Below are 72089 nucleotides of genomic sequence, written 5' to 3'. Positions count from 1 at the left end.
AGGATGTGCCTTTTCAAGGTTTCATATTAATCGGACAAGTAGTTACCGAGCTATGGCGATTTCTTTACCAAACTCCGCAAGCCGTTCGCTTTGGACCAAACCATTGCATGTAAATAGAGGGGGGGGATTGTCACCGTACTTGCAAGCCGTTCGCTTTGGACCAAACCATTTCATGTAAATAGAGGGGGGGGGGATTGTCACCGTACTCGCAAGCCGTTCGCTTTGGACCAAACCATTTCATGTAAATAGAGGGGGGGGATTGTCACCGTACTCGCAGGCCGTTCGCTTTGGACCAAACCATTTCATGTAAATAGAGGGGGGGGATATAATTTTAGATATATATATAGTACGGGCATGCCCTAGTTGTATAAAATGAATCAAGGTACCAATAAGGACAAAGGATCAGTCGTTTCATTGTGTAAAATGAACTAAGGTACCAATAAGAACAAAGGATCGGTAGTTTCATCTATCTATAATTCCAGTAATCTCTGTGTGTATGTTTGTATGTTTGTATGTGTGTATGTTTGTCTGTGACCGCTGTTTCTCGACAACCACGGGTCCGATATACTTGAAACTTGCCAGGTATATTGCTGGGGACCTGAGGATGTGCCTTTTCAAGGTTTCATATTAATCGGACAAGTAGTTACCGAGCTATGGCGATTTCTTTACCAAACTCCGCAAGCCGTTCGCTTTGGACCAAACCATTTCATGTAAATAGAGGGGGGGGATTGTCACCGTACTCGCAAGCCGTTCGCTTTGGACCAAACCATTTCATGTAAATAGAGGGGGGGGATTGTCACCGTACACGCAAGCCGTTCGCTTTGGACCAAACCATTTCATGTAAATAGAGGGGGTGGATTGTCACCGTACTCGCAAGCCGTTCGCTTTGGACCAAACCATTTCATCTATCTATAATTCCAGTAATCTCTGTGTGTATGTTTGTATGTTTGTATGTTTGTATGTTTGTCTGTGACCGCTGTTTCTCGACAACCACGGGTCCGATATACTTGAAACTTGCCAGGTATATTGCTGGGGACCTGAGGATGTGCCTTTTCAAGGTTTCATATTAATCGGACAAGTAGTTACCGAGCTATGGCGATTTCTTTACCAAACTCCGCAAGCCGTTCGCTTTGGACCAAACCATTTCATGTAAATAGAGGGGGGGGATTGTCACCGTACTCGCAAGCCGTTCGCTTTGGACCAAACCATTTCATGTAAATAGAGGGGGGGGATTGTCACCGTACTCGCAAGCCGTTCGCTTTGGACCAAACCATTTCATGTAAATAGAGGGGGGTGATTGTCACCGTACTCGCAAGCCGTTCTCTTTGGACCAAACCATTTCATGTAAATAGAGGGGGGGGGATATAATTTTAGATATATATATATAGTACGGGCATGCCCTAGTCTATCTATAATTCCAGTAATCTCTGTGTGTATGTTTGTATGTTTGTATGTTTGTATGTTTGTATGTATGTATGTATGTATGTTTGTCTGTGACCGCTGTTTCTCGACAACTACCGGTCCGATATACTTGAAACTTGCCAGGTATATTGCTGGGGACCCGAGGATGTGCCTTTTCAAGGTTTCATATTAATCGGAGAAGTAGTTACCGAGCTATGTCCAAAAAACGATTCAACCAATCAGAGAGCAGCGAGCTATCACGTGTGCCGAACGTGGCGAACAGACTCTGCCTCGGACGGCACATTTGAGAGCGTATTCATTTATTTCACGTTGGAAAACTATGTTGCCGTTAAACTATGTTTTAAAACTAATTAAAACTAATTTGCGATTCATCGTAACTGCGATTTGCGACCTTCCGGACAGTGAAGACTTCACTTCCGGCAGCCAATCACAGAACGCTTTGTTGCGTAGGCGTGGCCGATGTGAGAGCGAGCCGAGCCCAGCGCGTGCGCCATTACGGTTCGTAATTCGATTTCTTCCGGAGAAAATAATAATTTCTCGATTTCTTATGCGCATTATTTCTCCCAATTCAGTCAGAGCGAAGGGCGGAAGCGAAGAGCATTGTTTTTTTTGTTTACGGGCGTACGGGCGTACGGGCGGGGTAGAGCGTACGGGTAGCGTTTTTTTTTTTTTTTTGGCAAGGAACGGGCACCCACGTACGGGCATGCCCTAGTTGTGTAAAATGAACCAAGCTACAAATATGAACTGAGGATCGGTACTTTCATTGTGTAAATTGAACCAAGGTACCAATAAGAACAAAGGATCGGTAGTTTCATTGTGCAAAACCAACCAAGGTACCAATAAGAACAAAGGATCAGTAGTTTAATTGTGTAAAATCAATTAAGGTACAAATATGAACTGAGGATCGGTAGTTTCATTGTGTAAAATGAACCAAGGTACCAATAAGAACAAAGGATCGGTAGTTTTCTTTGTGTGAAATGAACCAAGGTACCAATAAGAACAAAGGATCAGTTGTTTCATTGTGTAGAATGAACCAAGGTACCAATAAGAACAAAGGATCGGTAGTTTTCTTTGTGTGAAATGAACCAAGGTACCAATAAGAACAAAGGATCGGTAGTTTTCTTTGTGTGAAATGAACCAAGGTACCAATAAGAACAAAGGATCGGTAGTTTCATTGTGTAGAATGAACCAAGGTACCAATAAGAACAAAGGATCGGAAGTTTTCTTTGTGTGAAATGAACCAAGGTACCAATAAGAACAAAGGATCAGTAGTTTCATTGTGTAGAATGAACCAAGGTACCAATAAGAACAAAGGATCGGTAGTTTTCTTTGTGTGAAATGAACCAAGATACTAATAAGAACAAAGGATCAGTAGTTTCATTGTGTAAAATGAACCAAGGTACCAATAAGAACAAAGGATCGGAAGTTTTCTTTGTGTGAAATGAACCAAGGTACCAATAAGAACAAAGGATCAGTAGTTTCATTGTGTAGAATGAACCAAGGTACCAATAAGAACAAAGGATCGGTAGTTTTCTTTGTGTAAAATGAACCAAGGTACCAATAAGAACAAAGGATCAGTAGTTTCATTGTGTAAAATGAATCAAGGTACCAATTTGAACCCAGAATCGGTACTTTTATGGTGTAAAATGAATTAAGGTGCAAATATGAACTGAGGATCAGTAGTTTCATTGTGTAAAATGAACCAAGGTACCAATAAGAACAAAGGATCAGTAGTTTCATTGTGTAAAATGAACCAAGGTACCAATAAGAACAAAGGATCAGTAGTTTCATTGTGTAAAATGAACCAAGATACTAATAAGAACAAAGGATCAGTAGTTTCATTGTGTAAAATGAACCAAGGTACCAATAATAACAAAGGATCAGTAGTTTCATTGTGTAAAATGAACCAAGGTACAAATAAGAACAAAGGATCAGTAGTTTCATTGTGTAAAATGAACCAAGGTACCAATAAGAACAAAGGATTGGAAGTTTTCTTTGTGTGAAATGAACCAAGGTACTAATAAGAACAAAGGATCAGTAGTTTCATTGTGTAAAATGAACCAAGGTACCAATAAGAACAAAGGATCGGTAGTTTCATTGTGTAAAATGAACCAAGATACTAATAAGAACAAAGGATCAGTAGTTTCATTGTGTAAAATGAACCAAGGTACCAATAAGAACAAAGGATCAGTAGTTTCATTGTGTAAAATGAACCAAGGTACCAATAAGAACAAAGGATCGGTAGTTTCATCTATCTATAATTCCATTAATCTCTGTGTGTATGTGTGTATGTGTGTTTGTATGTGTGTTTGTATGTGTGTATGTGTGTATGTTTGTCTGTGACCGCTGTTTCTCGACAACTACCGGTCCGATATACTTGAAACTTGCCAGGTATATTGCTGGGGACCCGAGGATGTGCCTTTTCAAGGTTTGAAATTAATCGGACAAGTAGTTACCGAGCTATGGCGATTTCTTTACCAAACACTGCAAGCCGTTCGCTTTGGACCAAACCATTGCATGTAAATAGAGGGGGGGGTTCTGTGGTCGTTGCGAATGGACCAAACCATTCATGTAAATAGAGGGGGGGGGGGTTCTGTGGTCGTTACTGCCACGTGGTTTCAAAGTTTTTTTTTGTTGTTGTTGTTTGCACGCATGTTTTTTTGCACCCACGTACGGGCACGCCCTAGGATGTTTACACACACACACCCCTACACAAATTTTTTTTTTTTTTTTTTTTTGGCAAGGAACGGGCACCCACGTACGGGCACGTCCTAGCTTATATATAGTACGGGCATGCCCTAGTCTATCTATAATTCCAGTAATCTCTGTGTGTATGTTTGTATGTTTGTATGTTTGTCTGTGACCGCTGTTTCTCGACAACCACGGGTCCGATATACTTTAAACTTGCCAGGTATATTGCTGGGGACCCGAGGATGTGCCTTTTCAAGGTTTCATATTAATCGGACAAGTAGTTACCGAGCTATGGCGATTTCTTTACCAAACTCCGCAAGCCGTTCGCTTTGGACCAAACCATTGCATGTAAATAGAGGGGGGGGGATTGTCACCGTACTTGCAAGCCGTTCGCTTTGGACCAAACCATTTCATGTAAATAGAGGGGGGGGGGGGATTGTCACCGTACTCGCAAGCCGTTCGCTTTGGACCAAACCATTTCATGTAAATAGAGGGGGGGGATTGTCACCGTACTCGCAGGCCGTTCGCTTTGGACCAAACCATTTCATGTAAATAGAGGGGGGGGATATAATTTTAGATATATATATAGTACGGGCATGCCCTAGTTGTATAAAATGAATCAAGGTACCAATAAGGACAAAGGATCAGTCGTTTCATTGTGTAAAATGAACTAAGGTACCAATAAGAACAAAGGATCGGTAGTTTCATCTATCTATAATTCCAGTAATCTCTGTGTGTATGTTTGTATGTTTGTATGTTTGTATGTTTGTATGTTTGTCTGTGACCGCTGTTTCTCGACAACCACGGGTCCGATATACTTGAAACTTGCCAGGTATATTGCTGGGGACCTGAGGATGTGCCTTTTCAAGGTTTCATATTAATCGGACAAGTAGTTACCGAGCTATGGCGATTTCTTTACCAAACTCCGCAAGCCGTTCGCTTTGGACCAAACCATTTCATGTAAATAGAGGGGGGGGATTGTCACCGTACTCGCAAGCCGTTCGCTTTGGACCAAACCATTTCATGTAAATAGAGGGGGGGGATTGTCACCGTACACGCAAGCCGTTCGCTTTGGACCAAACCATTTCATGTAAATAGAGGGGGTGGATTGTCACCGTACTCGCAAGCCGTTCGCTTTGGACCAAACCATTTCATCTATCTATAATTCCAGTAATCTCTGTGTGTATGTTTGTATGTTTGTATGTTTGTATGTTTGTCTGTGACCGCTGTTTCTCGACAACCACGGGTCCGATATACTTGAAACTTGCCAGGTATATTGCTGGGGACCTGAGGATGTGCCTTTTCAAGGTTTCATATTAATCGGACAAGTAGTTACCGAGCTATGGCGATTTCTTTACCAAACTCCGCAAGCCGTTCGCTTTGGACCAAACCATTTCATGTAAATAGAGGGGGGGGATTGTCACCGTACTCGCAAGCCGTTCGCTTTGGACCAAACCATTTCATGTAAATAGAGGGGGGGGATTGTCACCGTACTCGCAAGCCGTTCGCTTTGGACCAAACCATTTCATGTAAATAGAGGGGGGTGATTGTCACCGTACTCGCAAGCCGTTCTCTTTGGACCAAACCATTTCATGTAAATAGAGGGGGGGGATATAATTTTAGATATATATATATAGTACGGGCATGCCCTAGTCTATCTATAATTCCAGTAATCTCTGTGTGTATGTTTGTATGTTTGTATGTTTGTATGTATGTATGTATGTATGTTTGTCTGTGACCGCTGTTTCTCGACAACTACCGGTCCGATATACTTGAAACTTGCCAGGTATATTGCTGGGGACCCGAGGATGTGCCTTTTCAAGGTTTCATATTAATCGGAGAAGTAGTTACCGAGCTATGTCCAAAAAACGATTCAACCAATCAGAGAGCAGCGAGCTATCACGTGTGCCGAACGTGGCGAACAGACTCTGCCTCGGACGGCACATTTGAGAGCGTATTCATTTATTTCACGTTGGAAAACTATGTTGCCGTTAAACTATGTTTTAAAACTAATTAAAACTAATTTGCGATTCATCGTAACTGCGATTTGCGACCTTCCGGACAGTGAAGACTTCACTTCCGGCAGCCAATCACAGAACGCTTTGTTGCGTAGGCGTGGCCGATGTGAGAGCGAGCCGAGCCCAGCGCGTGCGCCATTACGGTTCGTAATTCGATTTCTTCCGGAGAAAATAATAATTTCTCGATTTCTTATGCGCATTATTTCTCCCAATTCAGTCAGAGCGAAGGGCGGAAGCGAAGAGCATTGTTTTTTTTGTTTACGGGCGTACGGGCGTACGGGCGGGGTAGAGCGTACGGGTAGCGTTTTTTTTTTTTTTTGGCAAGGAACGGGCACCCACGTACGGGCATGCCCTAGTTGTGTAAAATGAACCAAGCTACAAATATGAACTGAGGATCGGTACTTTCATTGTGTAAATTGAACCAAGGTACCAATAAGAACAAAGGATCGGTAGTTTCATTGTGCAAAACCAACCAAGGTACCAATAAGAACAAAGGATCAGTAGTTTAATTGTGTAAAATCAATTAAGGTACAAATATGAACTGAGGATCGGTAGTTTTCTTTGTGTGAAATGAACCAAGGTACCAATAAGAACAAAGGATCGGTAGTTTCATTGTGTAAAATGAACCAAGGTACCAATAAGAACAAAGGATCGGAAGTTTTCTTTGTGTGAAATGAACCAAGGTACCAATAAGAACAAAGGATCAGTAGTTTCATTGTGTAGAATGAACCAAGGTACCAATAAGAACAAAGGATCGGTAGTTTTCTTTGTGTGAAATGAACCAAGATACTAATAAGAACAAAGGATCAGTAGTTTCATTGTGTAAAATGAACCAAGGTACCAATAAGAACAAAGGATCGGAAGTTTTCTTTGTGTGAAATGAACCAAGGTACCAATAAGAACAAAGGATCAGTAGTTTCATTGTGTAGAATGAACCAAGGTACCAATAAGAACAAAGGATCGGTAGTTTTCTTTGTGTAAAATGAACCAAGGTACCAATAAGAACAAAGGATCAGTAGTTTCATTGTGTAAAATGAATCAAGGTACCAATTTGAACCCAGAATCGGTACTTTTATGGTGTAAAATGAATTAAGGTGCAAATATGAACTGAGGATCAGTAGTTTCATTGTGTAAAATGAACCAAGGTACCAATAAGAACAAAGGATCAGTAGTTTCATTGTGTAAAATGAACCAAGGTACCAATAAGAACAAAGGATCAGTAGTTTCATTGTGTAAAATGAACCAAGATACTAATAAGAACAAAGGATCAGTAGTTTCATTGTGTAAAATGAACCAAGGTACCAATAATAACAAAGGATCAGTAGTTTCATTGTGTAAAATGAACCAAGGTACAAATAAGAACAAAGGATCAGTAGTTTCATTGTGTAAAATGAACCAAGGTACCAATAAGAACAAAGGATTGGAAGTTTTCTTTGTGTGAAATGAACCAAGGTACTAATAAGAACAAAGGATCAGTAGTTTCATTGTGTAAAATGAACCAAGGTACCAATAAGAACAAAGGATCGGTAGTTTCATTGTGTAAAATGAACCAAGATACTAATAAGAACAAAGGATCAGTAGTTTCATTGTGTAAAATGAACCAAGGTACCAATAAGAACAAAGGATCAGTAGTTTCATTGTGTAAAATGAACCAAGGTACCAATAAGAACAAAGGATCGGTAGTTTCATCTATCTATAATTCCATTAATCTCTGTGTGTATGTGTGTATGTGTGTTTGTATGTGTGTTTGTATGTGTGTATGTGTGTATGTTTGTCTGTGACCGCTGTTTCTCGACAACTACCGGTCCGATATACTTGAAACTTGCCAGGTATATTGCTGGGGACCCGAGGATGTGCCTTTTCAAGGTTTGAAATTAATCGGACAAGTAGTTACCGAGCTATGGCGATTTCTTTACCAAACACTGCAAGCCGTTCGCTTTGGACCAAACCATTGCATGTAAATAGAGGGGGGGGTTCTGTGGTCGTTGCGAATGGACCAAACCATTCATGTAAATAGAGGGGGGGGGGTTCTGTGGTCGTTACTGCCACGTGGTTTCAAAGTTTTTTTTTGTTGTTGTTGTTTGCACGCATGTTTTTTTGCACCCACGTACGGGCACGCCCTAGGATGTTTACACACACACACCCCTACACAAATTTTTTTTTTTTTTTTTTTTGGCAAGGAACGGGCACCCACGTACGGGCACGTCCTAGCTTATATATAGTACGGGCATGCCCTAGTCTATCTATAATTCCAGTAATCTCTGTGTGTATGTTTGTATGTTTGTATGTTTGTCTGTGACCGCTGTTTCTCGACAACCACGGGTCCGATATACTTTAAACTTGCCAGGTATATTGCTGGGGACCCGAGGATGTGCCTTTTCAAGGTTTCATATTAATCGGACAAGTAGTTACCGAGCTATGGCGATTTCTTTACCAAACTCCGCAAGCCGTTCGCTTTGGACCAAACCATTGCATGTAAATAGAGGGGGGGGATTGTCACCGTACTTGCAAGCCGTTCGCTTTGGACCAAACCATTTCATGTAAATAGAGGGGGGGGATTGTCACCGTACTCGCAAGCCGTTCGCTTTGGACCAAACCATTTCATGTAAATAGAGGGGGGGGATTGTCACCGTACTCGCAGGCCGTTCGCTTTGGACCAAACCATTTCATGTAAATAGAGGGGGGGGATATAATTTTAGATATATATATAGTACGGGCATGCCCTAGTTGTATAAAATGAATCAAGGTACCAATAAGGACAAAGGATCAGTCGTTTCATTGTGTAAAATGAACTAAGGTACCAATAAGAACAAAGGATCGGTAGTTTCATCTATCTATAATTCCAGTAATCTCTGTGTGTATGTTTGTATGTTTGTATGTGTGTATGTTTGTCTGTGACCGCTGTTTCTCGACAACCACGGGTCCGATATACTTGAAACTTGCCAGGTATATTGCTGGGGACCTGAGGATGTGCCTTTTCAAGGTTTCATATTAATCGGACAAGTAGTTACCGAGCTATGGCGATTTCTTTACCAAACTCCGCAAGCCGTTCGCTTTGGACCAAACCATTTCATGTAAATAGAGGGGGGGGGATTGTCACCGTACTCGCAAGCCGTTCGCTTTGGACCAAACCATTTCATGTAAATAGAGGGGGGGGATTGTCACCGTACACGCAAGCCGTTCGCTTTGGACCAAACCATTTCATGTAAATAGAGGGGGTGGATTGTCACCGTACTCGCAAGCCGTTCGCTTTGGACCAAACCATTTCATCTATCTATAATTCCAGTAATCTCTGTGTGTATGTTTGTATGTTTGTATGTTTGTATGTTTGTCTGTGACCGCTGTTTCTCGACAACCACGGGTCCGATATACTTGAAACTTGCCAGGTATATTGCTGGGGACCTGAGGATGTGCCTTTTCAAGGTTTCATATTAATCGGACAAGTAGTTACCGAGCTATGGCGATTTCTTTACCAAACTCCGCAAGCCGTTCGCTTTGGACCAAACCATTTCATGTAAATAGAGGGGGGGGATTGTCACCGTACTCGCAAGCCGTTCGCTTTGGACCAAACCATTTCATGTAAATAGAGGGGGGGGGATTGTCACCGTACTCGCAAGCCGTTCGCTTTGGACCAAACCATTTCATGTAAATAGAGGGGGGTGATTGTCACCGTACTCGCAAGCCGTTCTCTTTGGACCAAACCATTTCATGTAAATAGAGGGGGGGGATATAATTTTAGATATATATATATAGTACGGGCATGCCCTAGTCTATCTATAATTCCAGTAATCTCTGTGTGTATGTTTGTATGTTTGTATGTTTGTATGTTTGTATGTATGTATGTATGTATGTTTGTCTGTGACCGCTGTTTCTCGACAACTACCGGTCCGATATACTTGAAACTTGCCAGGTATATTGCTGGGGACCCGAGGATGTGCCTTTTCAAGGTTTCATATTAATCGGAGAAGTAGTTACCGAGCTATGTCCAAAAAACGATTCAACCAATCAGAGAGCAGCGAGCTATCACGTGTGCCGAACGTGGCGAACAGACTCTGCCTCGGATGGCACATTTGAGAGCGTATTCATTTATTTCACGTTGGAAAACTATGTTGCCGTTAAACTATGTTTTAAAACTAATTAAAACTAATTTGCGATTCATCGTAACTGCGATTTGCGACCTTCCGGACAGTGAAGACTTCACTTCCGGCAGCCAATCACAGAAAGCTTTGTTGCGTAGGCGTGGCCGATGTGAGAGCGAGCCGAGCCCAGCGTGTGCGCCATTACGGTTCGTAATTCGATTTCTTCCGGAGAAAATAATAATTTCTCGATTTCTTATGCGCATTATTTCTCCCAATTCAGTCAGAGCGAAGGGCGGAAGCGAAGAGCATTGTTTTTTTTGTTTACGGGCGTACGGGCGTACGGGCGGGGTAGAGCGTACGGGTAGCGTTTTTGTTTTTTTTTGGCAAGGAACGGGCACCCACGTACGGGCATGCCCTAGTTGTGTAAAATGAACCAAGCTACAAATATGAACTGAGGATCGGTACTTTCATTGTGTAAATTGAACCAAGGTACCAATAAGAACAAAGGATCGGTAGTTTCATTGTGCAAAACCAACCAAGGTACCAATAAGAACAAAGGATCAGTAGTTTAATTGTGTAAAATCAATTAAGGTACAAATATGAACTGAGGATCGGTAGTTTCATTGTGTAAAATGAACCAAGGTACCAATAAGAACAAAGGATCGGTAGTTTTCTTTGTGTGAAATGAACCAAGGTACCAATAAGAACAAAGGATCAGTTGTTTCATTGTGTAGAATGAACCAAGGTACCAATAAGAACAAAGGATCGGTAGTTTTCTTTGTGTGAAATGAACCAAGGTACCAATAAGAACAAAGGATCGGTAGTTTCATTGTGTAAAATGAACCAAGGTACCAATAAGAACAAAGGATCGGAAGTTTTCTTTGTGTGAAATGAACCAAGGTACCAATAAGAACAAAGGATCAGTAGTTTCATTGTGTAGAATGAACCAAGGTACCAATAAGAACAAAGGATCGGTAGTTTTCTTTGTGTGAAATGAACCAAGATACTAATAAGAACAAAGGATCAGTAGTTTCATTGTGTAAAATGAACCAAGGTACCAATAAGAACAAAGGATCGGAAGTTTTCTTTGTGTGAAATGAACCAAGGTACCAATAAGAACAAAGGATCAGTAGTTTCATTGTGTAGAATGAACCAAGGTACCAATAAGAACAAAGGATCGGTAGTTTTCTTTGTGTAAAATGAACCAAGGTACCAATAAGAACAAAGGATCAGTAGTTTCATTGTGTAAAATGAATCAAGGTACCAATTTGAACCCAGAATCGGTACTTTTATGGTGTAAAATGAATTAAGGTGCAAATATGAACTGAGGATCAGTAGTTTCATTGTGTAAAATGAACCAAGGTACCAATAAGAACAAAGGATCAGTAGTTTCATTGTGTAAAATGAACCAAGGTACCAATAAGAACAAAGGATCAGTAGTTTCATTGTGTAAAATGAACCAAGATACTAATAAGAACAAAGGATCAGTAGTTTCATTGTGTAAAATGAACCAAGGTACCAATAATAACAAAGGATCAGTAGTTTCATTGTGTAAAATGAACCAAGGTACAAATAAGAACAAAGGATCAGTAGTTTCATTGTGTAAAATGAACCAAGGTACCAATAAGAACAAAGGATTGGAAGTTTTCTTTGTGTGAAATGAACCAAGGTACTAATAAGAACAAAGGATCAGTAGTTTCATTGTGTAAAATGAACCAAGGTACCAATAAGAACAAAGGATCGGTAGTTTCATTGTGTAAAATGAACCAAGATACGAATAAGAACAAAGGATCAGTAGTTTCATTGTGTAAAATGAACCAAGGTACCAATAAGAACAAAGGATCAGTAGTTTCATTGTGTAAAATGAACCAAGGTACCAATAAGAACAAAGGATCGGTAGTTTCATCTATCTATAATTCCATTAATCTCTGTGTGTATGTGTGTATGTGTGTTTGTATGTGTGTTTGTATGTGTGTATGTGTGTATGTTTGTCTGTGACCGCTGTTTCTCGACAACTACCGGTCCGATATACTTGAAACTTGCCAGGTATATTGCTGGGGACCCGAGGATGTGCCTTTTCAAGGTTTGAAATTAATCGGACAAGTAGTTACCGAGCTATGGCGATTTCTTTACCAAACACTGCAAGCCGTTCGCTTTGGACCAAACCATTGCATGTAAATAGAGGGGGGGGTTCTGTGGTCGTTGCGAATGGACCAAACCATTCATGTAAATAGAGGGGGGGGGGGGTTCTGTGGTCGTTACTGCCACGTGGTTTCAAAGTTTTTTTTTGTTGTTGTTGTTTGCACGCATGTTTTTTTGCACCCACGTACGGGCACGCCCTAGGATGTTTACACACACACACCCCTACACAAATTTTTTTTTTTTTTTTTTTTGGCAAGGAACGGGCACCCACGTACGGGCACGTCCTAGCTTATATATAGTACGGGCATGCCCTAGTCTATCTATAATTCCAGTAATCTCTGTGTGTATGTTTGTATGTTTGTATGTTTGTCTGTGACCGCTGTTTCTCGACAACCACGGGTCCGATATACTTGAAACTTGCCAGGTATATTGCTGGGGACCTGAGGATGTGCCTTTTCAAGGTTTCATATTAATCGGACAAGTAGTTACCGAGCTATGGCGATTTCTTTACCAAACTCCGCAAGCCGTTCGCTTTGGACCAAACCATTTCATGTAAATAGAGGGGGGGGATTGTCACCGTACTCGCAAGCCGTTCGCTTTGGACCAAACCATTTCATGTAAATAGAGGGGGGGATTGTCACCGTACTCGCAAGCCGTTCGCTTTGGACCAAACCATTTCATGTAAATAGAGGGGGGGGATTGTCACCGTACTCGCAAGCCGTTCTCTTTGGACCAAACCATTTCATGTAAATAGAGGGGGGGGATATAATTTTAGATATATATATATAGTACGGGCATGCCCTAGTCTATCTATAATTCCAGTAATCTCTGTGTGTATGTTTGTATGTTTGTATGTTTGTATGTTTGTATGTATGTATGTATGTATGTTTGTCTGTGACCGCTGTTTCTCGACAACTACCGGTCCGATATACTTGAAACTTGCCAGGTATATTGCTGGGGACCCGAGGATGTGCCTTTTCAAGGTTTCATATTAATCGGAGAAGTAGTTACCGAGCTATGTCCAAAAAACGATTCAACCAATCAGAGAGCAGCGAGCTATCACGTGTGCCGAACGTGGCGAACAGACTCTGCCTCGGACGGCACATTTGAGAGCGTATTCATTTATTTCACGTTGGAAAACTATGTTGCCGTTAAACTATGTTTTAAAACTAATTAAAACTAATTTGCGATTCATCGTAACTGCGATTTGCGACCTTCCGGACAGTGAAGACTTCACTTCCGGCAGCCAATCACAGAACGCTTTGTTGCGTAGGCGTGGCCGATGTGAGAGCGAGCCGAGCCCAGCGCGTGCGCCATTACGGTTCGTAATTCGATTTCTTCCGGAGAAAATAATAATTTCTCGATTTCTTATGCGCATTATTTCTCCCAATTCAGTCAGAGCGAAGGGCGGAAGCGAAGAGCATTGTTTTTTTTGTTTACGGGCGTACGGGCGTACGGGCGGGGTAGAGCGTACGGGTAGCGTTTTTTTTTTTTTTTGGCAAGGAACGGGCACCCACGTACGGGCATGCCCTAGTTGTGTAAAATGAACCAAGCTACAAATATGAACTGAGGATCGGTACTTTCATTGTGTAAATTGAACCAAGGTACCAATAAGAACAAAGGATCGGTAGTTTCATTGTGCAAAACCAACCAAGGTACCAATAAGAACAAAGGATCAGTAGTTTAATTGTGTAAAATCAATTAAGGTACAAATATGAACTGAGGATCGGTAGTTTCATTGTGTAAAATGAACCAAGGTACCAATAAGAACAAAGGATCGGTAGTTTTCTTTGTGTGAAATGAACCAAGGTACCAATAAGAACAAAGGATCAGTTGTTTCATTGTGTAGAATGAACCAAGGTACCAATAAGAACAAAGGATCGGTAGTTTTCTTTGTGTGAAATGAACCAAGGTACCAATAAGAACAAAGGATCGGTAGTTTCATTGTGTAAAATGAACCAAGGTACCAATAAGAACAAAGGATCGGAAGTTTTCTTTGTGTGAAATGAACCAAGGTACCAATAAGAACAAAGGATCAGTAGTTTCATTGTGTAGAATGAACCAAGGTACCAATAAGAACAAAGGATCGGTAGTTTTCTTTGTGTGAAATGAACCAAGATACTAATAAGAACAAAGGATCAGTAGTTTCATTGTGTAAAATGAACCAAGGTACCAATAAGAACAAAGGATCGGAAGTTTTCTTTGTGTGAAATGAACCAAGGTACCAATAAGAACAAAGGATCAGTAGTTTCATTGTGTAGAATGAACCAAGGTACCAATAAGAACAAAGGATCGGTAGTTTTCTTTGTGTAAAATGAACCAAGGTACCAATAAGAACAAAGGATCAGTAGTTTCATTGTGTAAAATGAATCAAGGTACCAATTTGAACCCAGAATCGGTACTTTTATGGTGTAAAATGAATTAAGGTGCAAATATGAACTGAGGATCAGTAGTTTCATTGTGTAAAATGAACCAAGGTACCAATAAGAACAAAGGATCAGTAGTTTCATTGTGTAAAATGAACCAAGGTACCAATAAGAACAAAGGATCAGTAGTTTCATTGTGTAAAATGAACCAAGATACTAATAAGAACAAAGGATCAGTAGTTTCATTGTGAAAAATGAACCAAGGTACCAATAATAACAAAGGATCAGTAGTTTCATTGTGTAAAATGAACCAAGGTACAAATAAGAACAAAGGATCAGTAGTTTCATTGTGTAAAATGAACCAAGGTACCAATAAGAACAAAGGATCGGTAGTTTCATTGTGTAAAATGAACCAAGATACTAATAAGAACAAAGGATCAGTAGTTTCATTGTGTAAAATGAACCAAGGTACCAATAAGAACAAAGGATCAGTAGTTTCATTGTGTAAAATGAACCAAGGTACCAATAAGAACAAAGGATCGGAAGTTTTCTTTGTGTGAAATGAACCAAGGTACCAATAACAACAAAGGATCAGTAGTTTCATTGTGTAAAAAGAACCAATATACTAATAAGAACAAAGGATCGGTACTTTCATTGTGTAAAATGAACCAAGGTACCAATAAGAACAAAGGATCAGTAGTTTCATTGTGTAAAATCAATTAAGGTACAAATATGAACTGAGTATCAGTAGTTTCATTGTGTAAAATTAACCAAGGTACCAATAAGAACAAAGGATCGGTAGTTTTCTGTGTGAAATGAACCAAGATACTCATAAGAACAAAGGATCAGTAGTTTCATTGTGTAAAATGAACCAAGGTACCAATAAGAACAAAGGATCGGTAGTTTCATTGTGTAGCATGAACCAAGGTACCAATAAGAACAAAGGATCAGTAGTTTCATTGTGTAAAATGAACCAAGGTACCAATTAGAACAAAGGATCGGAAGTTTTCTTTGTGTGAAATGAACCAAGGTACCAATAAGAACAAAGGATCGGTAGTTTCATTGTGTAGAATGAACCAAGGTACCAATAAGAACAAAGGATCGGAAGTTTTCTTTGTGTGAAATGAACCAAGGTACCAATAAGAACAAAGGATCGGCAGTTTTCTTTGTGTAAAATGAACCAAGGTACTAATAAGAACAAAGGATCAGTAGTTTCATTGTGTAAAATGAACCAAGGTACTAATAAGAACAAAGGATCTTTAGTTTCATTGTGTAAAATGAATCAAGGTACCAATTTGAACCCAGAATCGGTACTTTAATTGTGTAAAATGAATTAAGGTGCAAATATGAACTGAGGATCGGTAGTTTCATTGTGTAAAATGAACCAAGGTACCAATAAGAACAAAGGATCGGTAGTTTCATTGTGTAAAATGAACCAAGGTACCAATAAGAACAAAGGATCAGTAGTTTAATTGTGTAAAATGAACCAAGGTACCAATAAGAACAAAGGATCGGTAGTTTAATTGTGTAAAATGAACCAAGGTACCAATAAGAACAAAGGATCAGTAGTTTCATTGTGTAAAATGCACCAAGGTACCAATAAGAACAAAGGATCAGTAGTTTCATTGTGTAAAATGAACCAAGGTACCAATAAGAACAAAGGATCAGTAGTTTCATTGTGTAAAATGTACCAAGGTACCAATAAGAACAAAGGATCAGTCGTTTCATTGTGTAAAATGAACCAAGGTACCAATAAGAACAAAGGATCGGAAGTTTTCTTTGTGTAAAATGAACCAAGGTACCAATAAGAACAGAGGATCGGTAGTTTCATTGTGTAAAATGAACCAAGGTACCAATAAGGACAAAGGATCGGTAGTTTCATTGTGTAAAATGAACCAAGGTACCAATAAGAACAAAGGATCAGTAGTTTCATTGTGTAAAATGAACCAAGGTACCAATAAGAACAAAGGATCGGTAGTTTCATTGTGCAAAATGAACCAAGGTACCAATAAGAACAAAGGATCAGTAGTTTCATTGTGTAAAATGAACCAAGGTACCAATAAGAACAAAGGATCAGTAGTTTCATTGTGTAAAATGAACCAAGGTACCAATAAGAACAAAGGATCGGTAGTTTCATTGTGTAAAATGAACCAAGATACTAATAAGAACAAAGGATCAGTAGTTTCATTGTGTAAAATGAACCAAGGTACCAATAATAACAAAGGATCAGTAGTTTCATTGTGTAAAATGAACCAAGGTACCAATAAGAACAAAGGATCAGTAGTTTCATTGTGTAAAATGAACCAAGATACGAATAAGAACAAAGGATCGGTAGTTTCATTGTGTAAAATGAACCAAGGTACCAATAAGAACAAAGGATCGGTAGTTTCATTGTGTAAAATGAACCAAGGTACCAATTTGAACTGAGGATCAGTAGTTTCATTGTGTAAAATGAATGGAGGTACCAATAAGAACAAAGGATCGGTACTTTCATTGTGTAAAATGAACTAAGGTACTAATATGAACGGAAGATGTGCTGCAATATCTTTGCTGTTGAGAAATGTGATTTTAAAAAATCTTTTTCAACCAGCGCAATAATAAAAGGCTTCTGTTTTTTTCTATTGTGGTATTTTTTACATGGGCATCTGTTCGAAACCTATGTAATAAAGTTATGGTGTGATTGGATGGTGTCGAACTTCCATCAGGAATGGCTCAATATCAAATTTTGAGTTGAAAGAAAATCTTCCGTTTTGACCCGTGACCCTAAGCTCCCACCTTATGTATGAACCGGCCGGGGAGGGGAGCAAATCCAAAAATAAGTTCAATATTTCATGTGTCCCCCAATGTTGATTGCATATACAAAGTTCCATTCGAAAGTGTTTATAAATGTACCCATAATTGCATTTTTGGTATTTGACCCTGTACCGCAGGGGGCAGAGCCAAAAAATTCTTCCCATGTGGTGATCATAACTACCAGGTTTGGTGAATTTCTGCACAACCGTTTAGGAGGATATAACGTGCCGGACAGACAGATCACATTAAAATATCCCCCCCCCCCACCCCCCAATTTGTTTTTTTTTCAAAGCATAGGGATAATTATAAAAAAATAATATTTTTCAAAGTAAGCCAGCCACACTCCCTCCCAATCCCCCCCTTTCCCAAAATGACCCACCCCCTCCCCCACTTGGTCCTCTCACCAGTGTAACTGAGCATCACAACCCGTGCAGCAAACGATGTTCTTCCGAACAACATCCATCGGTCCATAACCAGTGTACAGGAGTAGCCAACTCGTACCAATGTTGCACAAACCAACAATCGTCCAGGCGATCAGATCTTCAATATTGAACTCTCAATGTGATTTATTGTTTTTCTTTTTCATAAATACATAAAGACTCACATTTATAATCACCGATATAGTAAAAATGATTATTAAAACACTAAAATATACAGTCATTACAGAAACCTTTAAAATGACAGTTTTTTTAAAAATATGCATTTCCTAACTAAAGACTTTCAATCCTTTCTAACATTTTCTGGTCTTTATGATTCCCATCAAAGTCTTTGTCACATGACTTTTTCTAGGAAGGTTATTCTTTTGAACATTCTTTACTTTTTCAAATCCAGACATTTCGAATTCTTCATATTGAATACACAGCAGAATGGGAGGGGAGCATCGGTAAAATGGAATGTTAAAGGGCTGCAACTATCAGATATGAGAGAAGTGCAATTTAGAGAAGTGCAACAACATTTGTGCAATTTAGAAGGTGAAAAGGACTCCTCCCAGGTATCTACCTCAATTTTCCTGGGATGACATTTCTAGGACCAACTTGTGATGTTCAGGATCTTGGGCTAGCTCCGAGAAGACAAAAATTGTTAAGTCTTGAAATGTCGGCACTTAACTTTTTCACTGTACGGAAAACCTCAACTTGCTATATTCTTTATTTTCCAATTATAGTTAGTTGTTTGTAATACTCCCCGGTATAACCTTTCAAATTTCAGTGAGGTTCCGGTTTATTACTCCCGTCGCTCCAACTTCCAAGTGCACCGTTGTCCCTCGGCATTTCCCGCTTCCAGGTTCTCTCGATTTCATTTTCCAGATCCTGGTACTTGATCGTTTTTCTAATTCCATCATTGTTTAGGACAACGTCTCTGGGTACTTACACCTTGATGAGCAATGCCATCCTTACCTTTTTGTATTTGCGTTCCACGGTCGTAATGGTTCGTCAGGTACACCCTCAATGGGATGGTCAGATCATACATGAGAACAATTTTCTCATTTTCAACGATCGCTTTTGCTTTGCGATTCCATGATTTTTCTGAGACTGGGAAATTGAAGTTTTTGGATTATTCTGCATGCATGATTGTGCCTTTTTGTGTGCAGCTGCTCTGACATGAGTGTTTTGTGTCCTGAGAGAAGGTAATTAGTCTTTTCAGTTTTGACCTTGCAGAACCCACTTTTCCTAAAGCCATCGGTAGAGTGTTGTTGATGTCGGCCATTTATTATATGTTCATCTCCATCCTAGTTAAGCTGACCTTTTCTTTGTCACTTCAACGTGCCTTTCTTATCTCTTCCAAATGTGTCCAGCACTTTTTTTTAATTGTCCTACTCTTTCGTCATTCTCCCAATAATCGATGCATAATGAATGGTTCATATCTTGTTTGAAAGTTTCTTCAATCTCCTTTGCGATAATCGGAGCTGTATTCGTTGTTTCAATTTCCAGTGTAACATTTCCAATCACACGGTCATCGTTCTGTGCACCATGCCGAGTCCCACGAGACCACCTGGGAGGTCCAATCTCAGAATGCAGTTTTTTGGAGAAGATTTTGTGGTTCCCGAACAATGTACCCGTTTTCATCAGTTGTCCATCAGGTTATATGAGGCATCCAGAAGCAAGCAAAACAAATAAAAAGGGGGAGACTATCTCTCTGAAAGTTAGCACAGTATATTTTAGCATGTAGAATGCACGTGTGGATTCTCTCATGTGCATTTATATCCCTTAATGATGTAAAAGTCATGACAGCATTTGTATAAATTTTCACGTCGGTAGTTATCTCCATATGTGGGTTTTATGAGGTGGGAGGAAGTTCTCTTGATGTCTACACTTTTTTTGGTCTTTTTTTTGTATACAAGGTCGAGGCTCGTGTAAGAGCTAACATTGATCACAAAAATACAAACTGACATAAAACATATGATAAAGGGAGCGGGGACAAGATAGAGAGCAGGGACATCGGGACATCTGTGGGAGGGAGAGGGATTGGGGGGGGGGGTGGGAGAGGTAAAAAAAAACACGGACACTGCTTGGACTTCCAGGAAAGAAGTTTGTATTTCAAAAAAGTGGATCTGGGGTGAATTAACGGGGGTAGAAAAGATCAAGGTTTTGGATGGGGGATGTCACTTGGTGGGATCATTTTGTCATGTGTGAGCAGCACACGTTCATTTACAAGGATCGAGTTCGGTTTGTGTTTCCATGATTGTTCTGGCACCGGAATGTTGAAATGTTTACAGATGTGCATACAGATTACTCTACAGACGCTATCATGTCTTTCTGTGTTCAACTGTTCTGACATGGGTGTTTTACATCCCAAAAGGAGGTAACTGGTACTTTCTGTGTCTGCTTCACAAAACCTGCATTTGTCCGATTGGCTCAATCCCACCATTTTCTTAAAGCCATTAGTGTAATAGTGTAGTGTCCCTGGTCCTGGGCATTTATGACTCGTTCTCCATCCCAATTAATTTGACCTTTTCTTAGCCATGTGAATTTCACCAAAGTGAATTCTCTCACGCTCTTTCAGGCGAAAGGGTGTCATGAAGGCTTTTTCACAGATAGAACATGTCGGGTTTGCTGATATTAATTTTCTCATGCCCATTCTTTAGATATTGACCGAAAAGCCTTTTTACAAACAGAGCACCAGTCTGGCTTTTTGCCCGTGTGAATTCTCTCGTTAATTTTATGGCCGAAGGGTGTCACAAGGCCTTTTTCACAAAAGAAACATGTGTATGGTTTTTGGCCTGTGTGAATCATCTCGTGCCTTTTCAAATATGAAAATGTTGCAAAAGCCCTTTCGCAGACGGAGCATTTGTATGCCATGTGAATGCCCTCATGTTTCTTCATATAAGATAATGTTGTAAAACTCCTCTGGCAAACAGAACATGTTGGTTTGATCATGTGCCTTCTCTCATGTATCTTCATAGAAGATACTGTAGCGGTAACCGGTAGCATGACACAATTACCCTGCACCGGCCGATGACGCAACCGGTGAGCGGTCACGTGTCCGGACTCGCCCGAGCGTGTTGAGACTTGCCTTTACCGGGCGAACGCTTGCCTTGCATACCACGCCCCGTTGAGAGGCGTGGCTTAGCTATTTGCATACCACGCCCCGCCTGAGAGGCGTGGCTTTTGTGTGTTGAGTTTCTGATATATATTGCCGCCCGTTCGATGGGCTGATTGAGTGCTTTGGAGTTCGTTTGAGTGAGATGGGAATAAATAGCTCAGAGAAACTTAATTCCTGGCGTCGTCCATTTTGTCCGAATTTATCGTGCGAGCACAGCTCCCACAATTGGTGACCCCTTTCTACGAACACGGCGATGGAGTCAGCTGTAGCTTTGAAGCTCCCGGGCTTTTGGGAATCTCACGCGGCCGTTTGGTTTGCTCAAGCGGTTTCTCAATTCGCCCTGCGAAAAATTACGGACACGACGCGCTACCACCACGTCGTCTCCGCGCTCATCGCCTCCTCCGCTGCCCGGGTTCTGAGCTTCCTACAGCACCCGCCGGACGCCGACAAATACGGCGCGCTCAAAGGCCTACTCCTCGGTGCGTTTGGACTCACGGAGACCGAACGCGCACGACAACTACGACACCTCCCGGAGCTGGGCGAGGCCCGTCCGTCCGAAAGCATGGACCACATGCTTGCTCTTCTCGGTGACCACAGCCAGGACTTCCTCTTCCGCGAGCTGTTTCTCCAGCGGCTACCAGGGCAGGTACGGTTAGCTTTGGCTAATTCGCCCATCACGGACCCTCGCGCCCTGGCCAAGGAGGCCGATAAATTTTGCTCGGCCAGGCGACACGTCGGAGCGGCCGCCTGGGACCCTGGGCCAACCGAGGCAACGCCTGCGCCACGACCGGCGCCTCCACCAGCCGAGTACGCGCCACTGACAGCTGCGGCCGCCGCGACGCCCCGTCGGCCGAACCCGACGCGACCGCCGGAGCCTCCACCAGAGCGGACCATGTGCTATTACCACGCCAGGTTCGGGCAGAAGGCCAGAACGTGCCGCCCACTGTGCACTTTCGGCGGGTCGGGAAGCGACCAGGCCGGCGCTCGCTGCCTGCCATGAGCGTAGGCCATTCAGGCAGCCTTCTGTTTATCATGGACACGGAGTCCGGGCGGCGTTTTTTGTGCGACACCGGCGCTCAGCTGAGCATGATACCCGCCTCGGTGGAGGACAAACAGGCCACGCTTTGCGGCCCCGCTTTGGTCGCCGCAAACGGTTCCTCCATCCGCACCTTCGGTTTGCGCAGCATCGAATTCTGCTTCGGGGGCCAGCGCTTCAGGTGGGACTTCATCACGGCGAACGTGCCCATGGCCTTGCTGGGTGCAGATTTTCTTTGCGCGCATGGGCTTTTGGTCGACGTCAAACGGCGTCGGCTCATCAACGCGGAGACCTTCAGCTCGCTCGCTTGCTCATTGAGCGGCTCCGCTCCGACCAAGCTAGCCTGCATGCTCCCGGCCGTGGACGATTTCACCCGCCTACTCGCCGAGTTTCCCGCCCTCACGCAGCCGACGTTTTCGGCCGTCGCCATCAAGCACGGCGTCGAACACCACATCCCGACCACAGGTCCACCGGTCTATGCCAGGGCTCGCCGCCTCGACCCAGCCAAACTCGCCGTAGCGAAGGCGGAATTCGACGCGCTGGAGCGATTGAGAATTGTGCGGCGCTCGAATAGCGCGTGGGTCTCGCCCTTGCACATCATGCCCAAACCGGGTGGCGGATGGCGACCATGCGGTGATTACCGCCGCCTGAACGACGCCACCACCCCCGACCGGTACCCGATACCACACCTACAGGACTTTTCCGCCCGTTTGGCGGGGCGGGTGATCTTCTCCAAGGTCGACCTCATTCGGGGCTACCACCAGGTACCTGTCCGGCCGGCCGACGCTCCGAAGACGGCTGTAATTACACCTTTTGGCCTCTTGGAGTTCCTCCGAATGCCGTTCGGCCTTAAGAACGCGGCCCAGGCCGTCCAGCGGCTGATGGACAGTGTGCTGCGCGATCTCACCTTTCTGTTTGTCTGCCTGGATGACATTCACATCGCCAACACTTCCTGGGCGGAGCACCTCGTCCACCTGCGCACGCTTTTTAGCGCCTCGGCCAGCACGGCCTCATCATCAACCCGGCGAAATGCCAGTTTGGTGTAACGGCCGTCGACTTCCTGGGGCACCGCATCACGAAGCGCGGGGCCGTCCCGCTGCCAACCAAGGTGGAGGCAGTCACAAGTTTCCCGTGCCCTCGCTCCATCAAGGCCCTACAGGAATTTTTGGGGATCGTAAATTTCTACCACCGGTTCGTGCCTCGCGCCGCCCAACTCATGCGCCCCCTGTACGAAGCCCTCCGGGGCAAGCCGGCCAAGCACGACGTCGCCTGGACCACAGAAATGGATGCGGCGTTCACCGGCGCTACGCTGGCCCTCGCCAACGCGACCATGCTGGCGCACCCGGCGCTCGAAGCACCCATCGCCCTCACCACGGACGCTTCCGACTACGCGGTGGGCGCCGTGCATGAACAGTGGGTGAACGGAGCTTGGCAACCGCTGGCCTTCTTCAGCCGGCAGCTTCGCCCTAATGAGCGCAAGTATAGCGCTTTCGACCGCGAGCTCCTCAGCATTTACCTGGCTGTTCGCCACTTCCGCCATCTTTTGGAGGGCCGCCCGTTCACGGCGATTGTGGACCACAAACCCCTGGTCTTCACCATGGCCAAGGTTATGGAGCTGTGGTCGGCCCGCCAGCAGCGCCACCTCTCCGCCGTGTCCGAATTTACGACGGACATCCGGCACGTCGCGGGCAAGGACAACGCTGTGGCCGATTGCCTCTCCCGGTCCGGCGCGAATGCCGTCCACCTGGGTGTGGACTTCGCCCGCATGGCGGCCGACCAGACCGCTGACCCCACGGTGCAAGCCCTCCGGACAGCGGACACAGGCCTGCGGTTGGCCGACGTCCCCTTCAAGGACACAGGCACAGTTCTCCTGTGCGACGTCTCCCTGGGCCAACCTCGCCCCATCGTGCCCACCGGATGGCGGCGGCACATTTTTGACGCCCTCCACGGCCTTTCCCACCCGGGCCGGAAAGCATCACAGAAGCTCGTAGCAGCGAAATTCGTCTGGCACGGGCTCCGTAAAGACGTCCGCGACTGGGCCAATGCCTGTGTCGCCTGCCAGCGCGCGAAGGTCCACCAGCACACCCAGGCCCCGTTGGCACCATTCGACGTGCCCGCGCGGCGCTTCGACCACGTCAATGTGGACCTGGTGGGACCCATTCCCTCCTCACGGGGCTTCACCCACCTCCTCACAATGGTGGACAGGACGACCAGGTGGCCGGAGGCCGTCCCGCTGGCATCAACAACATCCGCCGACGTGGCGCAGGCCTTCATTGGCACCTGGATTGCCCGTTTCGGCGCCCCCTCGGACATCTCCTCCGACAGAGGTCCGCAATTCACCTCCGAGCTTTGGGGCGCGGTCGCCCAGGCCTTGGGGGTCAAGCTTCACCGCACCATGGCCTACCACCCCCAAGCCAACGGCTTGTGCGAGCGGTTCCACCGCTCGATGAAGGCCGCTCTCAGGGCCAGCCTCCAGGACGACAGTTGGGCCGACAGGCTCCCGTGGGTCCTATTGGGCCTCCAAACGGCCCCTAAAGAGGACCTCCAGGCTTCCACCGCTGAGCTGGTCTACGGCCAGCCACTGCGCGTGCCGGGCGAATTCATCCCTGACGCCACCGGCCCCTGGTCCGCGGCTCGCCAACGCTCGGTCCTCCAGGAGGCCGCCAGGAGATTTGTCCCCGTGCCCACGTCCCACCACGGCTGCCCACAACCCCACGTCCCCCCAGCACTTCGCATTGCGGAGTACGTTTTTATCCGGCACGACGCACACCGGGGACCGCTCCGGCCGCCGTACGATGGACCTTTCCGGGTCCTGAAGAGGGACGACAAGTCGTTCACCATCGACATCGGCGGCAAGGTGGACCGCATCTCCGTGGACCACCTCAAGCCAGCCCATTTGGACCTCGACCAACCTCCACGGTTGGCCCTTCCTCCACGACGGGGCCGTCCCCCATCAACCAGGCCCCCCGCCCGGCCATCCACCGCCCCGCCACCTACCACCCCCACGCGAATCGTCAGGGGTCGTTTCGGCCGGGTCATCAAGACCCCCCTCAAACTGACTCTCCCGGTGCATGTTAATTCTGGGGGGGCGCGTGTAGCGGTTACCGGTAGCATGACACAATTACCCTGCACCGGCCGATGACGCAACCGGCGAGCGGTCACGTGTCCGGACTCGCCCGGGCGTGTTGAGACTTGCCTTTACCGGGCGAACGCTTGCCTTGCATACCACGCCCCGTTGAGAGGCGTGGCTTATCTATTTGCATACCACGCCCCGCCTGAGAGGCGTGGCTTTTGTGTGTTGAGTTTCTGATATATATTGCCGCCCGTTCGATGAGCTGATTGAGTGCTTTGGAGTTCGTTTGAGTGAGCTGGGAATAAATAGCTCAGAGAAACTTAATTCCTGGCGTCGTCCATTTTGTCCGATTTTATCGTGCGAGCACAGCTCCCACAATACGTTGAAAAATCTTTCCTACAAACAGTACATGTGTATCTGCTGATATGAAGTTTCTCATGAAAATTCATATCAGGTAATGTTGCAAAATCTTTCCTACAAACAGTACATGTGTATCTGCTGATATGAAGTTTCTCATGAAAATTCATATCAGGTATTGTTGCAAAATCTTTCCTACAAACAGTGCATGTGTATTTGCCTATGTGCATTTTCTCATGCCTAATCATATAAGATAATGTTGAAAAAGCTTTCTTACAAACAGAACACGTGTGTTTGCCTGTGTGACCATTTTCATGCCTTTTCAGACATGAGGATCTTCTGAAGGATTTTTCGCAAGCGAAACATTTATACGGCTTTTTATCTGTGTGAATATATATATATATATATATATATATATATTTTTTTTTTTTTGTATACATAATCGAGGCTCGTGAAAGAGCTAACATTTATCACACAAACAAATCAAACAGACAAACAAACAAAGTATATAAAAAGGGGAGCGGTAGACACGATGGGGAGAGAAGGGGAAGCACATAAACACAACATTTGTGAGGGACATCGGGAATATGTGGGAGGGGGAGGGCTTGGGGGGAGGCAGCGTGTGAAGGGGGGGGGGGGGTGGGAGAAGTATAAACACAAGGACACCAAGGACTTCCAGGAAAGAAGTTGGTATTTCAAAAATGTGGATTTGGGGTGAAATTAGCAGGGGTAGAAAAGATCAAGGTTTTGGATGGGGGAAGATAAGAGATGGTGGTGAACAGCTGTTTTAAAGACCTGGAGGGAGGAGTGGGATTGAAGGGAGTGGGGGAGTTTGTTCCAGAGGCGGGAGAAAAGCGGAATTGAAGGAGTGAAGGTGAGCAGAGAGTCTTGATTTTGGCAGTTTAACCATAAGAGGGTTGCAGGCAGATCTTGTGCGACCTGTAGAAATATTTGGGGGACAGAGCCCAGAGAGAGCTGGAGGAGCAAGGCCGGAGAGGAGTCGGTAGAAGACAGAAAGACCACCAACCTGCCTGCGGTGAGTAAGTGAAAAGCCCTCGGAGGTAGCTTCATCACAGGAGATTCCAATGATTCTGAACGCTTTGGTTTCAACAGCGTGAAGACGAGCTAGGTGTGAGGCAGGAGCACCAGCCCAGAGGGGAGAGCAGTATTCCATTGAGCTGCGGATGAAAGCCTTGTATGTGGTGAGGAGCTCAGGTGTGCCAAGGAAGGACTTCGTACGACGGAGGATGCCCAGTCGGCGACTGGCTTTGGAGGCCAGATTTGAAATGTGGTTTTCCCAGGAAAGATCATGGCAGATAGTGAGACCCAAAAGCTTGAGTGACAGAACTTCTTGGAGAGGATTATTCAGAAAGTGGATGGGAGGGTTGTCCAGTCGGTCTTTTCGGAGAGACATAGTAAGAGTGTGAGATTTGTCAGGATTGAAAGACATGTTCCACTTGTTTGACCAGTCTGTGATTTTGTCCAGGTCTGCAGAGAGTGAGGAGGCTGCAGACTGTCGATTTGAGGGATGAGGTATGGAGCGGCACAAAGTGGAGTCATCAGGCAAAGAGATAGAGAGGATTTTCCAGTGAGTCGGAGAGATCATTGATGAAGACCAGAAAAAGCACAGGGCCCAGAACACTGCCTTGGGGAACTACAGCCTGAACAGGAAGAGTATTCTTATATGCAAATATTCTTATGTCTCTTCAGATACGAGGAAGTGTTGGAGGCTTTTCCACCAACAGAACACACGTGTCGCTTTTTTCCTGAGTGAACACTCTCGTGCTTCTTCATACACGAGAAATATTGAAAACTCTTTGCACACACAAAACATTTATATGACTCTTCACACATGTGAATTGTCTCGTGCGTTTTCAGATCATTTAAACTTTTGAAGGCTTTTTCACAAATACTACATGTAAAAGGTCCTTCATTCAAATCGTTTCCCACATGTTGATCAAATTTACTTTTGTCGATAAAAGTAGAGTAGCTACAATCGGTCTTGTGCGGTGGTGATCCCTTGTGGTGCTTCTCCATTTTGGGCTGTTTCAAAGTGATGTTATTGCAGAAAGAAGACCACTCTGAACACCTTTCACCATTCACTCTGCTCTCTGTAAGAATAACCCACAAACAAGAAAATAAAAAAAGCTCAACAAATGAATACGTAATACAGGCATCTCTCACTACAAGGTTTTCCGCTTAATGTTTTTCCACTCTAAAGATTATCCTAGCATTAGTAACACTAGGGCATGCCCGTACTATATATATATCTAAAATTATATCCCCCCCCTCTATTTACATGAAATGGTTTGGTCCATTCGCAAAGCCAAAGCGAACGGCTTGCGAGTACGGTGCCAATCCCCCCCCCCCCCCCCCTCTATTTACATGAAATGGTTTGGTCCAAAGCGAACGGCTTGCGGAGTTTGGTAAATAAATCGCCATAGCTCGGTAACTACTTCTCCGATTAATATGAAACCTTGAAAAGGCACATCCTCGGGTCCCCAGCAATATACCTGGCAAGTTTCAAGTATATCGGACCCGTGGTTGTCGAGAAACAGCGGTCACAGACAAACGACACACACACATACACACACACACACATACACACACACATACACACAGAGATTACTGGAATTATAGATAGATTATTACGCAATGATTATCATCATCATTATGCCATTATCCTGAGATGCAAATCATGAATTTGTGATTATAATAAATTTAACTTGTGCAGACCAGCGACTCTTCGCCTATACACTGCCCGTATGTAAATATAGCCAAAAAAGTCCCTCAAGCGAGTATTAGGAATGAGGTTATTCATCAAATAAGGGTCACAATTGGCTCGGCCAGTCTGGGTTCATGACCCTCAGCACGGAGTCCACAAGGTGGAAAGAAGCCAGAACCACAATGATCTCTCCCTATTGGACCAAACTTTCCGACTATCTAAACCACATAGACATTTGGATACAGACCAGAAGTAGATCAGGTCTTCTCCGACAAAGGAATCTTCTTCCTCACTTTTTCATCTACTTACAGAATCACTCTTTGTCAATCTACTTGATGGATCTCAAAGAAAGTTCATATTCTTTTCCTCTTCTTTTAATGTTCTCAGATCTACACAGACTTATCTATTACACAACATGTCGTGAAAATCGAACTCTGACACGACTGGACCTCTAGGTAGGCTTTAATATCATTTAGATCCAAAGGCATTCCTAAAGAATACATTCAAGCAACAGGCATTAAATCAGCATCACATGAGTAGCAACGGTTGCATACAGGTGCGTACAGGTAGTATAACTATAAGCGAGCTTGTGATATTTATAGCAGAGTCGTTACCTTTCTAGGGAAGCCCAGAGTAGCGAGAGAGAGTTACATTTCGATTATGGATGTACATCTCCTGTCCGCGCTGATATATACACAAAGAATTAAGTTAAGCACCCCCCCCCCCGTTTTTTTACAACCTCGCACATTACAAGTTTGTTGTCGTCAAAACAGTGTAATATACCCATGATATTGCTATATTTTCTGGAGAAGTGATATTATGGTCACATAAAAACATAACAATCATGCCGTTTTCAATATTTTATTCTGAATAATTTAAGGTGAAATTTTTGGGGAATTTTAGGCATATTTTCACCTCAATTTAAGTATGGAGCTATAGGTCCATCACGGACAGTGTGGATGACGTTTATGTTTTCTAACGTACAGTCATTGTTCTGAGAAGACCTCTAGCGATCTTTGCGTCAATAACGTGTGTAGGACCCACGTGATCGGATCACTGACTCAACCAATCACTTTTTTTCACTTTGATCACTCAATTTCATCAATGGATAATTGCTAATGTCATACCAATCATTATTTGATCTCACATACCTTAGAATATATGCCAATGTATACATATACACAAAGAATATATATTAGGGGGTGCTTACCTTAATTCGTTGTGTAGGGGTGCTTAACTTAATTCTTTGTGTATATATAGGAACCGCGAAAGGGTCGCGTAGCGGCCATGAGGCGAACAACATCCGTGTCGTAACTTGGATGACGATTGCATATGACGATTTCATCACATTCTCCCCGCGCTTAGATCTTAACTCGGCGGTGAAGAACAGCAGACTCATACAGAGGAACACGTAGGAATGCAAAGAACGAAATACATTTGAAAGATGTCACGGCCGGTCGGACGTCCAAGGGGCCATCAATCCAGATGGCAGGGCTACTGCGTTTCAGCCTGTTAGCCTGGTTAGCAATCAATCCCCAGCTATAGATGTGTCGAGGAGGAAGTCCCAGTCAAGAAGATATCGGACCGAGCAAGCAGTGGTCATCCCAGGGAGAAGACGTTGAGCCCGTGGGTAGCAGTAGTCTTCCAGTGGGGTAGTCTGAGTAGATAAGTGTACCCTTTGCGATTCGCAGCTCATAAGGTGTGCCATGACGAAGAGCGGCTGTCCATACGACGCAAAGCAACGCATTTCAGGCTGATGTGTCGGTGTGGAAGATGTGTAATTCAGTAAGTCATGTCTATTCGTCGCAGGGCAACACATTTCAGGAAGAGGTGTCGAAGCGGAAGATGTGTAAATCAGTAAACCTCAACAGTAAATCAGTAAACCTCAACAGTAAGTAAGATTACATAACAGGAGGCCACTACAGGAAGACCATTATAGTAGGTCTGTACCTGCCTTGGCTCCCAAGGGTACATACGCTGTACAAGCTCATGTAGCGGCACGCGAATCTACCGTTGGCAGCGATCGCACGAGACACGAGCGGCCTCTGAAGGCTGCCTGGACGACCGGCATTTACGACGCGCCTCTCCAGCGAAACGCGCAGGTCCTCCGGGATGCATATGGCAAGCTTGTCCAGCAGCACAGCGCGCGGAGGATCGGAGAAGATCGGCAGACCGAGAGAGCCCCGGCTGGACAAACCATATTTGTCCCAGCGTCGTCCCGGATCGTTAAGATTGATTGTCATGATTGTCATGCTAGATGTCCCGGATGGATTGGCCATCCCGGATCCATCCAGTTAACGCCATCGTTGCATGGCACGGATCCAGCCGGACCGCGGAATGGCTCGGATCGACCATCCACGGACGCAAGGTCTCCCCGGATGGGCTGTCCATCCACGGATGTCCGACCAATCCATCCATTCAACACATGGAATGGCTCGGATCGTCCATCCGTTCATCACATGGAATGGCTCGGATCGACCATCCATGGACTCAAAGTCACGCTCAAAGACACAAAGGCATCCATGGTAACACATGGAATGGCTCGGATCGACCATCTATGGTCAACATACCGAAGTCAACAAGAATACCGGACGGCTCCCGGAGCGAGCAACAAGAACTTCCCGAGGTGGCCCGATCTCAGGGGGGGGTCATGTCGAGGAAGGGTCGCAGGGGCCATGGGTCACGGTGTACCCAGAAGACTATCCACCAGCGCGACCTCAAGGAAGCGCGGCAGATTAGCAACATGGTCATATCCCTTGGACATACTATCCACAAACCGCAAGAACATCGAGGTAGACAAAACACGAGACAAAACAACTGTTAAGGAGGTGGCTGCAGCGCGCTGCATACCGAAGACAGACGGCCTTCACAGTCTGGGTCAGGATGAGTCACAGTCAGACTGGGGCAGAGGGGAGATTGGAATCAGACGAGGCGTCTCGCAGTCTCGAAATGTACGAGGCAAGAGCTCTGTTCGATAACAACGAGCCCAGAGTCAAGGACGAGCATGCGGTCAAGGGAGTCGGGCGCGACGCTCAATGTCACGAGGTCACCGTGTACACCCTAAATGGTGCTGGCGCGCGACCCTGAGGGAGCGCCGCGTTACGTTGTTCACGTCGTTACGTAAAGGACAATGGGTACGCAGTCACCAAGGTACACGATAAGGCAAACGAACCCCCGATGAGATCACGGGAAGCACGCCATTACGCTAATGACGCCGCGAAGCGAACGCGTCACAGATGCTGTAAAGCGAACGCGTGATACAGTCGATGACGTCAACAAGTAGGTCGGGCGGGTTGGCGAGCTCCAGCCGAGCGGCCTCCCCAGACGGAGTCGCGCGCAGCAACACCCGAGCGAGCCCGAGATCGGCACACGGCACACGAACCCGGCCGACGGCGAAAGCAACATCTAGGGCGCAGCAACACCCGAGCGAGCCCGAGATCGGCACACGGCACACGAACCCGGCCGACGGCGAAAGCAACATCTAGGGCGCACCGCGTACGAGGGAAACCGAAAGCCGCGTCTCGGCCCGTTGATCCAGAGCGGGCGAGCCCGCCGAGCCGAGGGGCGAGCAGGCCGAGTCGAGTTGGCGAGCACGCCCGGGAGCGACAGACCGCACGACCCGAAGCAGCGCCCCGCCTGCCTGGCTGTCGGGTCTAAGGAGCGAACACATACAACGCCCTGACGTAGCATCTCATTTGGAGGTGCATTGAGCATGAAGGATGAAGAGGGGCCTTTCGGTCCGTCAGGCCTGCTCTACACCACATAAACGCAATCCAACAGCTTATCAAATTAAATTAATTGGGTGAAACGCGGGGTGTGAAAAAGAAGAATGAAAGCATACGGTCCACATACATTCCATGCACAGCATTTTTACAATGGTCGCAGGTGGTTAACGAATACGCCGTTTGAAGATCGGGAACACCAAATCAAGGAAAACAAAGGACGATCACTTATAGAATACACATGGTAGCCAGGTATACGATCAACCATTAGAAGCATATGCCCGTGTGTCGTGAAAGGCTATGAAGGTCCCGCTCGACGTCCATAGAAACTCGTCCGTGCTGCGACGAGTCCTCGCCAGGGCCCAAGCGAGCCTCCATTGAGGCGTTTCCGGGCGATCCCCTACTCAGTGGGGCCGGCGAGAGGAATCCAGCGAAGATGCGGCGCGCGCAACGGGCGCGTCGTGCATAGTAGGGATTCCATCCAGCGACGGTGCGGCGCGTGATTCGCGTGTAAGAGGGGATCCGACGAGCAGCGAGGAATCGCCGGCAACGCAGAGAGGGCCGCGATGGGTGCCACGTGTGGCGAGTAGGAGGTGATTCCGAGCAACGAACGGAATCGAGGGCCACGCCGATCGTCGTGGGCCACGCCGAGTGCGGGAGCAACGTGCGGCGAGGAGGTGCTCAGAATCAGAATGGAGGCCCCGATTCGCGTGGAGGAGGTGGTGGTTCCACCGAGTAACGAGTGGTCGGAGTGAGCCGGTCGTGCCGGCGTGAGTCCGACGAGTAGTGCGCGATCCGCACGGCGGAGATGGGCCACAGAGTAGCGAGTGGTCGGAGTGGAGCCGGTCGTGAGAGAGACGCGGCGTGATTCCGACGAGCAGTGCGTGATTCACGCGGAGGAGAGGGGCCACAGAGTCGCGAGTTGTCGGAGTGGAGCCGGTCGTGAGCTCTATGTTCCGCTGATCTCCGCTCGTCACGGAATCACGATCAGCGGAATGCGTGCCCCGAGCGGCCTTTCTGCAGACCTTTCGCAAAAGGGCCTTAGTGGAGCACAGGTGACACGTCGCCTGTCGGGCCGGCATTCGGAGCGAGGATGCGGCCGATGTCCACACGAGTAACGTTTTGCATACCGGGTAGGCCGGGCAGCGGCGGCTGCGGGGGAGCTCCGGAAGCGGGATGGTTCTCTCGGACGGAGCCGTTAGCGATTCGAGTAACCGAGGCGAGGTTCATACCTTCGGCTCCAAGCGGGTCCGTTGTTCCGACAGGGGGTTGCGGCCCAGGTCATTTCCCAGTGGCCTCCTTCAGCAGGTGCTGTGCCGGAGTCATGCCTGCTCCGGCTTTCGGGCCTACGCTACAGGAGAGCAGCCTGCGTTTTGACGACGCGGTCCCGCAGAAGGCTTGCGAGGTCCCCATCGTATCCGGCCCTCGTGAGGCAGACCGGTGGCGAGAGGAGTCGGAGCTCCGTCGCTGGAGCGAGCTCGACGGGTCCTCCGCCGGGCGTTCTTCTCCGTAGCGCCGCAGCGAGCAGTGCGGGAGCGTGGGTTGATTCCGAGCGATGTCAGGAGAAAGTTGGTCTCGTGAGCCGCAAAGTTATTCTGCCGCGCGTTGAGCCAAGGAGCAACTCCGACGCAGATCCCTCCGCTTGAGGGTCGGCTCCGCGAGGCGGTACCACGATCATCATCCGGCGATCTCAAAGATCTAAATGATATTAAATGTCGTGAAAATCGAACTCTGACACGACTGGACCTCTAGGTAGGCTTTAATATCATTTAGATCCAAAGGCATTCCTAAAGAATACATTCAAGCAACAGGCATTAAATCAGCATCACATGAGTAGCAACGGTTGCATACAGGTGCGTACAGGTAGTATAACTATAAGCGAGCTTGTGATATTTATAGCAGAGTCGTTACCTTTCTAGGGAAGCCCAGAGTAGCGAGAGAGAGTTACATTTCGATTATGGATGTACATCTCCTGTCCGCGCTGATATATATAGGAACCGCGAAAGGGTCGCGTAGCGGCCATGAGGCGAACAACATCCGTGTCGTAACTTGGATGACGATTGCATATGACGATTTCATCACACAACATGTCAGGTTGTGTTATAGATAAAGTGATGTGTGAATTATGTTAAAGTAGTGAGTGAACCATTACAATAATTTCACCCCCTCCACACCCCAGCACCGTACAAGCAATCCTTCCCGTTACAGCCAAATTTCCCCACTTTTTTTTTCTTTTTACCAAACTACACATTGGCACCACGTCTCCACAATTTAACACCTCATTGCCAACGCACCGCTTGAACAACACCAAACCTTCCAAATGCCAAATATCAAAAATTATAAACATTCAAACCAAATCAAACGCCGAGGCATATCAAGTCAGATATATGTATTCAAAACAACTAAGACTAAATTGTCACTAGATTTCCAAAGCAGCAATCACCTCGAAAGATAAAAGAAACAAAGAGGAAAAACTGGGCCAGAAAGAGAAAGAGGATCCAATTTTCAGTGTCTCTTTAGAGCTCCAGCCCTTGGTGACAGAAAAATATGGAGTCAGTGAGAGGTTCAGTGTCACAGTACTCTTGAACCCATCTCCTAGACGTATACAAAGCGAATGAAGACCATACGACGACCGAGCAGGAGTGCAGAGGGGAAAGGAGATGTCTGCAGCCCTTGGCCTTTCCATAAGGCTTGGTTTGAAAAAGAGGCCAAAGGGTGGACCACGACCAAGCATAGCTTCACAAGAGCAAGGAAATCTCAACACAGCGCTTGCTGCTCCCATTCGGCAACATTCGGATCTGGGCATCGCTACCTGTGCAGCAAGGGATGCTCTTCAGAAGCGCTATTGAACACGATGTCCAGCAATCCACACCCGGTGCACCAGCATCGTACTTGGACCAATGCCGCTCAACTAAACCAACCAGCTGACCAAATCTTGAACTTTGAAGTCTCACAAATGGAAATAAGTGTTGGACGATGTCAGAATAGCAATAATGAAATGATACTTCAGACACAGAATTTTTTTTAAAGTTTTTCCATGACTAAAATGTTTGTTTCATTGATACGAAGGAACACAAAGAAACAAATTTATAATCAACAAATCAAAAGTGATTTCAAAACGAGGTTTTACAGGTGTGAACTTCCAGGATCATTTCAATCCTTTTGACATTTTACCTTCTCTTTCTTTCTCATTAATATGAAGGTTTAAAAAAATCATTCTCTCCTTTTACCACCTTATTCAGTCGAATGTGTTTTGAACTTTGTCATCTCATATATGCGGAAGGCTGAGAAGGGGTAATTGGTAAAAATTTGATGAGAAGTTAAACGGATATGCCTGTCCGAGGAGGTGAGAGAAGAGGTTTGATCAATTGGTGTGAAAATTCAGACAAATGTAAAGGCAGTTTTTGTTTAAACAATTAATCGAGGAATTAACCAGACTTTTTTTTTTTTCCTTCCTGTCACAAATTTTACAACCTTAGTTTTTGATCGTCATTTTATCTTCACTTCTTGCATTTCTGAACTTACAAGTTACATCTCATATGCAACAAACCAAATGAATGCAAAGTTTGTTTACAAGTTTGTTGTTCACATTTGTAAAATAGGCCTCACAGGGTCTTAAGAATATACATTCATCCAACTGCCAAGAAAAAATAAAGAACTTTGGTCACCGTACCGTATGTTGCAGGACGATGGGACAGGGCAAAATGATCTTTCTCGAGGTTGGGGATCTCCACTCCCTTCAAGCCCCAAAACACTCCGAGACAACAACTGGTGCAGATTGAGGACCAGCTCTACAAGGATCATCACATTGGGGAGATGCCACAGTCTCCAAAAGCCAGCATGAGCCAACATCGTAGGTCGAACCGTGCATAATTTATTCCAGATTCAACCATGTCTCGACCTTTGTAGATATTTTTGACTTTTGCCATTGATTCTCGAAATGTTTTTCTTTTCCGTGTGTTCCCCATGCATCATGCCTCATTCATGAAATACGTTTGACAAATGAGGGCAATCTCTGACTCTACATTCCAGCTCATTCCAGCTCATGCCAGCAACCCTCTGATGGTTAAACTGCCGAAATCTCGGCTCTCCGCTCACCTTCACTCTTTCATTCCTCTTTTCTCCCGCCTCTGGAACAAACTCCCTCACTCCCTTCAATCCCACTCCTCCCTCCAGGTCTTTAAAACAGCTGTTCACCACCATCTCTTATCTTCCCCCATCCAAAACCTTGATCTTTTCTACCCCCGCTAATTCACCCCAGATCCACCTTGTTTGAAATTCCAACTTCTTTCCTGGAAGTCCTGGCAGTGTCCATATGTTTTATACCTCTCCCACTGCCCCCTTCCCACGCCCCCCCCCCCCCCAAAGCCCTCGCCCTCTCTCAGATCTCTCGATGTCTCCATGTCTCTCGGTCCCTGCTCTCAAATGTTGTGTTTGTGTCCTTCCCCCTCTCTCCCCATCTTGTCTACCGCTCCCTATGTTATATGTTTTATGTGTCGGTTTGTCTTTCTGTGTGATTAATGTTCGCTCTTTCACGAGCCTCGATATTGTATACAAAAAAAAAAAAAAAAAAAAAAAAAAAAAAAAATCCAAATTTACACCTCTTCTACTCATCTCAAGCCGGTTTTGAGGAGGGTGGCACTTTCAGAAGCTTTACGCTGTGGTTTCTAGCTCTATATCATATAATTGAGATCTTCTTCATCACTGCAAAATATTTTATAATTCGTTTCCCCAACATGGTTTAAATGCAACTATATTGCAATCTTTTGGGCAAATTATGACGCAGTTTTGGTGTGACAGATCTGGTGGCCCTCTTCTACTCCGAGGTAAGTAGGGGGGTTTTGATAGTTCTAGGACTGAGCTCTTCCATGAGCTTCAACCACACTACCGGTCAAAAGTTTAGGTACACCCATCATTTTTTTTTATTTTACTCTTTCATGTGCAAAATGGACATAACATGTGAACAAAACTCTTACCAAAGATAAATCTGCTTATCTACTATTAATATATTGTGCTTAAATGCATCTTTCTTGTGTGAAACATAGGTTTAAAGCAATTTTGGAAATAGGTCGAAAAGTGCAATACAAAATCTAAACTGAAGCGTGAAGTTAATGTTATAAACTTTTCATGTAAGGAGCAAAAACTGTTTACAAATACTCTGCTCTGTGTGGAATGAATGTTTGTTCTTAGTTTCTTCATCACATGCAATGTCTATTATTGCCAGGTGTTGCAAAAAATGTTGACAGAAAGGCCGGCCATACAATCTAATGAGTGTGTTTTTGGTTGCCAAAGCTCAGCTAATGCCAGAAAAAGGCAGACAATTGTAACTTAGAAAAGAAGGCCTTGAAACAGTTGCAATGCTGGAGCTGTTTAGCTAGGCTCTAATTTCCGGTGCTGTAAGACGTCTGTTGTGCAGACTGGTGACTCGGATTACTTGTCCTGCGATTCTGTTGTGATTCTTGGTCGACCAGAACGTTTTCTATCCGCATTTTTACCAGTTTCATTATGTCGTTTAATGGCACAAGCAACTGCATTGACTGACACTTCTAATTGTTTTGCAATTTTTCTCAACGATTGGCCTTCTTTTCTCAAAGTTACAATTGCCTATCTTTTTTCTGGCGTTAGCTGAACTTTGGCACCCATGTTCATGAAACACAAAACACTCATTAGATTGTATGGCTGGCCTTTCTGTAAACATTTTTTACAATGCCTGGCAATAATAGACATTGCACGTGATGAAGAAACTAAAAACAAACATTCATTCCACACAGAGCAGAGTATTTGTAAACAGTTTTTGCTCCTTACATGAAATGTTTATAATATTAACTTCACATTTCGGTTTAGATTTTGTATTGCACTTTTTGACCTATTTCCAAAAATTGCTTTAAACCCACGTTTCACACAAGAAAGATGCATTGAAGCACAATATATTATCAGTAGATAAGCAGATTTATCTTTGGTAAGAGTTTTGTTCACATATTATGTCCATTTTGCACATGAAACAGTAAAATATTTTTTTTAAGTTGGGTGTACCTAAACTTTTGACCGGTAGTGTCTAAAAATTTTTTAATCCCCTCACCCTCCCCACTTTATTTTACCTCCCCTCACCCCCAACAAGATACTATCCCCCATCCACCCCACATTCCTACCCCCCCTAACCCCATCCCTCTGCCCCCCACTCTCTTACTCTTACCTCTTTATACCCTAAGAGTGTTAATGGAGTTTGAACAGAGACCGCTTGTCGGTACATCCTCACCTCTAAATAATCCTCCTCAGTATTTCAGATATCTTATCTATTCAAAAATCATTTAAAGTAAAATTACTCCTATATAAATGACCTCAAATCTCTGGAAGAGTATAGAGGCAAAAAAAAACAAAAAAAAAACCAGAGTGGATAAAATTACAACCAGGGTATTTAAATGGGAAACATAATGAATGTTGACAAATATCAAAGTCTAATCGAAGAAATATCCAAGAAAAGCGTAAATAAAGCATGCAGACTGAGAAGTTTAAAAAGATTTAATGGATGGAAAAATAATTTACTACAATTTTAAAATGACATGTGGTTCCAGAGAAGCTCAGAGCAGAACTTCGAAGGAAGTTTATCATTTTATCTCTGCTCAACAACTATTTAAAAGAAAAATCAAACCTCAACATATTATTTATTAACATTCTGGATGGAGATGAAATTTATGAGAGAATAAAAGACTTTAATATATTACAAAACAATCAAATCTTTTTCGGTGGCCTTTATGAATTCCATTCACAATTCCAGGGACAATGACAGGGAGATCAGGAGAAGTGGTGGAAGTATTGATCAGAAGAAGAGTGGACATATGTTGTGTGCAAGAGACGAGATGGAAGAGAAGTGGTGTGAGAATGGTGAAGGGTAGGCAGGGACAGAAATACAAGTTTGTGTGGCAAGGGTGCCCGGAGGGCGTGAATGGTGTTGGTGTCCTGTTTTCTGAGGAGTTTGTAGACAGTGTGGTGAGTGTGACGAGAGTGAGTAATAGGTTGCTGATGGTGAAAATGATGATTGGAAAGCTCTTGGTGAACGTCATCTCGGGATATGCTCTGCAGGTTGGTCGGAGCTATGAAGAGAAGGACAAGTTCTGGTGTGCGATAGAGAAGCTGATGGAAAACGTGAAAGATGAGGAAGTTGTTGTGGTAGGAGGAGACCGAAATGGACATGTGGGAAGGAGTATGGACGGTTTTGAGGGAGTGGTGTGAGAAATGGAGAAGGTGAAAGCATTTTGGAGTTTGCTGATGGAGCTGATTTGTTGATTTGTAATACTCAGTTCCAGAAAGAGGATAATAAGCTTGTTACATACACGTCCGGTGGGTCGACGACAACCGTTGACTACCTGATGGTGCGTAGGCGAGATAGGGGGCACTTCCAGGACACAAAGGTGATCCCGGGGGAGGAGCTGTTTCACAGCACCACTTGGTTGTCTGCGACATAAGGGTGAAAGGTGCGAGGAGAGCTCGGCGGGTGAAGTACCAACCAAGAATGAAGGTGTGGAGGTTGAAAGCGGTGACAGTAAGGGAGGCATTAAAAGAGAGGCGGAATAGGGTAGAGGATGATGTGGTTGAGCTTGAACGTGGTTGGATGTCAATGAAAGATAGTCTGTTGGGAGCTGTTGGTGAGGTATGTGGATGGACAAAAGGACCACCGAGGCACTCGGAAACATGGTGGTGGGATGAGGAAGTTGGAAAGAGGATTGACGAGAAGAGGAAGAAGTTCAAGGAGTGGCAGAAGGCGAAGGGTACGGGAGCAGAAAAAGCAGAGCATGAAAGTTATAAGGCAGCCAAGAAGGCTGCAAAGAAAGAGGTAGCAAAGGCACAGGAGGCATGTAGGAAAATGTTCGGAGAAAGCTTGGATTCGGAAGAGGGTCAGAGAGTGGTATTCAGGATTGCAAAGCAGATAGCGAAAGAGAGGTGTGATGTGATGGGGGTGAGTTGCTTGAAGGATGAAGTGGGACAAATCGTTGTGGACCCAGATGGAATTAAAGGAAGATGGAAAAGATATATGGAAATGCTGTTGAATACAGAGAATGAATGGGATGGCAACATAGAGAGTAACCCAGTTTTAGGACCGACAGAGAAGATAACTGAGAAGGAAGTTGAGGAAGCGATAAAAGCAATGAAGAGTAGAAAAGCGGGAGGGCCAACGGGAGTTGTGGGAGATATGTTGAAGGCAGCAGGAAGTTGGGGTGTGAAGAGAATGACAGAGATCTGTAATCTGGTGGTGAAAGAAGGCCGCATTCCAGTGGATTGGGCACTGAGTACCCTCATCCCTCTATACAAGGGGAAAGGTGACCCTCTGGAGTGCGGCTCGTACCGAGCGATAAAGTTATTGGAGCATGGAATGAAGGTGTTGGAAAGGGTGTTGGAGAGGAGGATAAGGAAGAAGGTGAAGATCGACGAAATGCAGTTTGGATTTATGCCAGGAAGAGGAACGACAGACGCGCTCTTTATTGTGAGGCAGTTGCAGGAGAAGTACGTGGAGAAGAGGAAGAAGTTGTTTCTTGGGTTTGTTGATCTGGAGAAAGCATTCGATAGGGTTCCACACGAAGTATTTACATGGGCATTGAGGAAGTTAGGAGTGGAGGAATGGTTGATCAGAGTAGTGATGGCAATGAACAAAAGAGCGCGCACAGCTGTAAGGACAAAGGACGGGAACAGTGGTGAGTTTGAGGTGAAGGTGGGAGTGCATCAGGGGTCGGTACTAAGTCCACTACTATTTGTAACTGTGATGGAGGTGCTGGCTCAGAATGTAAAGGAGGGTTTACCGTGGGAGTTGTTGTATGCAGATGATCTGGTGTTGATTGCGGAAAGTATGGATGGACTGAAGGAAAAGATGAACAAGTGGAAGGAATGTATGGAGACAAAAGGTCTGAAGGTGAATATAGGAAAGACGAAGGTGATGGCAAGTGGTAAAGCATGTGGTGAGGTGGAAAGAACTGGGAAGTGGCCGTGTGCTGTGTGCAGGAAGGGTGTCGGAGTGAACTCCATTCAATGTGCAATGTGCGCTGAGTGGGTTCATCAAAAATGTAGTGGTCTGAGAGGGTCATTAACCAGTGTGGCAGCTACATTAAAATGTAAGGTGTGCACAGAAGCTGGAAGGTGTGAAAACATTTTGCTACCTCGGAGACATACTGAATGGAGAAGGTGGATCAGACTCGGCAACGGTTGCAAGAGTGAGATGTGCATGGAAGAAGTTTCGGGAACTGAGTGGCGTGCTGATGAGGAGGGGAGTGTCGTTGAAGCTGAAGGGAAAGGTGTATGCTGCATGTGTGAGAAGTGTTATGATTTATGGGAGCGAGACATGGGTAATGTACGTAGAGCAGCAACGAAGGTTGGAAAGGGTGGAAATGTGAATGGTTCGATGGATGTGTGGAGTATCGTTGAGAGAAAGGAAGACAAATGATGAATTGCGAAAAATGATGGGAATAGAGCCTGTGATTGATGCTGTGAAGAGGAACAGGTTGAGATGGTTTGGTCATGTGTTGAGGAAGGATGAAAGTGACTGGTTGAGAAGAGTGATGGAAATGAATGTAGAAGGAAGTAGAGGACGGGGAAGACCGAGAAAGACTTGGCTAAAGATGGTGGAAGAAGAAATGCGGGCAAGGGGGTTAACAAGGAGAGATGCAGCAAATATGGCAAGATGGAGAAGATCGTCATGGGGACCGCAAGGCTAACCCCCTCTCTAGCAGGGAAAATGGCCTTAAAATGCATGTTGTTGTTGTTGTTGTTGCACAGAGGGAGCTGCAGATGGAGGAAATGTTGAGTTGGATCTTGGAGACGGCGTGAAACTGGAAGGTGTGAAAACATTTTGCTACCTCAGAGACATGCTGAATGGAGAAGGTGGATCAGACTCGACAACGGTTGCAAGAGTGAGATGTGAATGGAAGAAGTTTCGGGAACTAAGTGGCGTGCTGATGAGGAGGGGAGTGTCGTTGAAGCTGAAGGGAAAGGTGTATGCTGCATGTGTGAGAAGTGCTATGATTTATGGGAGCGAGACATGGGTAATGAACGTAGAGCAGCAACGAAGGCTGGAAAGAGTGGAAATGCGAATGGTTCGGTGGATGTGCAGAGTATCGTTGAGAGAGAGGAAGACAAATGATGAATTGCGAAAGATGATGGGAATAGAGCCTGTGATTGATGCTGTGAAGAGGAACAGGTTGAGATGGTTTGGTCATGTGTTGAGGAAGGATGAAAGTGACTGGTTGAGAAGAGTGATGGAAATGAATGTAGAAGGAAGTCGAGGACGGGGAAGACCGAGAAAGACTTGACTAAAGATGGTGGAAGAAGAAATGCGGGCAAGGGGGCTAACAAGGAGAGATGCAGAAAATAGGGCAAAATGGAGAAGATTGTCATGGGGACCGCAAGACTAACCCCCGCTCTAGCAGGGAAAATGGCCTTAAAATGCATGTTGTTGTTGTTGTTTATGAATTCCATTCAAATTCCAAGAACCAATTTGCTTTTAAATTTCCATATTCTATTGAAATTATCTTTCTTGCTCGATTGTGAATTTGGTTTTCTTGAGTTCGTCATATTTCTTGAAATCCCTTTCCCATTCAAATCATATAATTTGGAAGTCCATGGAACGGAGTCTAACATATCAATGATCTTATATACCTCTCTAGTCCTTCTTCGAGTATAACCCTTTTCAAAATGGGATTTCCATCTATAAATTCTGACAATATCACCAAGTTTAAATTTTGGCTTTCTCATGTTAAACTCTTTTTCATATTCTGATTTTGTAAATGGTTCTGAACCCTTGAGTTGAACTGGCCCACCCTTGAGTTGCCTTATTGAAGAATTGACTGCATTATTGTAATCATCTACAATATTGTATCTTGAATAAATGAGACCCATTTCTGATGGCGGAGTTAAGTAAATTTTTTATACAATCTCTCTTTCAAAGTGAGGTTAAAGTGCTCGATGATGACCGCTTTTTCTTCATTAAAAGTGTTATACAATGTAATATCGTTATCTTTAAGAGAATTCTTAAATGTTCTGTTGTAGAACTCTGTTTCCCCCATCAGTCCATAATTTATTCGGTTTCCTTCTGCTTTTATTAAATATCTCTTGGAACGCTATCACGAGAGTGGTGCTTCTCATCTTTCAAAGGAACTACGCACACATATATCTACGTTAAATCAATAACGGTTAATGCATACCTGTATCCCCTGTCATTTTTCAGTTCAATTAAGCTGGCAGACCATATGTAATCGACCACTTTGGAATAGACCTTCCGCCTTTAAAACTTTGTGATTATTGGTTCATGTAATTCATCAGCTAAGCTTCTCAACTAAAGGTTTGTAAGCTTGCTCCTCAGTCTTGATGACATCATCAGAGCTAAATCGTTTTTTTCATTGCCGAGGCCCATTTTTTATGTTGAAGGCTCCAGTCACAGACTCTATAGTCCTCATCGAGGCCAGGCCCTAAATAAAAGAGCTGCATTGATAGAAAAGTGAAGAAAGAGAGCATAGTCTAAGAGTTTCTGAGGAAGTAACAAAAAAATCTGCTTTTTGAAAAGGGGAAGGTCGTAAGTGTTTGGAAAGACATGAGAAGGCAAAGAGTTCCAGAGTTTGGCAGTAGAGGGGAAGAAACAAACATCATAACGGCTCACCCTTGAGTTGCCAATGGCCACACAGTAATCATGAGATGTAGTGGTTTGCCGAGTATTCCGTGGTCTCGCCAATGGCAGAGGTACATAAGCAGCAAGTTCTCGGGAGCCGAAACCAAAGGAATATTTGTAGAAAAGAGAAAGAAAGCCAACTTTGTGGCGTAATTCAAGCGGGTCGAATTTTGAGGTCAGATTGGGAGAGTTCATGAGTCGGATTACTTTGGATTCAATTCTGTCCAGTAAGTATGTGGAGCTAGAACCTCCCCAGATGTGAGAGTAGTACTTTATACAAGGAAGAATCAATCCTTTATATAGTTGAGGTAAATGTTGAGAGGAGAAGAATCTTCGACATCTGAACAGGATTCCTATCTTCTTCGAGGCAGACTTAACTATTTGTGTAATGTGTGGATTCCAGGATAAATTTGATGTTAGGGTAATACCTAGTAGGTTTATTGAATCACATGGTGTAATTGTGGAGCTTTCAAAGGAGATTGGAGAGTTGAGAGGAGTTTTAGAGAGAGAGATGTGAAGAAATTGAGTTTTAGAAGCATTAAATTTAACCCGATTACATTTGCCCCAGTGGGAAATCTTGTCCAAATTCGAATTTAAAGAGGTGGCTGTATTCAAACGAGATGTAGATTGAGTTCGGGAAGATGGGGCAGATGGAAAAACATGGAGGAATGTAATGTCCAGTCATCAGCAGGCCTTTTGTTTGGACCATCTGAAGTTTCCGGTTTGGCAAAAACATGCATTTAGTTATTTGTAGAAGAAAGGTCATTGGCAAAAAGAAGGAAGAGTGTTTGAGACAGGACAGAACCATGAGGGATACCGTTGTTGATAAAGAAGGAGGGAGATGTTGAACCATCAACAATTATGGAGAAAGTGCGGTCGGGTTAAAAACTCGACATGTGAGAGCAGAGTAAAGGAGGAAAGCTGAAGGAGGGAAGCTTGTATATCAGACCCGGATGCCAAACTCTGTCAAAGGCTTTTAAGATATCTGTCAAAGGAGACGAGCAGGTTGATGAAGAGGTGATGAGGAGATGAGCAGGACAATGAAAAGGCAAGGGGGGAAGCTGAGAATAGCACCAGGGCCAAGGCAGGCAGGACAACCTCCTTAAAGCTCCCCAAAGTCTTAGCACACTCTTGTTGATGTTATTTTTTGTGATTTTATTTTGTGATTTTTATTGATTTTGTGTTATTTTGTGATATTATGTGATATATTTTGTGATTTTGTGTTATTCATTTTGTGATTGATGTTAGCTCTTTCACGAGCCTCGATCTTGTATACAAAAAAATAAAAATAAAAGAAATCTCCTCGGACCTCTCTCGGTTCTCTCAGAAATGGTACAATCCCCTCCCACACATCACAGGCTCCTCCCCCTACTTCCAAGGCAACGCTTCTCCCCTTTCTCCTCAGAACTCTACAATTCCTCGTGCCTCTCAGCTCCTCCCCCTTGCTCTCTTGACAACCCTCTGCCCCTCGAGCCATTTAGCTCCACCCACTTCATGAGACGATCATAGCTATCATATCATAGATCATAGATCATAGCCCCCTCTCTCCTGCCTGGCAGTCACATTGCTATCTTCCTCGCTCTTCTCTGCTCTGCTCTGCTCTTGGTGCCGTTCTTAACTCCGCCCTTTCCTCCTCACCGTCTCCCGGCACCCCAGGTAGATGGGTACAGGTTTTACACACGGTTTCTTCATATAATTCCTCACTATCTACTACAAGCACCGTCCTCCATATGGTACACAATCAAGCAGACAATCCTTAACCTGACATGTCCCTACTTATTACATCAACATTGGCTACCTACTCGCACAAGGACCATAGCTATCATATATCTACGTTAAATAAAGATAAACTACTCTAAACAGTTCTATCTGTTCTTAGGTAATCTTTAACCTCTCTCACCCATAAAAAATGTAACATTATAATACCATGTTAAGGTGTATACATAACCATTATTTATTGTGCCGTTTTTATAAGGCCGCTATCCCCTCCCCAAGGAGTTTCCAGTGTCGAGCCGTGGTCAAAATTCCCATCCAATTGCAGAGCTTCTCTCTTTTATTTTATTGTGGCTCGGTCCTCATTCAATTATGCTTAGTGGTTCTCTTGTAGCGCACCCGACTGCCGTATCTCCATCTGCTGTGCAGCTACATCACAGTCTGTTGGGTACATCTCTTTGAGAGTGTGTTCTGTTGGACTTTCAAATCAAGTGTACGTCATATGCGTCCATTGTGGTAATGGACGTCCATTGTGGTAAAATCATGTTTTTTGTTTTTTTGTTAAATTATTTGGTCTGTGGTCATTTATGTTGGGTCATTAACTGCTTGTGGTCTGGCTTCATTAGTTATGACCCATATTTTGCCTTTGGATAGTTATTTGTGGACTGCTGATGTTACTGTGGTAGACTCATTAACTGGGACCATTTCCGGTTTGGCAGATATTTTGACTTTTTCAGTCAGTCCGTGAAGCATTCTCCCTTTTCGTGCATCCCACATCTCTAATGAGCAAACCGCTATTGACAGGGGAAGACGGTGTCATTGGCCTCATCTCCCGAGAATGAGTTATGATGTGTCCCCGGCATGTCGAGTTGTCACGAAATGACTTATCACAGCGACTGCACTTATATGGCTTTTCCCCAGTGTGAATCCTCATGTGTATCTGGCAATGTTCTTTCTTACTGAATGATTTGCAGCATACAGTACACTTATACGGCTTCTCTCCAGTGTGGGTCCTTATGTGTACCCGGCGGTGCGCATTGGTACCAAATGATTTGCTGCACACAGTACACTTATAGGGCTTCTCTCCAGTATGGGTCCTCATATGTACCTGGCATTTGTCATTATTACGAAATGATTTATCGCACAACGTGCACTGAAACGGTTTCTCTCCGGTATGAATCCTCATGTGCGACTGGAATGTTGACCTCCATTTTAATGATTTATTACAGATAAAGCACATATACGGCTTTTCCCCAGGATGCGTCCTCATGTGTTCCCGGTATAAAGAGTTATGAATAAATGATTCGTTGCAAACATGACACATGTACGGTATTTCGCCAATATGTGTCCTCAAGTGATTCTGATAGGTTGAGATGTCAGAAAGTAATATGAAACAAACACAGCACTTGAACTGTTTCTCTGAAGAGTGGGTCCTCAGGTGTACCAGATAGGTTGAAATGCAACCGAATGATTGATTGCACATGGTGCACCTGTGTATCTTTACAGAAGCAGGAATCTTCATCTTTTCTTGTTGATTAATACTTTTCTGTTTATAATTCGTAGACTTCTTGTGTTGCTGCGGATCATTTTTAGTGGACGTGAAAGTATTCTTGGTAGATGACCTTTCAGTGAACTCTGAAGATTGGTCAGAAAAAGGAGATTTGTCACAGGGATGTCACAGGCAAAAACAACATCAACACATGAGGATGCATTTTTAAAACAGACATGAATCAGGAAACTTACACTTTCATGAAGACTTCACCTGGAAGCCAATGAACATATTTTTGAGCAAACCATTTACTCTTCCAAGTACTTTAACCATGCGAGTAGGTAGAGTGGTACAAAATGAAAGTTTGCATAATAAGACTTATTGATGAGACTTCAGCGACTGAGATAGATTAGGGTAGATAACTTTACACAGGGAACATTCATGATCACATTGGGAAATTATCAGGTGTTTATTTCTTGCTCTTCAGTTTGAAGTGTAGACAAAATATCAAGTATATTCAGTACTAAAGACTAGAACGGCACTCAGTAGAGCACATATAGTAATATGAAAATCCTATTCAAATTTCAAGTCAATCGGGTGAAAATTGAGGATTTTAGAAATCTGAGAGGTTGTTGACCTTTTGTCCTATGTTGACCTCAAAAATAGTTGTTGGTTGAATTCAGTTAGCTGATATGTAAATCATATTCAAATTTCAAGTCAATCGGATGAAAATTGAGGATTTTAGAAATTCGAAAAAAAGTGGTTGACCTTTGGCTGATGTTGACTCTTTGATCTTTTGACCTCAAAATAAGTAGGATTCTGTCGGACCATCAACTCTACCGTTTGGTGAAGTTTTGTGACGATTGGTTTAAAATTGTGACCTGTAGGCAAGTATAAGTGGGCGGACAGACAAACAAACAAAAAACCCGGAAATCCCGGAAACAAACAAACACAAAAACCAGTGATCAACATACTTGTCAAATGTTTTTTTGTTTTTTTTTGCCAAATAACACACAGAAAGGGGTGAAACACAACCTCCATCCACCTTCGGGGGTGGAGTTTAAAACAAAAGGAAACAGTAAACCCTCAAATATCACAGGTTTCGACCAATCATGTGCAACCTATCATGTTCCGATTTTGTTACCTTTTTTTTTCGATTTCATTTCGGCCAATCGCGGTTTTTTTAACTGAAATGAGTCATCCTTTGCATCCGCATGTACGATTACCTCCCATTTCGAAGCATTTGTTGTTCCTCGTGCACCGTTAATAACGGCTCCCAATCGTAAAATTATGGACAAAAGTAGTTGCGTCAAAAGACCGAGAAAGGTTACGACGTTGGGCAAAAAAAAAATCTAGTTGTTAGATAGGTTGGCCAGAGGTGAAAGTGCCGCATCTATGGACCACCATTACAGGATCAATGAATCTACTGTGCGAAATATCCATAAAAGTGAGTCAAATATCAGTGCAATTGTTACCATCAGTGCTCCGCAAAGAGCAAACGTCTCATTCCAGTCCCGTGATCCTCATATTAAAAGGACGGAAAAAGTTTTAGTATTCGGATCGAGGACCCAACACAGAAATAAGGAGTGTACCGGTTATATCATTGCGGATGCACCGAACTTTCCACGAGGACCCCGGAAGCAAAGGCTCCAGTTCAACAACGTCTACCCACAGATTTCACTCCAACAAGGGCTGGTTTGAGAACTTCAAAATAAGATTTGGCCTCTTAACATCAAAATAGTCAGGGAAGCAGCATCGGCAGACCATGAAGCTGCGAAAAACTACCCACCGCAGCTCATGGAACTAATCAAGGAGAAGGGTTAGCATGACGGAGCTGGTATTAAATGCCGACGAGACGGGAAAGCAGGAAAGATCTGCTCCGTAGTTCAAGGTGGCTTAGGATTGACTTACCATCTCCCAATGATCCAACAGGCCATCACAAGTTCGACGTCTGAATCTTACTAACCTCCAACCACTTGCTGTTTAGCAAAAATCACTTTGTTGCTAGAGAATACCTTTTAGAATGTTTTCACCGCTGTGTCTGTTTGTAAACAGGATATCTTAAAAACTGCGGATGGAGTTGGTCAACATTTGGTGGAGAGGTTGGGTGTGTAACAAGGATGAAATGATTACATTTTGGAGAGGATCCGGGTCCGGATCCGGCTACGAGAATTTTTTAAGTGATTCTTCATCATTGAAAGAGAGGGCCAAAAACAACATTTAGCTGCATATCTCAAAAAGGTATGGACCGATTCCAACGAAACTTAGTGGAGATGTTGGATGAGTGACGAGGATGAATCCATTCGATTTTGGGGAAGATCCAACTACGGATCCGGATACGAGAACTTTTTAAAGTGATTCTTCACCATTGAGTGAATGATAGGACCAAAAACGATATATTGCATGGTATTTCAAAAGGTGGACGGATTATGACAAAACTAGGTGGGAAGAGTTGTTTTGGTGATGAGAACAACAACACAACAACAACAACATGCATTTTAAGGCCATTTTCCCTGCTAGAGCGGGGGTTAGCCAATGGCAATCATGGTTCCCTGTTTGAGGCAATGTTTTTATGGCCGGATTCCCTTCCTGACGCCAACCCTTGGTCACGCTCTTACGATGCGCAGGGATACAGTGTACCTATTCTAAATCGGGGTACACACCGTGATCATTCATCCCAGCAAGCTGGTACTCAATTTGCCGACCTCGGAAGGATGACAGGCTGAGTCAACCCCCCTGGCGTTAATTCAGCGATCGATCGGGATTCGAACCCAGGATCCTAGGATCCCAAGCCGGCACCCTAACTGCTAAGCCAACACCAGGCTTGGTGATGAGAACAAGCTGATTAGATTTCCACATCTGGCCTATCAGTGGGATACAAAACTTAAACTGTTCAGCCTGGCGGAGGTATGCGCTCTACCGGGTCCCATGATAGGGATGCTACCTCCGGGGCCTCCCCCTTGCCCACAATGGGTCACCATGTATGCCCTGCCGATTGTAAAACGGATTGGTGATATCTCTTGGATTTTACCTACCAATGTTTTATTACACCGTTTTAGTATTTTAAATTCCGTTTCATGCCCCTTTTGTGTGGCCTCTGAAGATTTACATCACGTTGTCTGTACAAGGCTGACCCCACTTTTTATTTTGTTGTCACAATTTTGTTGCCATATGAATGTTTATTTTTCTTTACGTATGTTTATTTTTGGTTTGCCGTTGAATCCCAAAAATGCTGCCGTATCTGTGCTCACCAATTTTTTAATAGCTCAAGGGAAGCTAGCAATTTATAAAACAAGGAAAGCTAAACTTCTTGCCAACCCTGAAGCTACAATGGTTTAACGGTTTTTAAGGCCCTTACCATAGCCAGGCTACATGCAGAGTTTTATTTTCACCAAAACTTAAATAATTTAGACCTTTTAAAGCAAAAATGGTGTTACAAGAACATACTGTGTAAAGTGGTCTATAATGATCTCACCTTTTCATTTTAAAGATGCACTTGTATTATTTTTGACGTTTTTATTTTTTACCTTCCTTTCATGTTTGTTGTTTTTTGGTTATGTCTAAGTTTTTTTTTCTAACCTTGTTTAAATAAGGGTATACAAAAGTCTACCGAGTCCCGTTCTAATTTCAATTGCGATGTGTTTATTTGTAGCCGTTGCCTACTTTCCTGTATATTTTCTCGAAGCTCAGGAACCTAGGTCCCCTTTTCCCAAATGCATTTGTTTTTAACTATCGCAATTTTATCTATCGCGACATTTTGCAGAAACCTAACCCCCGTGATATTTGAGTGTTTCCTTTATCTTTATTTTCCTGTTTATATCAGTGTTCGCGATGTGTTTATTTGTAGCCGTTGCCCACTTTCCTGTATATTTTCTCGAAGCTCAGGAACCTAGGTCCCCTTTTCCCAAATGCATTTGTTTTTAACTATCGCAATTTTATCTATCGCGACATTTTGCAGAAACCTAACCCCCGTGATATTTGAGTGTTTCCTTTATCTTTATTTTCCTGTTTATATCAGTGTTCGCGATGTGTTTATTTGTAGCCGTTGCCCACTTTCCATTTTCTCGAAGCTCAGGAACCTAGGTCCCCTTTTCCCAAATGCATTTGTTTTTAACTATCGCAATTTTATCTATCGCGACATTTTGCAGAAACCTAACCCCCGTGATATTTGAGTGTTTCCTTTATCTTTATTTTCCTGTTTATATCAGTGTTCGAGTCATGTGTTGTCGGTCGGGTAGGTAGACAGACAATTTAGCAAAAGAGAGAATCTTCCCTTTAGAGAGATCTCACTTATAAAACAATCATGGACCTGAATGCACTGGCTGGCTCCACCTTCTACAATCATGACTCACGGAAATAACGAAATAAATATACCACAACCATTTTCCATAATCATCAAATTCATTTTGAGTTCCCGATTTCTATTACTGTATTATATAACTCTATACTTTTCTCAACCAAAATAAACTCTATACTTAATAAACTTTTCAGCTCACCAGTTGCGTTGCAAGAATCTTCATTCAGCTCTTCCTTCACATGGATTGAGTTTGAAGTTGGAAGAGAGTCATCATGGAGACATCGCCCATCAACTTGACCAGTTTCACCTGCACAACATCCAAAGTTAGAGCAGTACAACATTATAATTCTTGAATAAATGTCCTTGTTCAGCAGTAATTAATCCTTTCATTTCAATTTCTTTTCATATTCGATACAATAACTCAGCTCATGCATGAACAAGAAGAGAGAGAGGGCAAAATATTTCTTCCTCTTTGTCTGAAGGTTCATATTTAAGTGGGTGTCTTTCCCTGTCTTTGTCTTTCCCTCGCGGTCCCCATGTGCTGTCTTTGTCTTTCCCTCGCGGTCCCCATGTGCTGTCTTTGTCTTTCCCTCGCGGTCCCCATGTGCTGTCTTTGTCTTTCCCTCGAGGTCCCCCTGTACTGTCTTTCCCTCGCTGTCCCCATGTGCTGTCTTTGTCTTTCCCTCGTGGTCCCCCTGTACTGTCTTTGTCTTTCCCTCGCGGTCCCCATGTGCTGTCTTTGTCTTTCCCTCACGGTCCCTATGTGCTGTCTTTGTCTTTCCCTCACGGTCCCCATGTGCTGTCTTTGTCTTTCCCTCGCGGTCCCCATGTGCTGTCTTTGTCTTTCCCTCGCGGTCCCCATGTGCTGTCTTTGTCTTTCCCTCGTGGTCCCCATGTGCTGTCTTTGTCTTTCCCTCGCGGTCCCCATGTGCTGTCTTTGTCTTTCCCTCGCGGTCCCCATGTGCTGTCTTTGTCTTTCCCTCGCGGTCCCCATGTGCTGTCTTTGTCTTTCCCTCGCGGTCCCCATGTGCTGTCTTTGTCTTTCCCTCGTGGTCCCCCTGTACTGTCTTTGCCTTTCCCTCGTGGTCCCCATGTGCTTTCTTTGTCTTTCCCTCGCGGTCCCCATGTGCTGTCTTTGTCTTTCCCTCGCGGTCCCCATGTGCTGTCTTTGTCTTTCCCTCGTGGTCCCCATGTGCTGTCTTTCCCTCGCGGTCCCCATGTGCTGTCTTTGTCTTTCCCTCGTGGTCCCCCATGTGCTGTCTTTCCCTCGCGGTCCCCATGTGCTGTCTTTGTCTTTCCCTCGCGGTCCCCATGTGCTGTCTTTCCCTCGCGGTCCCCATGTGCTGTCTTTGTCTTTCCCTCGCGGTCCCCGTGTGCTGTCTTTCCCTCGCGGTCCCCATGTGCTGTCTTTGTCTTTCCCTCGCGGTCCCCATGTGCTGTCTTTGTCTTTCCCTCGTGGTCCCCCTGTACTGTCTTTCCCTCGCGGTCCCCATGTGCTGTCTTTGTCTTTCCCTCGTGGGCCCCCTGTACTGTCTTTGTCTTTCCCTCGCGGTCCCCATGTGCTGTCTTTGTCTTTCCCTCGCGGTCCCCATGTGCTGTCTTTGTCTTTCCCTCGCGGTTGTCAGCTCTTTCACGAGCCTCGATTCAGTATAGAAAAAAAAAAAAAAAAATACTGACAGTGGGTTCGGAGGTGGACACAAAAATTAAGGGGATGAGGAGAAAAGAGAGGAGGAAAACTGCAAGGAGGAGCGTTAGGTAACATTGGATTAATGGGGGTATAAAATATTGCAGGTAGGGATGGAAGATTGCATCAGATGGTGGAATATCACCAACTTCACTCGTTCAATGGAAGGGTAGAATCAAACAGCCAAAATAAGGAAGTTCCACAAATTGGAGAGAAAAAATAAAGAAGAGTGAGAATGGTGGTACAAGCATGGATTTAAGAAATTTTTCAGGTGAAGATGTGAAGAAGAGAACGCATGTGGCAAGGATCTGGAGAGGGTTTGGAGCTGAAAATACAGAGGAAGCCAGGGTCCAGGGGAGAGGTGATAAAAATAAAACAACCAGACAGCCAGCAACCTATGATGTGATGTGAGTGCAACAGGTGTGCTTTTTCCTCAACGCAGGTGATGAAAGGATTTTGACAGCTTGTGATTGAACAGAATTCCAGAGACTGTGGAACCATTTGAAGCGAGGGAAGGGATGGAAGAGGTACATACACCAGAGACAGACCTAAGAAGGTGCCACCAGGTTTTAGAGAAGGCAGACAAGTTTGAAAGTTCAATCTTGAGGGTGGACAGATGTCGTTTTCTGTCTCTCCTGACAGTGGACACACTTGTTGCGAGGTTTTTGGAATGACCTGAAGATACCTTCGGTCGGGTGTACCTTCCAAGCAGAGAATGCAAGTTTTCAAGGTGATAATGTATGTACCATCACTCGTTGATCTTTGCAGCGTTTTATTTGATCGTCATACTTCCGGTTTGTTCACCGCATCCTGGTTGCTCACTTATTACCTCTACCACCAAAGGTGGACAAGGGTTATGTTTTCACCCCTGTATGTCTGTCTGACTGTGAACAGGACATCTCAAAAAGTTAGGGACGGATTTGGACGAAACTTGGTGGACAGATTGGGTGTGTAACAAGGATGAATTTATTTCATTTTGATGAAGTTCTGGAAGCAGATCCGGCCTATCAGTGGGATACAACACGTAAACCGTTCAGCCTGGTGCCGTTCTAGTTCAATAATGTATTTATTACCTTTAGCAATGCATCTGTGTTGCTTCTTTTTCCCGCCATTTTGCTGTGTTAAGTTTGATTTGAAAAACGATTTTGGGGTCAAGACGATTCCAAAACCCGATTTATAACTGACGGGATTTAGATCCCGATCGAAGCACGAGGCACATTCTCACTGCTCCGGTGTACTTTGGAGTCAACTAAATTAGTTAGAATGGGCTGTCCGCGGAAAAGGTTCATGGGGCATGGCCTCCATTTCGAAGTGGTGATTACGTGCATGGAGCAGGAACCAATCACATGAGGATATGCAAATGCACACTGGCAAGGTTCATTTTGGCTTCCATTATGCTATCTAAAAACCTTTGGGAATATTGCAGAAAGCAAAGCATACAAGGACAAAAGATAACGTTGGGGAAGCCAAAATATCTCACAACACAACCTTAGATATATTATTATTATATTAGATTCTTACCTTTTGAGGTAGAACCATTTGTAGGTTCAGGTTCCACCTTCACCACCACAATAGAAGATTCTGTCAAGAAACAAAACGTGCTTCAAACAAAGCAAAGAGTAATAAAATAAAGATCATGAACATACACGTTACATTAAAGAGCAAATATAGGGTGTCTCAAAATAGATGGAACCCATTAACATGATAATAATTTATTACTCAGACAAGAAACTCCAAAAAAGATTACATTTCCTGGAAGCTGATATGATAACAATTAAAAAACTGAAGATTTGAGGTCTCTCGCTCAAAGGATACATTTATTGGAGCACATGTTCCAAATGACCGCCTTTGCGCCTTAGACACACTTGAAGCCGAAGAGCGAAGTTGTCAATCACCCTGACACAATCTTCCTTCCTGATGGCACGAATCTTCTGGGTGATGGCCACTTTCAGTTCAGAAATGGATTGAGGACGATTCTCATACACGTGGTCCTTCAAAAAACCCCAGAGATAAAAATCTGGGGGGTTCAGATCGGGTGAATGCGGAGACCACTCGGGTTCGCGGCGCCTGCTGATCAGCCGATTAGGGAATCGGTGGTCCAGCCACTCCATCGTGATGTTGGCTGTATGTGGAGTTGCCCCATCTTGTTGGAACCATTGCACATCTCGATTCACGCCACGACGTCTCCCAAGTCCCCTCCAGAACTTGTTGAGCACCACAATGTAACGCTCCTTTGTGACAGTGACTGCCTCATCGTCTGCGTCTTAAAACCAAAACGGTCCGATTTATGCCATGTTTTGAGATGGCCACCCAGGCTGTGCATTTCACAGAGTGCAAGGGCCTCTGAAGCACCTCGCTTCCTGCCAGAACTGGGTGTTTCTGCCTTCTTGTTGAGGATGTTTACTGATCCAGTGACTTGAAATTTGTGTGCCCAATGATAAATTCGGTTTTTCTGGGGATAGTTGTTGAAGTTGAACTTCCTGTGAAATTTTGCTTGCACCGTTTTGAATGATTTCGTCTCTAAATAAGTAGTGACGCAAAATATTTTTCCCTCCTTTGTCCAAGGCATTTTGATTGATAAATTATTAGTTGTTATGGTCTCCTCTCTTCAAATCTGAAAAAAAAGAACAAGAACATTAATATTGGCAGAATTATTAGCAGTGACATGGGTTCCATGTATTTTGAGACACCCTGTACATCTACTCGTGTGCAGCTTCATGCACATATAAGGGGAAAAGCAAAACACATTGTCACGTCAGACGCTCCATTAACGGGCCGACTGCGCCAGGATCATGTGTCCCATAAAACAGCTTCTCGGATTCTAACGTATTGCGTTCAGTTATTAATTAAATCTTCACCGTTCCCCAAGGTCATCCAGATGAGCCAAAATTGACGGCACACACACATAGGAAGAAGCTGGATGGAACACATTTCTTACCTTTTTAAAGGTTAATTTGTGAAGAATATGGGGGGGAAAGGTGGACAAGATGTGCAATTCGGAACAGTCCAAGTGAATCAATAGATATCTAAAGGGAGAAGGGAATACGCAAACTTATATACAATGATGAATGAATGAATAAATAAAACCGAACACACAGTAAGTGCCAGAGATCACACTTTCACAAACATTAAAATTGAAGACAAGGACTTTCCTTGGGCACGATGTGCAGGGTGGAAGGCAATGGTGCAGCTCAAGTATAGTGTCAACGTTTCGGAGAGCCTTCCTCCCGGAGCAACGACAGAATAGAGTGCCGCAGATGAAGTGAGCCAACGTCGAAGTAAGACAATGATGAAGTAAGCCAACGATGAAGTGAGCTCAAGGCTGGGATAACTGCGCCATGATGAGCGCCAGCAACAATAAGCATCTCAGAATGTACACCCTGAACCATCCTTCATGACCCTCTCTCATTGGTGCCTCCTCTTCACCCTCCTTCTGCATGCTGGGAGCTTTGGTGCATCCGTTCTCTCCACCCCTCCTCGTCCTTCTGTGCAGAGTGCTTCTCCAGGCCATCCCACCCACGGGCGGCCCCAATAAAAATTATAAGTATTTTCCTGTGTTTTTGTCTGTGTCTGTATAAAAATATAAGTCAATTGTGTGTTTCTAGTAAGATATCCGTGTAAATCATGCATACCTGTGTAAAATCGTCGGTTGTTCCTGCCGCGTTTTCAGGCCTGGTCCCTCAAGGCTTTCCCATCTCCTCGGCAGTCGTTTGTTGTCCATTTACTTTCGTTCTCTCACTGTATTGCTTTTTTCTTTGTCTTTCCTTTCACCCCATACTTCCCCCGAACATCTTCCCCTTTGTTTAAAGTCTTAATAAAAAAACAAAGGAAAAAATAAAAATCTTAATTTCCTTCTCTCCCCGTGGCTTGCCCTCCCAAGATCCGACCACGTGTTTCACCCCACCTGTTTTTTTTTCTCTCCTTCCTTCATAACTCAATCCTCTCCAGCTGAACCCTTTACAATTCTAGTTTCCCCCGTCACCCCTCCCATTCAAAACTCCCCCCTCCCCTTCAAATCTCCCCACCCTCCATTTTTCTCCAGTTCTCCCATCTCACCCCCAACTCCTCAAAGCATCCTACCGGCTTCCTCTCCCTTCCAACTCTTACCTCCATCTCCTCCAACCTTCTTCCTAGCTCTGCCCCCCCCCCCCCCTCAAACAACACCTCACTGTACCTCATCCAATCACCATCAAACCTTTTGTCCTTCTCATCCTTCCCTTTCCCCTAGCTCTTCTGAAATCTCTGACACACTTTCAACAGCTCTCCCTACCTCATCCTTCTCTTCCACATCTTACCCTACCCCTCCCCTCCCCTGTCATGTATCTGATGCTCCCCCTTCCTTAATGGTATGGACTTCAAACATCCGGGGCCTTCGCTCAAACCTGATTGATCTCTCCATACATGTTGCTTCTGACAAACCAGACGAAATCTGCTAAACAGAAACTTTCCTCCTTCAAGATGTCTCTGATTCCTTAATATCTCTTCCTGGTTACTCCCTCCTCTGGTATGATAGACCTGAGCCTCGTCCTGGAGGTGGGGTTGCTATCTTTATCAAAAACACTCTTCCTCACTTTCCCTGCACTGCCCTCTCTCCAACTCACCCACAGGAGTACCTCTGCCTACGGCTTCCCCTTCGCTCCCACCTTTTGTTCATATGTGTGTTGTACCGTCCACCAAACAGTGATGACTCCATCTACATCTAGCTGTCTGATAACATGGACCAACTTCTATCCACTCATCCCAACTCTCTCTTCCTCATATGTGGTGATTTCCATTGTCATCATGCCAGTTGGCTGGGTGTGGGTACCTCTTGCACCAGCCATGGCACCTCAGCAAAGGACTTCTGCGACCAACTGGGACTGACACAATCTGTCAATTTCCTGACCCAGATCTCAGTCAACGAGCATCTTCTCTTCAAGTCTTGGTTATGACAAACTTCCCTGCAAATGTCTGCTGCTCTTCTTCTGCTCCAATCTGTTCATCTGACCATATGCTTGTTAAAGTGGATATCTCTCTGGCCATTCTCAGAGAGCCTCCACAGCATCGACGAGTCTGGCATTTCACTCAGGCCGACTGACACGGTCTTCAAGCAGCCAGCAATCATCTGGACTGGTCTCCTATCTCTACTGCCTCTGACATCAACTCGTCCTGGGAATTCTTCCAAAGTAAATTGCTCTCTCATGCACAGATTTATCCCATCTAGTCTTCAGTTGTCATACCCTTCCTCCCGTCCATGGTTCATGGAATCTTGTGGTGAGGCAGTTGCCCTGAAACAACTTACCTTTGCCTCCTGGAAGGCAAATCCAATGGAAGGCAATCTCATTTCCTTTCACAAAGCCCGGAACAAGTGTGTGTCCACCCTCAGGAGAGCCAGGAAACAATATCACTCTACTCTCAAGACTGAACTCTTAAACCTGTCTCCCTCTTCCAAATCCTGGTGGCATCTGGTCAAATCTGTTTCTGGTGTTTGTTCCCCCTCCATCCCCTCCCTTACCTCAAACGGCTACACAGCTGACTCTGCACGTGAAAAAGCTGAATGCCTCAACTCCGTGTTTGCCTCAAAATAGTGTCCCAAACCCGGCTCTCTCTGTACCCACCTTACCCAGTCGTACCAAGCTGCTCCTGGACTCTGTGTCCTTCTCTCCTGACAAGGTGGAGAAGTTTTTGTCAATCCTCTACTCTGATTCTGCAACTGGACCAGACAGCATCAGCCCACGGGTCCTAAAATCCAACTCTGCCGCTCTTTCACTCCCTCTCTCTCTTCTCTTCACCCTCTCTTTTGCTCAAGGTCATCTGCCATCAGCTTGGAAATCAGCCAACATCACCGCTTTACACAAAAAAGGTGCAAAAACAGATACTTGCATCTGGAGACCAATTCAGCCTGCTCCCAATTATCAGCAAAGTCATGGAATCCATCATTGCTTCAGATATCAAATCCTTCCTCTTCTCCAATGGCTTGATCTCTGATCATCAATTTGGTTTCAGACCAAGTCATTCTACTCTGGACATGCTGCTTCTACTGTCTCAACAATGGATGGAGGTCCTCAATGCCAAACAGGAAATCAGAGCTGTCTCCCTTGACATATCATGTGCCTTCGATACGGTCTGGCACCCCACTCTGCTCACCAAACTCTCTTCCTATGGTATCCATGGAAATCTCCACGCATGGCTTGTGAACTTCCTCTCTGGTTGTAGTCAACGTGTGGCCCTGAATCGATTTCTCTCATCTCCCCTTCCTGTTCAGGCTGGAGTTCCCCAAGGCAGTGTTTTGGGCCCTGTGCTTTTTCTGGTCTTCATCAATGATGAAGGTTCTTTCATTCCCTTGAAGGACCAAGGCGCCTTTTGTCATCATCAATCCTGACAAATCTCACACTCTTACTATGTCTGTCCGAAAAGACCGACTGGACAACCCTCCCATCTACTTTCTCAACAACCCTCTCCAAAGGGGTTTTGTCACGCAAGCTTTTGGGTCTCGCTATTTGCCATGATCTTTCCTGGGAAAACCACATTTGCATGCTGGCCTCCAAAGCCAGTCACCGACTGGGCATCCTCCATCATGTGAAGTCCTTCCTTGGCACACCTGAACTCCTCAAGACATGCAAAGCTTTCATCCGCAGCTCATTGGAATACTGCTCTCCCCTCTGGGCTGGTGCTCCTGCCTCACACCTAGCTCGGCTTCACACTGTTGAAACCAAAGCTTTCAGAATCATTGGAATCTCCCACGATGAAGCCAACTCTGAGGGCCTTTCACTCACTCACCGCAGGCAGGTTGTTGGTCTTTCTGTATTCTACCGACTCCTCTCCGGCCTTGCTCCCCCAGCTCTCTCTGTGATCTGTCCCCCAAATATTCCTACAGGTCGCACAATATCTGCCAGCAACCCTCTTCTGGTGAAACTGACAAAATCAAGACTCTCTGCTCACTTTACCTCTTTCATTCCTCTTTTCTCCCACCTCTGGTACAAACTCCCTCACTCTCTTCAATCCCACTCCTCCATCCAGGTCTTTAAAACTGTTGTTCACCACCATCTCTTATCTTCCCCCATCCAAAACTTTGATCTTTTCTACCCCCGTTAATTCACCACAGATCCACTTTTTTGAAATATCGACTTCTTTCCTGGAAGTCCTAGCAGTGTCCATGTGTTTTATACCTCTCGCATCCCCCCACCCCCTTCCCAAGCCCTCTCCCTCCCACAGATCTCCCGTTGTCCCTGTGACTGTTTTTTGTGATTAATGTTAGCTCTTACACAAGCCTCGATCTTGTATGCAGAAGAAAATATATATATATATTAATAAGGAGGCAAAGTTCTGCCAGTCTTGCCAACCATTGCGGAAGCGGCACTGAGGTAACCCCAGCACCGCTGCCAGGGCAGAACAAGCTCCTCATCCACAACACCACACCTCTCCACGGTTTATAAAAGCCAGAGCTGAGTGCAGATCGAGGAGTTGGCCTGTCTGGGATTCAACACGAGCATCTGGCGGGACAATACCAAGCTGGTGTCCGGAGGGCGGGTGTAGAGTTCGATCCAGCAAGGTTCTGAGCAAAGAATTGGGGGACAGTGGAGAATTCCCAGACGCGTGGGCCACGACACTGATTTACGCTGCGTTTCTCTGGCTTTCCCTACGTGTACTTCATTCCCTTTGAACGCATGGAGCATCAATGAGCACCCCTTGCCCTTTTCATGGCTGACTTACTGACTCACACCTAACGCTGTCTTCCTCCAAACCACATGCAGTCACCGCCCTCACGTCGCATAACACCATCTCCTCTCCTCTTCTTTCTTCCCCTTCCCTCTCTTTTGTTGGGACCAATGTAAGCCAGCCAGCTTGTGTCCGGTGAGTAAGAGGCCACAAACCCGCCTCACACTTCTCTCTCTGTCCCTCTTCCTTACCTCGTTTCCCCAGAATGACCAAGGCGCCTGTGTTGTAGAACTATGACTAAATGTTTGAATAAGACTGGGCTTCTGTGCTGGGGGTAAGAGCTTTTATTTTGTGATTCTGCATGTAAAATGTAAATACGTGCTTCTTGTTAACAATACAAACCATTTCTCAAACTGTCAGATTGTCAGTTTATATTGGTTAAGACATAGTGAGTTCACCCACAGTTCCGTTAAGGTCAGCCATTGGCCCATTAGCGAACGTTTCCACTTGCGGTATCGCTCGGCCATTTGATTGATCACAGTGGAGCGTTGAGAGCACGGTACTCGATCTGGGGGATTTAATTTGCAGGAAACGTAAAGTGGAGTTAGACGCTGGACCCTGCTTGAATGAAACGTTTTAGACAGAGCCCATGGTTGATTAGCAACCAACCAAATTATCCAGATAGTGGGTTCAATAACTTCCTCGTGATCCCTACAGACCCCGAGTCTGCAAAGATATTAACACTGTTGGTACTTGAATGAACAAGGACATAATATATAGATAATCCTGACATTTAATTTATTCCTGTGAAATTATTATTGTGTCGTCATTTCCACCGTGAATAAAACGTCACATCCTCGTTTATAAATGGAAGGAAGGCAAAGCAAATCAAATGGTAGCAAAGCGAATAAAATCAAATCAAAAGGAAGCAAAGCGTAGAGAAGCAAAGCGAAGAGAAGCAAAGCAAAGAGCAGCAAAGCAAAGAGAGGCAAAGTAAATGTAAGCAAAGCAAAGGGAAGCAAATCAAATGGAAGCAAAGCGAAGCAAATCAAATGGAAGCAAGGCGAAGCAAATCAAATGGAAGCAAGGCGAAGCAAATAGAATATAAGCAAAGCAAATGGAAGCAAAGCGAAGAGAGGCAAAGTAAATGTAAGCAAAGCAAAGGGAAGCAAATCAAATGGAAGCAAAGCGAAGCAAATCAAATGGAAGCAAGGCGAAGCAAATCAAATGGAAGCAAGGCGAAGCAAATAGAATATAAGCAAAGCAAATGGAAGCAAAGCGAAGAGAAGCAAATCAAAGCGAAGCAAAGTAAATGTGAGCAAAGCAAATGGAAGCAAATCAAATGGAAGCAAAGCAAATGGAAGCAAATTAAATGGAAGCAAAGCAAATGGAAGCAAAGTGAAGCGAAGAAAAGCAAATGGAAGCAAAGCGAAGTTAGCAAATCAAATGGAAGCAAGGCGAAGAGAAGCAAAGCAAAGGGAAGCAAAGCAAATGGAAGCAAAGCGAAACAAAGCAAATTGAAGTAAAGTGAAGAGAAGCAAATCAAAGGGAAGCAAAGGGAAGCAAATAAAATGGAAGCAAGGCGAAGCAAATCAAATAAAAGCAAATCAAATGGAAGCATATCAAATGTTAGCAAGGCGAAGCAAATCAAATGGAAGCAAAGCAAATGGAAGCATATCAAATGTTAGCAAGGCGAAGCAAATCAAATAAAAGCAAATCAAATGGAAGCATATCAAATGTTAGCAAGGCGAAGCAAATCAAATGGAAGCAAAGCAAATGGAAGCAAGGTGAAGAGAAGCAAAGCAAAGGGAAGCAAAGTAAATGGAAGCAAGGTGAAGAGAAGCAAAGCAAAGGGAAGCAAAGTAAATGGAAGCAAGGCGAAGCAAACCAAATGGAAACAAATCAAAGGGAAGCAAATCAAAGGGAAGCAAAGCTAAGAGAAGCAAAGCAAAGAGAAGCAAATCAAAGGGAAGCAAAGCGAAGAGAAGCAAATCAAAGGGAAGCAAAGCAAATGGAAGCAAAGCAAATGGAAGCAAGGCGAAGCAAATCAAATGGAAGCAAATCAAATGGAAACAAAGCAAATAGAAGCAAATCGAAGCAAATAGAAGGTCTTGCCCCCCCCCCCCCCCCCCCCCCCCAGCTCTCTCTGGGCTCTGTCCCCCGAATATTCCTACAGGTCGCACAAGATCTGCCTGCAACCCTCTTATGGTTAAACTGCCAAAATCAAGACTCTCTGCTCACCTTCACTCCTTCATTCCTCTTTTCTCCCACCTCTGGAACAAACTCCCTCACTCTCTTCAATCCGACTCCACCCTCCAGGTCTTTAAAACAGCTGTTCACCACCATCTCTTATCTTCCCCCATCCAAAACCTTGATCTTTTCTACCCCCGCTAATTTCACCCCAAATCCACTTTTTTGAAATACCAACTTCTGTCCTTCCTTGGTGTCCTTGTGTTTTATACTTCTCCCACCCCCTTTCCACGCCTCCTCCCCCCAAGCCCTCTCCCTCCCACACTTCTCCCTGCTCTCAAATGTTGTGTTTGTGTGCTTCCCCTTCTCTCCCCTTCTCTTGTCTTCCGCTCCCTCTTTTTATATATTTTGTTTGTCTGGTTGATTGTTTGTGAAATAAATGTTAGCTCTTTCACGAGCCTCGATTCAGTATACAAAAAAAAAAAAAAAATCAAATAAAAGCAAATGGAAGCAAAGCAAATGGAAGAGAGAGAGGGCGATATCTTTGTTGATGTTTATGAACAATCCGTGAGTAGAATTTCATGAACAAAACACCTGATGTCCAGTTTTATCAGATTAGAGAAACATGAACCTGGATGAGAAAACCACGTACCTGTTCCCAGGTGTGTCCCATCCCCTCCAACAGGAAGGTTCTGAATGTCCAGGATCTTGAACCCACAGATCTCATCAACCCCTCCTGGACCCCCTCTCTTCCCTCCATCAGAGCTCCACTTGGAGTCCGAGGATCTCGGATCGGGGACGCAGCTCGGGGGGTCTCGGTTCACGACCCCCAGCACGGAGTCCATAAGGGGGAAGAACAAACCACGACGATCTCTCCTTATTAGTCCAACCAGCTCTCAATGGGACAAACTTCCCCAAGATACAAATCGCCAACACACGTGGATATAGACCGGAAGTAAGGGAAGATACTAAGGTAACCATTCCTCAATACCTTTTCATCTATTTACACAATCACTCTTTATCACACACCTGATGCATCTCTCATTAAAGTTACTCTTCTTCTTCAAATATCTTAATTATTTTCTACCCTGAGTAAAGTAAATGTTTTTTTCAGCTCCACAGTGATTTACGTAGGACACAATCATATTTATATATGACGTACACAGATTGGCGGGAGCTTGTCCTCTTCACGCAGACTCCCAGTCCCAGAGTAAACTCTTCCCCCACCCCTGTAGCAAAATTGGAGACGAGGACATTAAAATTTGGACCGACCGACCGACCGACCGATCATCATCCGTCAATGTATTTTTAAGCACGAGGTATTTGAAAACCCGTTGAACTTTTAGCTTTAATATTGCAAATATCTATTCCTCATGACATTATCTCAACCTGATTAGATCACGATTTTAATTGGCTTAAATCGGTTGCCAGGGCAAACATCTTGGTAACTCGGCATGTTTACGCGATATTTGAAAAACGTTCAGGATTTACCTTTCTTTTTACGCGGATCTCTTCTTCATCAACCGAAGACACGGACACCCAGTATCATCTGCTTGATTTTTTAATTATTATTATTTACACACTTTTATTGAACTTCATCTGAACTTTGTTTGTTTGTCCCGTTTCAAATCTTTGAGCCGTTCGTTTTCTAGGTTCCATACGTCCTTGAGAGCTGAAATTTGGCCCATGGTCCTCTTTTCTGGTACATTTTCATCTATCAAGATGTAATAATGAAAAATTAAAAAGGTTTAAAACTTTTTTTTTTTAAATAAAATAAAAGTGTGTAGCCCTAAAAATGATTTTTTGTTTACTTGTTTAATCGGAGTACACTTTCCACTTTCTCTCCATAATTAAGCAACGCATTGCCAACACACACCTGCATATCTGTAACAGGCTGTATATCTGTAATAATCTGCATATCTGTAATAGTCTGCATATCTATAACAGGCTGTATATCTGTAATAATCTGCATATCTGTAATAGTCTGCATATATGTAATAGTCTGCATATATGTAATAAGCTGTATATCTGTAATAATCTGTATATCTGTAACAGGTTGTATATCTGTAACAGGCTACATATCTGTAATATGCTGCATATCTGTAAAAGTCTGCATATCTGTAATAGTCTGCATATCTGTAATAGTCTGCATATCTGTCATAGTCTGCATATCTGTAATAGTCTGCATATCTGTAATAGCCTGAATATCTGTCATAGTCTGCTTATCTGTAATAGTCTGCATATATGTAATAGTCTGCATATATGTAATAAGCTGTATATCTGTAATAATCTGTATATCTGTAACAGGTTGTATATCTGTAACAGGCTACATATCTGTAATATGCTGCATGTAATCCGCTTCTTCCCCCTTCAAACTCTCACCTCCATCTCCCCCAACCTTCTGCCTCGCTCTTCCCCCTCCTCAAATAACACCTCATTGTGGCTCACCCAATCACCATCAAACCTTTTGTCCACCCCATCCTTCCCTTTCTCCGAGCTATTCTGAAATCTCTGACACACCTTCAACAGCTCTCCCTATCTCTTCCACCTCTTCCACATCTTAACCTACCCCTCCTCCCCCCTGTTCTGTATCTGATGCTCCCCCTTCCTCTTCATTAACGGTATGGACCTCAAACATCCGGGGCCTTCGTTCAAACTTGATCTCTCCATACAGGTTGCTTCTGTCAAACCAGACGTGATCTGCTTAACAGAAACTTTCCTCCTTTATGATGTCTCTGATTCCATAGTATCTCTCCCGGGCTACTCCCTCCTCCGGTATGATAGACCTGAGCCTCGTCCTGGAGGCGGGGTTGCTATCTTTATCAAAAACTCTCTTCCTCACTCGCCCTGCACTGCACTCTCTCCACCTCACCCCCAGGAATACCTCTGGCTACGGCTTCCCCTTCGCTCCCACCTCTTGTTCATATGTGTGTTGTACCGTCCACCAAACAGTGATGACTCCATCTACATCTCGCTGTCTGATGATATGGACCAACTTCTATCTACTCATCCCAACTCTCTCTTCCTCATATGTGGTGATTTCAACTGTCATCATGCCAGTTGGCTGGGTGTGGGTACCTCTCTCACCAGCCATGGCTCCTCAGCAAAGGACTTCTGCGACTCACTGGGACTGACACAATCTGTCAATTTCCCGACCCGGATCTCAGTCAACGGAACATCTTCTCTTCTGGACTTGGTTATGACTAACTTCCCTGAAAATGTCTGCTGCTCTTCTTCTGCTCCGATCGGATCATCTGATCATGTCCTTGTTAAAGTGGACATCTCTCTGACCATCCTCAGGGAGCCTGCTCAGCGTCGACGAGTCTGGCATTTCACTCAGGCCAACTGGCACGGTCTTCAAGCAGCCATCAATCATCTGGACTGGTCTCCCATCTCTACCACCTCTGACATCAACTCATCCTGGGAATTCTTCCAAAGTAAATTGCTCTCTCTCATGCACAGATTTATCCCATCTCGTCTTCAGTTGTCATACCCTTCCTCCCGTCCATGGTACACGGAATCTTGTGGTGAGGCTGTTGCCCAGAAACAACTTGCCTTCGTCTCCTGGAAAGCAAATCCAATGGAAGGAAATCTCATTTCCTTTCACAAAGCCCGAAACAAGTGTGTGTCCACCCTCAGGAGAGCCAGGAAACAATATCTCTCCGTTCTCAAGACCGAACTCTCTTATCTGTCTCCCTCTTCCAAATCCTGGTGGCGTCTGGTCAAATCCGTTTCTGGTGTTTGTTCCCCCTCCATCCCCTCCCTTACCTCAAACGGCTACACAGCTGACTCCGCACGTGAAAAAGCTGAATGCCTCAACTCTGTGTTTGCCTCTAAATCTTGTGTCCCAAACCCATCCCCCTCTGTACCCACCATACCCAGTCGTACCCTGCTGCTCCTGGACTCCGTGTCCTTTCCTCCTGACAAGGTGGAAAAGTTTCTGTCAACCCTCGACTCTGATTCTGCAACTGGACCCGACGGCATCAGCCCACGTGTCCTAAAATCCTGCTCTGCTGCTCTATCTCACCCTCTCTCTGTTCTCTTCACCCTCTCTTTTGCTCAAGGTCAACTGCCATCTGCTTGGAAATCAGCCAACATCACCGCTTTGCACAAAAAAGGTGCAAAAACAGATCCTAGCAACTACAGACCAATCAGCCTTCTCCCAATTATCAGCAAAGTCATGGAATCCATCATTGCTTCGGATATGAAATCTTTCCTCTTCTCCAATGGCTTGATCTCTGATCATCAATTTGGTTTCAGACCAGGTCACTCTACTCTGGACATGCTGCTTCTGCTGTCTCAACAATGGATGGAGGTCCTCAATGCCAAACAGGAAATTAGAGCTGTCTCCCTCGACATATCACGTGCCTTCGACACGGTCTGGCACCCCGCTCTGCTCACCAAACTCTCCTCCTTTGGTATCCATGGAAATCTCCACGCATGGCTGGCGGACTTCCTCTCTAGTCGTCGTCAACGTGTGGCCCTGAATGGGTTTCTCTCATCTCCTCTTCCTGTTCAGGCTGGAGTTCCCCAAGGCAGTGTTCTGGGCCCCGTGCTTTTTCTGGTCTTCATCAATGATCTCTCTGACTCTCTCGAAAATCCTCTCTATCTCTTTGCTGATGACTCCACTCTCTGCCGCTCCATTCCTCTTCCCTCAGATCGGCAGTCTGCTGCCTCCTCACTCTCTGAAGACCTGGACAAAATCACAGACTGGTCAAACAAGTGGAACATGTCTTTCAATCCTGACAAATCTCACACTCTTACTATGTCTCTCCGAAAAGATCGACTGGACAACCCTCCCATCTACTTTCTCAACAATCCTCTCTAAGAAGTTCTGTCGCTCAAGATTTTGAGTCTCACTATCTGCCATGATCTTTCTTGGGAAAACCACATTTCCAAGCTGGCCTCCAAAGCCAGTCGCCGACTGGGCATCCTCCGTCGTGCGAAGTCCTTCCTCGGCACACCTGAGCTCCTCACCACATACAAGGCTTTCATCCGCAGCTCAATGGAATACTGTTCTCCCCTATGGGCCGGTGCTCCTGCCTCACACCTAGCTCGGCTTCACGCTGTTGAAACCAAAGCTTTCAGAATTATTGGAATCTCCCGCGATGAAGCTATCTCTGAGGGCCTTTCACTCACTCACCGCAGGCTGGTAGGTGGTCTTTCTGTCTTCTACCGACTCCTCTCCGGCCTTGCACCCCCAGCTCTCTCTGTGCTCTGTCCCCCAAATATTCCTACAGGTCGCACAAGATCTGCCAGCAACCCTCTGATGGTTAAACTGCCGAAATCTCGGCTCTCTGCTCACCTTCACTCTTTCATTCCTCTTTTCTCCCGCCTCTGGAACAAACTCCCTCACTCCCTTCAATCTCACTCCTCCCTCCAGGTCTTTAAAACAGCTGTTCACCACCATCTCTTATCTTCCCCCATCCAAAACCTTGATCTTTTCTACCCCCGCTAATTCACCCCAGATCCACCTTGTTTGAAATTCCAACTTCTTTCCTGGAAGTCCTGGCAGTGTCCATATGTTTTATACCTCTCCCACCGCCCCCTTCCCATGCCCCCCCCCCCCCCCAAAGCCCTCGCCCTCTCTCAGATCTCTCGATGTCTCCATGTCTCTCGGTCCCTGCTCTCAAATGTTGTGTTTGTGTCCTTCCCCCTCTCTCCCCATCTTGTCTACTGCTCCCGATGTTATATGTTTTATGTGTCGGTTTGTCTTTCTGTGTGATTAATGTTCGCTCTTTCACGAGCCTCGATCTTGTATACAAAAAAAAAAAAAAAAATCAGTAAAAGTCTGCATATCTGTAATAGTCTGCATATCTGTAATAGTCTGCATATCTGTAATAGTCTGCTTATCTGCAATAGTCTGCATATCTGTAATAATCTGCATATCTGTAATAGTCTGCATATTTGCAATAGTCTGCATATCTGTAACAGGCTACATATCTGTGATAAGCTGTATATCTGTAATAGTCTGAATATCTGTAATAGCCTGCATATCTCTAATAATCTGCATATCTGTAATCGGCTACATATCTGTAATAGTCTGCATATCTGTAAGAAGCTGTATATCTGTAATAGGCTGCATATATGTAATAGTCTGAATATCTGCAATAGCCTGCATATCTGTAATAGCCTGCATATCTGTAATAGCCTGCATATCTGTAATAGCCTGCATATCTCTAATAATCTGTATATCTGTGATAGGCTGCATATCTGTAATCGGCTGCATATCTGTAATAGTCTGCATATCTGTAAGAAGCTGTATATCTGTAATAGGCTGCATATATGTAATAGTCTGAATATCTGTAATAGGCTGCATATCTGTAATAGCCTGCATATCTGTAATAGCTTGCATATCTGTAATAGCCTGCATATCTCTAATAATCTGTATATCTGTAATAGGCTGCATATATGTAATAGTCTGAATATCTGTAATAGCCTGCATATCTGTAATAGGCTGTATATCTGTAATAGGCTGCATATCTGTAATAGACTGCATATCTCTAATAATCTGTATATCTGTAATAGGCTGCATATATGTAATAGTCTGAATATCTGTAATAGGCTGCATATCTGTAATAGCCTGCATATCTGTAATAGCGTGCATATCTGTAATAGCCTGCGTATCTCTAATAATCTGTATATCTGTAATAGGCTGCATATCTGTAAGAAGCTGTATATCTGTAATAGGCTGCATATATGTAATAGTCTGAATATCTGTAATAGCCTGCATATCTGTAATAGCCTGCATATCTGTAATAGCCTCCATATCTGTAATAGCCTGCATATCTCTAATAATCTGTATATCTCTAATAGGCTGCATATATGTAATAGTCTGAATATCTGTAATAGCCTGCATATCTGTAATAGGCTGTATATCTGTAATAGGCTGCATATCTGTAATAGGCTGCATATCTGTAATAGTCTGCATATCTGTAATAGGCTGCATATCTGTAATAGTCTGCATATCTGTAATAGTCTGCATCTTTGTAATAGTCTGTATATCTGTAACAGGCTACATGTCTGTAAAGTTCATTCATTGGACAAAACCCTTCTTGTATTATTATCATTGAACAGATGGATTGCTTTTGGTACAAATTATTGTCCATAACGACAGCATCGTGTCCGGGGAGCAAAAGGTCATGATCGATGAAAACTAAAACGATTTGGGAGTGGGTGTGATGGGTCTTGTATCATCTTGTGAACTCTCAGGAAAACAAAGTATAAAAGGAACAGAGATTTGTCCGAATTACTCGTTGTGCAATCTCCTTGGGCCTTTCCAGCTTTTGTTGTTGTTGTTGTATACACAGTCGAGGCTCATGGAAGAGCCAGAGTACTGAACGGACCTGGATGCAACGTATGAATGTCACATATGGATGTTGGAGTGGTGGATCAGGTGTATTTGGAATGTGCATCTTGCCAGCTAGACAATACATTCCAAATCGTAGTTGGCAGGTGGCTCCACCAACGCGCTCATCTTTCCACAGGAGGGAGTTGCGCTGAGCACGGACATGTTCCACGAAGACTGCACGTGTGCTCATGAACAGCGAAATCCAAATTAACGATTTCATCAAAACGGTGCTGCCGCACCAGTCGATACCACTCTGGGATGCATGGCTCGTATTCAATGGACTCGGCTGCCCATATAATTCCCATGGAATGACCTTGAGCCATGCATCCTAGGGTTAAGTACTGCACCAAATGTTGCCTTTGAATGATTTGTAAATCCTTCATGGACCATAGCAGCATGGGCAGCTCCATATCAGACCGTGATGGCGTCTCAATTATGATCAAAAGATTTCAACCTTTTCTTACCTGGGACGCCAATACAACACAACTTACCAGTTAGAATGAAGACAAATATGGAGCTGAACCCTTTAGAAGTGATATTATGACTTATTGTGTGTTACTTTATGCCTTTGTACATGAGCACCATTCCAATAGATCATGGGGAAATCCAAAATGGTGGCCAAGATGCATCTGCAAAAAAGCCAAATTTTTTAATGGCGTAGCCCATAGGGCAAAGCCGTCTCTAACAGTGTTTGTCTGTATGTATGTCCTTCACAATTGTACACCAATCAGAGCTGAGGACCTGGTCACATGATAGGGGTGATATAATGCGATTACGTCTCTGATGTCAATACGTCATACGACGGCTGACTCGACATACCTCCATTTTGATTTCTATGCCGTCCAGGCCGAACATATCGTCGAACCTGTCATATATCACAATCGCCATGCTCCACCTTTATGTTTTTCATTGAGTGTGAAACACAAACACACCGATTGTTAAGATGAACATCAAATATCGAAAGCATAGGCGTTACGGGTCTTCCAACGACACAGTACGTATTGGCCTTAGGCTTCATGCCACCTTCATGCCATTTCAGAAAAATTAGCCCAGATTTCTTAATTAATACAGTAGTATCGTTTTCGTAATAATAATAATGTTATAAATAATAATATAATAAATATAATCGTTGTGGTGAAATTGTACCAAAGTTGAACCCAGGGGTGGTGCTCCCAAAACCGCTGGGCGGTGTCTATAAGACCTCGGACGTCCGCGACTCGAGGCCACTGCTGCGACATCATTATACCATGCCATGTAGAATTGAATGGTACGTACCCGCCTATATTCTAGGTTTGCTTGCATTGACTGATATATTCAATCTTTCTCATATGATGCCTAGATCCTGACATGTATGTTGCATGATGTACTTTACAGGATGATGTACAGATCTGATTGAGATTAAACCATACATATGGAACACGTTGTGAATCTGGTCGATTTCCACAACACTTAATCTCAATCAAGATCTTCGGGAATGGCAGGACACGAGTCTGGCGATGGCCGGATGAACGCTGATCTCAGACGAGCGTTTCCCGACATTCTCCATGATCCTGCGCGGCCCACCTCGGAGAAGAATGACCAGCTGAGGGCCCATCGAGCCAGCTCCAGCCACGGAGCTCCGACGACTCTCGCTGCCGGTCTACCTCGACGGGACCGGATGCGCAAGCATTTTGCGGAACCGCGCCGTCAAAGCGCGAACTGCTCTCCTGGGGCCCGGACGCCGGAGCAGGCGTGACGGACTCCGGCAAGGCGCCTGCTGAAGGAGGCCACTGGGAAATGTCCTGGGCCGCAACCCGGTCGGAACGACGGACCCGCTTGCAGGGGTCCCAGCCACTTTGATTGACAAAATAATAGGAAAAATAGGAATTCTGATCACAAAAAATAGGAGTTTAATAGGAAAAAACTAGGAAGTAATAGCACAGATTTCAGCATTGGAACAACATCGGTAGCTTTATTGCTGCAAGATTTATGCAAATACATGTACATGTATGGGCATGGACACACCCCCAATGAACTTGGGCCCACCCGTCTTAACATCGACAACAAAAACTATGACTTCTTCTTTTTGGCAGCCACCATGGACTCTATCAAAGTCTGCTTTTTCTTCTCCACTTTT

General features: G+C 44.5%; 1 long non-coding RNA gene across 1 annotated transcript; it reads right to left on the bottom strand.

Moving 5' to 3' along the window:
• Positions 1-46526: 46526 nt before the first annotated feature.
• LOC137428673 (uncharacterized) lies at positions 46527-56568 on the bottom strand. Its single transcript, XR_013623446.1, has 3 exons — positions 54316-56568; positions 51310-51417; positions 46527-46959 (listed from the first exon to the last, which is right to left on the bottom strand). It is a non-coding gene; the product is annotated as an uncharacterized LOC137428673 (long non-coding RNA).
• Between the last annotated feature and the right edge of the window lie 15521 nt (positions 56569-72089).

The sequence above is a fragment of the Myxine glutinosa genome, chromosome 5, assembly GCF_964187855.1.
Source record: "Myxine glutinosa chromosome 5, kmMyxGlut1.1, whole genome shotgun sequence".
In the NCBI taxonomy this organism is placed as follows: Eukaryota; Metazoa; Chordata; class Myxini; order Myxiniformes; family Myxinidae; genus Myxine; species Myxine glutinosa.
This window is presented reverse-complemented; position numbering and strand designations above follow the sequence as displayed.